Genomic DNA, 70,557 nt, shown 5'->3' with positions numbered 1-70,557 from the left:
GCCATTTCCTACTCCAGGGGATCTTCCCGACCCAGGGATTGAACCTGCACCCACTCCTTCTCATTTAGACATTCCCTCCCTTGAGGCCCGCCTGGGGAACCAGAAGTACTAGAACTGTAACCGGACCCCTGGGAGCCGCAGGGTGAGCCTGTGGCAGTCTTCAGGAGGGTGGGGCCTGAGGAAATTAAAATGCTCCGAGTCCTGCTGCAATACCCAGGGCCTCCAGTGCGTGGCGCCTCGGGGTTCAGAGGCTGGAAGGAGTGAGTGAGTGAAGTCGCTCAGTCGTGTCCGACTGTTTGCGACCCCATGGACTGTAGCCCACCAGGCTCCTCTGTCCACGGGATTTTCCAGGCAAGAGTACTGGAGTGGATTGCCATTTTAGGTGAGGACAAAACACACGTGCGTTCATCCGTCTCCCTCCACGGCCGGAGGAGGATGGGAAGGAAGCCAGTGATGGGGCCTGCTGGCTTCTGAACTCTGGTTAGGCTGGAAGTGACTAGTCTGAGCCTTCCCTGCCCACCTGACTGTAAACCAGCTTTGCTTGGGGATGAGGTGGGGGTGGGGAGTGGGGGGGCAGGGGCTCTGCTCCCTGGAGCTGAAGAGATGTATACAGTGTACGTGGCTCCTTCTGTAGCTGGGGGGTAGCCCCAGGAAGCTGAGCAGAGCTCCTGGAGCGGGCTTGCTGGGATGGGGAAGTGTGCCCTAGCATCATCTCCCCCTTGTGTCAATTCAGGCCTGGGATGAGACCTCTGCTGTCCCCAGTCTCATGGATCACGACGCGTGTCTTTGTAGGGGCGCTTCTCCTGGCCTTGAGGCCGGGGGACAGGGCCGCCTCTCTGCTCCACCCGGGCCTCCTGCCTTGGCTTCCCCAGTCCCCTAGGGTCGGTGGGTGGAGAAAATCCTCTCGCCATCATCGTCAGCCTGCTGGTTACACAGCGACCCCTGGTGGTTATTGGGCGCCATTACATGGAGACCCCAGAGGTCTTTTATGGGGTCCTTGGTTCCAGCATGACTGCAGCCATGAAATAAAAAGACGCTTACTCCTTGGAAGAAAAGTTATGACCAACTTAGACAGCATGTTCAAAAGCAGAGACATTACTTTGCCAACAAAGGTTCATCTAGTCAAGGCTATGGTTTTTCCAGTAGTTATGTATGGATGTGAGAGTTGGACTGTGAAGAAAGCTGAGCGCGGAAGAATTGATGCTTTTGAACTGTGGTGTTGGAGAAGACTCTTGAGAGTCCCTTGGACTGCAAGGAGATCCAACCAGTTCATCCTAAAGGAAATCAGTCCTGAATGTTCATTGGAAGGACTGATGCTGAAGCTGAAACTCCAGTACTGGCTGCCTGATGCGAAGAGCTGACTCATTTGAAAAGATCCAGATGCTGGGAAAGATTCATGGCGAGAGAAGGGGACGACAGAGGATGACATGGTTGGATGGCATCACCGACTCAATGGAGAGGAGTTTGAGTAGGCTCTGGGAGTTGGTGATGGACAGGGAGGCCTGGTGTGCTGCAGTCCATGGGGTCACAAAGAGTGAGACACGACTCAGTGACTGAACTGAACTCGACTGGTTCCAGCACTCCACTGGGCATCTGAGCAAGGGGTTGGGTTGTGTTCGTGTGCATGTGTGTGTGTGTGTTTGGGGTGTCTCAGTCTATTCCCACAAAGCCCACCATTTTCCCCAGCCCAGAGTCCTGGGCACTGGGGGACAAGGAGATAAATCTTGGAAGGATTCAACAGCCCATATCACAAGGACTTTTGAGGGCCTGTCCAGGTTTTAATGAGGTAACTGTTGGCCAATAGGATTGAATGAGGTTTCCAGAAAGGTCTTAGAGGGACTTGACCTGGGGTAAGCCCTCTGCTTCAGCTTGGGAATGTTTGGGGGCAAACTTGCCCTCGGGCGTGAGTTGAAATCTGTGCCACGCCCTGAGCCAGAATTAACAGACCCTGGTGGGGACCCGCTGGGTGATCTGATTCTACACAGTTCCTCTGGCAGCGACCATTCCCCCACCCCACCCCCACCCCCACACACACTAAGGGGCTGCACCTGTGTGCTTTTAGGATCACAGAATGAATGGGAAGGGCTTTGAGCAGCCCGTCGTCCACCTCTTATTTTTCACGCGACTTAGGCAAGATATGGGGCTACTGAATGGAGAACAGCCTCTAGGGCACCTCCCTCCCTGGAGGCCAGGCGGCAGCAGGTCACTTCCTGTGGACTGTGCCAAGCTGGGAACCAAGTTGGTCCTCCCTCAGAGCACTGCCTGGTGTCTGAATGCAAGGCCTTCCCTGCCGATTCTCTCCGGAGGTCATAGGCACTCTTGCTTTTCTCTCCTTCCTCAGTTACTCTGGGTTGAGAAGTGCTGGATTTAGACTGGTGGGCTGGAATCCAGTTTTAGAGTATCACTGTGTGACCTTGATTCCCAAACCACTTCGTGCCTCAGTCTCCTCATCTGTATAATGGTCATGCAGGTACCTGCCACTTTTTGAAAGGTTGCTTTATGCCACTTTGCTTTTGAAAAAGACCATTAGTACCTGTTTTTGCTAACTGAAATCCAAAGAGGATTTTTGCTTTTATGATAAAAAAGGTATAAAGAGAAGACAGCATTTAGCGTTAGTTTTGCTGCAAGCATTATATAGAGGCAGTGCACACCCCAAACAGTGAGGGTGGCCCCACCAGGCTCCTTCCCAGGAAACTGTACTCAACATGTCAGACTCAAGTCACTTCAAGCTTTGAACTGTGTCTGAGCATCTGTTTCTTCCTTTCCTCAGTTCAGTTCAGTTCACTTGCTCAGTCGTGTCTGACTCTTTGTGACCCCATGGATTGCAGCACGCCAGGCCTCCCTGTCCATCACCAACTCTTGGAGTTTACTCAAATTCATGCCCATTGAGTCGGTGATGCCATCCAACCATGTCATCCTCTGTCATCCCCTTCTCCTCCCGCCTTCAACCTTTCCCAGCATCAGGGTCTTTTCAAATGAGTCAGCTCTTCACATCAGGTGGCCAAAGTATCAGAGTTTCAGCTTTAGCATTAGTCCTTCCAATGAATATTAGGATGACTAGTTGGATCTCCTAGCTATCCAAGGGACTCTCAAGAGTCTTCTCCAACACCACAGTTCAAAAGCATCAATTCTTTGGCTCATCAATTTCTCTCCTAGGATAGCTACTTTATTTTATGCCATTTCAGCAAACAAAGTGTTTCATAGAAATACTCTACTTCCAGGTAGTGGGAGAAGCTTGTAATGCTGCCTACTTGGCAGGGCTGTTATAAGGACTCAGTGAGTTAAAGTATGGAAAATGCTTAGAACAGCCTAGAAGAGACTTCCCTGATGGTCCAGTGACTAAGACTCCGTGCTGCTGATGCAGGGGGGTTGGATTTGGTCCCTGGTCAGGGAACTAGCTCCTGGAGAAGGAAATGGCAACCCACTCCAGTATTCTTGCCTGGAAGATTCCATGGACAGAGGAGCCTGGCGGGCTGCAGTCCATGGGGTTGCAAGGGTCCGACATGACTGAGCAACTACACCCCCCCCACCAGGAAACTAGATCTGCTCGCAACTAAGAGTTCGAATGCTGCAACTAAAGATCCTGCAACGAAGAGCTCGGGCAACAACTAAGACCTGCGGTGGCCAAATAAATATTTGAAAAAAACAAAAAAGGAACAGCCTGGCATGTAATTACTGCTGAGAACGCTGGCTAAGAATCATTTCCCCACCCCCACGTGGGGCCTTCTGGTGGAGGTGGAGGTCGGCTTCGGCTGTCATAGCCACATGTCATAGACTGGATGGCTTAAAGAGCAGACACTTATTTTCTCACAGTTCTGAAGGCTGCCACGTCTGAGATGAGGGTTCCAGCGTGGTCAGGTTCTGCTGAGAGCCCTCTTCCTGGTGAGCAGACGGCTGCCTGCTAGCTTTCAGCTCACGTGGGCGTCCCTCGGAGTCTGTGTGGGAGAGAGATTTCTGTCCTCCTCTTCTTAAAAGGATACCAAGTCTATTGGTCAGGACTCTACCCTTATGATCTCATTTAATCTTAATTTTAAAAAATTTTTTCTTTATAAATATTTTTTACACCAAAAACATGTTGTATTGGGGTACAGCCGATTAACAGTGTTGTGATAGTTTCGTGTTGACCTCACTTGATCTTAATTGCTTCTTAAAACCCTTGTCTCCAAACAAAGCCGTATTGGGGGTTAGGGCTTTAGCATATGAATTTTGAGAGGAAACAATTCTGTCCATAGCCGAGTGGAACACTGCTCCGAGAACCCAGGTGCGGTGGGCACACCCGCCAGGGACACAGAGACCCAGACCTTTTTTGGCCCTGGGGCAGGAGCTGGTTTTCCAGGGGGAAGAACAGTATCAATCTGCTAGGAATCAACCAGGCCTGATGGGCTCCTCTGTCCATGAGAATTCTCCAGGCAAGAATACTGGAGTGAGTTGCCTTTTCCTCCTCCAGGGGATCTTCTGACCCAGGGATCGAACTTTGGTCTCTTATGTCTCCTGCGTTAGCTGGCGGATTCTTTACCACTCGGAAGAATGCGTTCTAAGCCCCAGGTCCCTGCAATTGCGGTGCCGGGGGGTAGACTTCCCCGATGGGTGCCAAATATTGAGGGCAGAGCTCATGTTGATGTGCACTATACCCCAAGAACCCCTGCTCTCCACCTCTCCAACCAAGGGAGAATCTACTGCTGTAAGCTGTGCATTACCGATCCCACTTGCCTATTTTCCTGGGTGCTGTGTGGCCTGGGCCAAGGACATCCTTTTTCAAGGTGGGTATCAAATTTGAACTAGAAAAATATGCATGGTGGCCTTGGGTCTGGGTTAGGTTAGACCTCCCCTTCATAGGGCTGAGGTTGAGCCATGTCAAAACACATGGCGGGTGAGATGTGTGGGGCAGTTCTGAGGTTTGTTGCCTCAGGTATAAGCTGGTAGATTCTGCCCCTCCATATGCTCAATATCCCTTCTCACAGCCCTACTGCTAAAGGGCTGTACTAGTTAGCACTGTTTCCATTGTAGGTTATTGAAACCCAAATTAAACTAGCTTAAGCAAAAAAAAGTATCACTTTCAGGCACAGTTTGATCCAGGGATTTAAACAACTTCATCAGCCTTTATCTGCCTCTTGGGTTCTCCACTAGACTGTGTTCTGTATACTGGCTCTGTTCTAAGCTGGTAGCCTTAGACTCATCTTTCCAACCTAACAAGTCCCTAGAAACATCACTTCTGTCTTCCCTAAACCAGGGAAGAGTCTCAAGTGGCTTGCAGAGGAGCATGTCCATCAGTGAACCAATCAACATGGGGAGGGACCTCTGCCTGGGTGGTGGAGCACTTGCCCATCCCTACACTCTTGAAAGGGGGTTGTTGTTGTTCAGCTGCTAAGTTGTGTCTGACTATTTGGGACCCCATGGACTGCAGCACACCAGGCTTCCTCGTCCATCACTATCTCCTGGAGCTGGGGGTAGGGCAGCATGATTGACAGCTGCCCCGCTACCACCTGGAGAAGGAGAGAAGCTTGCAGGCGAGTAGAGGAAGCAGGAGGGGAAGTGAGTCGCATATGCAAAAGCCATGGCTGCCACCGTCTTCCAAGACCTGCCCAGGCTTTTTATCTACAAATCAGAACGTCAGCGCAGGAGTGTTCAAGCTCATCAAGTCCGCCCCAGTTTACTAGACAAAGAAGAGAGCTGAGGCCACGGTAAGTGCCTTGCTCAAAGTCATCTTCTAGTCTCCTGCAAAGGCATGACATCATTCCTGGCTCCAGCTCTAATTATTCCAGTCAAGAGCCAAGGGCAGTGGCCAGAGGGCTGTTTGAGAATCCCCTCTTCTGCCAGAGAGCCAAGAGGTGAGGGGGTTTGGCAGCGGGCTCTTCGCTGATCAGCCCAAGGCATTTGCCTCCCCTGCTTCTTGCCCTTCTCAGGATTTACAGGCCAGGCGCCTCCACCGCCCCCCCCCACCCCCCTTCTCCATCTGCCGCCTGCTGAGAACAAGGAGACTGCACATGGCTATCAGGGCCCAAGAAAGTGTGGCTGGGAGACTGGCTAAGAAGGAAGGGGAGGTTACAAAAGCAGGGAGCTAGATCTCCACGTGTGGGAGTGATTCATCTGAGGGTCAGAAAGCCGTGCAGACTTTTAGAGGGGGGTGCCATAGGTTCGAAAAGCGTAGTAAATTCTGATCAACGTGGGACTGATTCTCAACCCAAATCATTTACAGGTGCTGTCTTCATCAGGGGTCCGCACTCCGGGCAGGACATGAAGTTGGGTGAGGAACCAGGAGGGAAGGCAGCCTCATGATCTCAGGTTTTCTCTCCATCTCTGTGCACATGGCCACCTGGACCCACCTTCACATGTCCTCCGTGTGACCACCCACCTCCCACCCTACCTGCGTCATGCCCACCCTTCCGCTAGAGCATTGCTCTGCTTCCCTTTCGCTCCAGAAATTCTCCTGTCTCTGCAGACCGGCTAGGGTCGTGCCTTCTCTAGAGGCTGCCTTGGTGGCTCTGACCCTGCTTTGCACCCCCGGGGGACATTTCACTATGTCTGGAGACATTTGGGTTGTTGCCTATGGAGGGGTACTCCAGGCCTCTGGTGGGAAGAAGCCAGGGATGCTGCTAAAACATCTAATTCTGCATGGGATGGCCCCCACAGCAGAGAATTATCCAGCCCAGTGTATGAATGGTGCTGAGGTTGAGAAATACTGCAGCTTAGAGGGCCTGGGGCCATGTTCCTCAGCTTTGACTCACTTCCCTCAGGCTGAACCTCCTCCTCCAGGAAAGCTGGTTTGCCTGGGTTCAGATCCCAGCACCCCTCCGTCCACTAGCTGGGTAACCTTGGGCAAATAACTCAGCCTCTCTGGGCCTGTTTCTCATCCAAAATGGGGTGTACGAGAGCATCAACCTCATCCTGTTGTGAAGGGTAGGTGACTTTTAGTTCAGTTCAGTTCAGTCACTCAGTCGTGTCCAATTCTTTGTGACCCCCATGGACTGCAGCACTCCAGGCCTCCCTGTCCATCACCAGCTCCTGGAGTTTACTCAAACTTGTGTCCATTGAGCCAGTGATGCCATCCAACCATCTCATCCTCTGTGGTCCCCTTCTCTTCCCACCCTCAATCTTTCCCAACATCAGGGTCTTTTCAAATGAGTCAGTTCTTCACATCAGGTGGCCAAAGTATTGGAGTTTCAGATTCAACATCAGTCCTTCCAGTGGAAGGTGACCTTAGATCATCTATATATTAGAGGACTCTGATATATATACACACACACACACCCACACACACACACACACACATACATATACAGAGAGAGAGAGAGAGAGAGAGCGAGAGCGAGCTTGGCTGTGAGAAAGCACTCACTATATGCCAGTGGTATTTACTCAGTGGTCCTCTGGGTTGACTCTCCCTTAGGGAACGTTTTGGAAATTTCCTGTACCTTTGAGGGTGGAGGTGAGTGGATATTGTCTTTTACTGTAGTCTTGTCTGAGCATTTACCTGTTGAAATACTTGTTGTTTTATTAGAAACTTTTTTTATTCCTTTCTAGGACATCAGTTAAGGCATCAGGTTGACAAACAAATATTATGTTTCTAGATAGGTTATACTATCAACAAATTTACTTGCAGGTTATTGAAGTATTACACAGTATTTTTAAACGTTTGCAGGTGTGTTGTGTGGCTTATAAGTTCGAGGTGACTGAGCTCACGGGACCACTCTTATGATTTTTGAGTGAGACCCCCACCCCCACTCCACCCAGTTACCAACCAGGGTTCTTTGCCTCCTTAATCAACCAGAAAATGATCAGAGGCCAGACGATCCAGGCAAGGCTTTACTGGGGCCCTGCTATAGTTTTTCCTGTAGGATGTGAGAATTGGACTATAAAGAAAGCTGAGCGCAGAAGAATTGAAGCTTTTGAACTGTGCTGTTGGAGAAGACTCTTGAGAGTCCCTTGGACTGCAAGGAGATCCAACCAGTCCATTCTGAAGGAGATCAGTCCTGGGTGTTCATTGGAAGGACTGATGCTGAAGCTGAAACTCCAATACTTTGGCCACCTGATGTGAAGAGCTGACTCATTTGAAAAGATCCTGATGCTGGGAAAGATTGAGGGCAGGAGGAGAAGGGCACGACAGAGGATGAGATGATTGGATGGCATCACTGACTCAATGGACATGGGTTTGGGTGAACTCTGGGAGTTGCTGATGGACAGGGAGGCCTGGCGTGCTGCGGTTCATGGGGTCGCAAAGAGTTGGACACGACTGAGCGACTGAACTGAACTGCTCAAACGGGGGGAGAGAGAAGAAGCAACAGGTTCCCTTGTTTGCTCTGCTCCCCACTCCCCACTGAGCCTGTCCCTTACGTGGGTGAAGGTAGGGATGTGTCCGGGGGTCAGGCCTGGGGGCTGACCTAGGTGGACTGCTACCTCTTAGGCGGTGGTCTGTCCGGGGATGTTTGCAGTACCCTGCTTTTGCTCTCACGGAGAAGGCAATGGCACCCCACTACAGTACTCTTGCCTGGAAAATTCCATGGACGGGGAGCCTGGTAGGCTGCAGTCCATGGGGCCGCTAAGAGTCAGACACGACTGAGCGACTTCATTTTCCCTTTTTGCTTTCATGCATTGGAGAAGGAAATGGCAACCCACTCCAGTGTTCTTGCCTGGAGAATCCCAGGGACGGGGGAGCCTGGTGGGCTGCTGTCTATGGGGTCGTGCAGAGTCGGACACGACTGAAGTGACTTAGCAGCAGCAGCAGCTTTTGCTCTCAACACCCTGTTTTTGCTCCAGGATCCTCAAAAGTGGCAGTTGGGTGTTTTGATCTCTTGGTATCTTTTGGGTCAGAATTTGCCCCAACCACGGCATGCGTGGGGTTATTTTTAGTCCCATAGGGTTTCTTTGTATTTTGTTGCTCAGGGAGAGGTGTGTCCTGGTGCAAGCATTGTAGCTCTGCTGCAAAGGGTCCCAGGTCCCAGCCTGTCTCACCCCTACCCTCTAAACTGAAGACTTGGCACAGAGGCACGTGTTGAAGCAACTCTCTGCAGCTCTCTCCTTGCCCTCCAGACACACCCAGGATAAACCTGGTCCAACACTGCCCTCTGCCCTCCTCCACCTGCTCTGCAAGCGCAGGCCCACAAGAGTGGACCTCAATCACGTGGGCACGCAGAGCCAGGCTGGGGCACCCCCAGCAGAGGCAGGCACCCAGCCCCACCTGCTGCCTGGTCTAGAAAAAGTCCCAGTGTTCTGAGGAAGGGTTTTGCTTCCCACTGCACTCTCCCGTCCACTCAGCCCCGGGCTCCTGCATTTCAGTGTTGGTCTGGACTCCATACCTTCCCCTCCCCCCAGAGAAACAGTCATATTTATCCTTGTTATGAAATGATTGTTGTAAGAAAAAATGGACAGTCACAGAAATAGAAATCACGCCTTCTCCTGTTATACAGAAACAATTCTGCTAATATTTTGATTTTTTTTCTTGGAAATCACACCCCTGTGTTCCATTTTATTTTTTAACAACCCATTTGCACATGCTGTTTTGTAACCTGCCTCCCCACCACCCCCCACCGCCCACTCAGCTATATATCTTAAACATCTTTCCGGGTCATTAAATATTCTTCTACCAAGAAATGTCAATGGCCACCCAGTGTTCTATAAATAAACCATTATTTATTTAGCCAGTCTATTGATTGCTGGACACTCTGTACCTCATTCTTGACCTTGTCTGAATCCTGGCTCTGCTACTTAATGGCTGTGTGATATCCGGAAAATCACCTCCTCTTTCTGAGACTCGGCTTGTTGGGCTCTCTGTCCCCTGAACTGTCTACTGCCCCGGTGCCCTGGGGTTTTGCTTTGCAGAGCCCAGGTTGACATTGATGTGGCGCTTGGCATGATGCCCGAGACGCGTGCCCCCAAATGTGTCCTGAGTGTGAACCCTCATCCTTTTCTCTGCTGCCCCTTCTGCCTCTTGTTCCAGAGCTTCTGGTTCATCGTGACCAGCCTGAAAGACTGTCCCAGGGCATCCCTGTGACTGTCATTCTCAGTGTCTCTGGCTCCTGGCTGCAGGAACAAGAGTTTGTTATGCCCTCTGCACTGGAAACTAGCTCCCAGTGGGGTCTAGACTCACGAGCAGGCCAGCTTCTTCCAGCTGACCCCGGATTTCAGAGCAGATCTCTGAGGGCAGAGCCTTTGGGAACTCCCATGATGCAAATCTTCCCACCCTTCACCTCTTCCAGATGCGTGTGCTCAGTCAGGTCTGACTCTTTGCAACCCCGTGGACTGTAGCCCCTCAGGCTCCTCTGTCCATGGAATTCTCCAGGCAAGAATTCTGGGGTGGGTTGCCGTTCCCTTCTCCAGGGGATCATCCCAACCCAGGGATCGAACCCCCATCTCCTGCATTGACAGGCATATTCTTTACCCCTGCACCACCTGGGGAGCCCCTGGACTGCAGTACTTCTTCACAAATCAGGGCTTCATGGGCCAGCTCTCAATCTTCCATACCCTTTTAGGGGAAGGAAAAGGGGCATGAGCTGCCCACCTCAAGCATCCCATGTATATGGTCGTCTGCAGCACTGGAAGGGCTCTGACCGGGCTAAGAGGTTCTTACTCCTCTGGACCTACCTGATAAGCACAGGGCGGGGTGGGACTGGGGCAAGGGAGAGGGGGGTGTCAAGGTACTGGGAAGGTAGGAAGGGTCATGGGAGAGCAGGGAGGGTCCGGGCAGGGAGGCAGAATCGCAGATAGGCCTCCAAGTATTGAGAGGATCTTTTCCTTTCCAGAGTCCCAAAACCATATGGAGTCAGTGTCAGTCAGTCAGTTCAGTCGCTCAGTCGTGTCCAACTCTTTGCGACCCCATGAACCGCAGCACGCCAGGCCTCCTTGTCCATCACCAACTCCCGGAGTTCACCCAAACTCATGTTCATTGAGTTGGTGATGCCATCCAGCCATCTCATCCTCAGTTGTCCCCTTCTCCTCCTGCCTTCAAGCATTCTCAGCATCAGGGTCTTTTCAAATGAGTCAGCTCTTGGCATCAGGTGGCCAAAGTATTGGAGTTTCGGCTTCAGTCCTTCCAGTGAACACTCAGGACTGATCTTTAGGATGGACTGGTTGGATCTCCTTGGAGTCCAAGGGACTCTCAAGAGTCTTCTCCAGCACCACAGCTCAAAAGCATCAATGCTTCAGCACTCAGCTTTCTTTACAGTCAGTGTAGAAACCTTTAAAACTGAATGTAACTCATTTCAGTTTAGTGAGGGCCTGCTACGTGCTTGCTAAGCTCTGGCAAAGGATGCTAAAGAGGAGAAAACCCCACGTTCTGCCCTCCACAGCGACTGCTGTCACCCTCTGAGGGTAAATAGCCCTCATTTTCTGAGAACTGGCCTTCTTAAATGGGATGGTCAGCTCCCCTCTGGCACTTTGGGGGGATTTCCATCAGCATGGTAGAGGGGCAGGAGAGCCGGCCAGGACAGCTCTGGGTCAGTGGCAAGCATGGTGTGACTATCTGCCATAAGGGCCTCAGCCTTAAGGGCCTGGAAAGATGCTGGGCTCTGCCCCTTTAACTAACTGGCCTTGTTGTCGTTCTTGTGAATATTTTAAAATGGTTTCTTACTCTCTTCTTGTAGCACAATGGTTCTCTGCCTGGCATGAGTTTGTCCCCCAGAGACATGTGGCAATGTTGGGGACATTTTTGGTTGACACAGATAGAGGGAGTGCTACTGGCATCTCGTGGGCAGAGGATGCTGGTAATCGTCGTGCGATGCACAGGACAGCTCATCATTCGTGATGCGGTGGAGAAGCCCTGCTGTGGCTTATTGGTTCTGGCCACTGTCTCTGTGATTTCTCTAATAGCATCTCTCCCCATTTCCAACTCGGGATTTCCAATCCACTGTGGGCTGGGAATCTGGTTAATCAAGCTTGCTAGTGAGACAGGCTGGGGCCCGGGACCCTTTGCTGCCGTGCTACAGAGTTGTACCTGGACACACCTCTCCTGGAGCAATGAAATACAAAGAAACTGTATGGGACTAAAAATAACTCCATGCACGCTCAGTTGGGGCAAATTCTGGATCCAAAAGATACAAAGAGATCAAAAAACCCAACGGCCACTTTTGAGGAGCCTGGAGCAAAAAACAGGGTGTCAGGAACAAAAGCAGGGTACTGAGCATGTCCCCTGCACTCAGCAGCACCAGAGGGGTGGGCAGAATATCTAAGCCAGCCCTTTGGCCTGATCCCTGGGCCCAGTCCTATACTTAACCCATATAAGGAACAAGCTTGCCTCCCCTCACCATGGGGAACAGGGTGTAAGCAAGCAAGGGAACCTGTCGTTTGTTCTTGTTCTTCCTGCTGCAGTTGGGGCCCCAATAAAGCCTTGCTTGAATTTCTTGTCTGGCCTCTAGTCAATTTCTATTGATTGACCAAGGTCAAGAACCCTAGTTGGTAACACTAAGTGCTTCCTAAATAAAAAGGAAGTGTGGAATCCAGCCCCTTGGACAACTCATGGGGCCAGTGCATGAGCTTCGGGAGCCTGACTCAAGCCTGGCTGGGCCTCGGGCACTCACTGCAGGACTCAGTGACTCTAGCAAAGATGGGAGATGCCAGGGACAGTGGTCCTGGGCCTTCAAGAGGAGTGTCCATTCACAGAGCGCATTCGTCAGGGCTCTCTGGTGCCGGAAGGGTGGCTTCCTCCCACCAGCTTGGACCTTGGCCCACTCCGCTCCTCTTTGACTTCTGCCCATTCTCTTTGATTGCTGGATCCTGGCATCTTTGGTTTCTGCTCCCAACGTTCAATCCATGGCCATTTCCCAAGCTCCACTCTGCTCCATGATTTGTCTCCTCCTGGCCTCACCTCACAGCCAGGAAGACAGAACAACAGGCCCTCTTTCTTCCGTCTGGGTTTTCCATAGTGTTCTGCGTGGGCAAGGGGACACACTCGTGACCTCTGGGTAAGTGAGGCTTTACCGTATTTGGTTTGGGAACGTATCACATGGATGATGTGCCAACGCTCTGTTCCAAATTTTTCAGGACTTCTTTGCTTATGATGGATGGAAATGAACTCTGGCTGAGCTAAGCAAAACAGGAAATCTATTGGAAAGACCCCAGAGGTGTCTCAAAAATTCCAGGGCAGGCCTGCTTCTAGGCCTCAAGGATGTACTGAAACCAGGAATGGGGCACTGTGGAAGCACAGGGAGTCTCTCCTCCCATCTCTGTTTCCTGCCTCTCACTCTCCACCTATAGCCCTGTTTTTCTAGGATGTACAGAACACGGGGGAGAAAAGGTAAAGTGAAAACAACATGGATTCTCTTCAAAGGAGCAACTAATCTGGGCAGGAACCTCTTGGTTCTGATTCAAAACTCCGAGGGAAGGACTTGGATTGTAGGTATGCAAATAAAACCCTAGGTATCCAGGGTGATGCTTATATTGATGGCCAAGACAGGACACTGAACCAGAGCTTGTCACAGATGCAGTGGGAGACCTCCCATTTGGAGTGATGAGCTGTGAATAGCTGGGCTGGGCTGAAATGAAAGCAGAGACACTCAGTAGTGCTAGTCTGGGATGGGGAGGGTCTGGCTTAATTCTACTCAGACTTTTAGGAGAAATTATGATAGCCTCAATCCGCAAGGAGCAGTCCATCTGATGACAGAGTCAGACAGACACGCAGATAGAAAACTGCACACGGAGCTGGAATGTCGAGAAGGGTGATGCAGACAGAGTGCCCTGTGTGTGCCAGAGACAGCAGCATTCCTCGGCTCGTGGTCCCTTCCTCCGTCTTCAAAGCACATTACTCCAACCTCTGCTGCCACCATCCCATGGAATAATGGGATTACCTGCTCTCAGTCTTTGATCTTCTTTCTCTCTTCAGGCTTTGACCTTCTTGTCTCCCTCTTAGAAAAACTCTTGTGATTATTAACACATAGGGGCCCATGCATTATCCAGAATAATCTTCTCATTCCAAGATCTTTTATCACATCAGCAGAGTCCCTTTTGCTACAGAAAGTAACCCATTCACAGGTTCCAAGGATTAGGATGTGGACATTCTTGAAAGTGAAATGTTCGTCACTCAGTCATATCCGACTCTTTGAGACCTCATGGACCATGGCCTGTCAGGGCCCTTGTCCATGGAATTCTCCAAGCAAGGATACTGGAGTGGGTAGGCAGACATCTTTGGGGAAACATAATCTGGCTTCCCGCAGCCTCCTTCACCACACTTCTTGCTTTCCTCCAAAGTGATTGGTTAGTCTGGGGATGGCATGACGCTCCTGGGATGGGCAATGGTCAGCTGCGGTGGGGGAGCAGCTCCAGCTTTGGGCTTTCTGGGTTAAGTCTGCTTAAGCAGGTCCTCTTCCATGGCTGGGTCCAGCCAGGCCCTCGATCCCTGGGTTCCAGATTTTCTGCCTGTGACTGGAGGTTCATCAGGGTTCTGCAGGGTTGAGGAAGGGAGTTGGAGGTCCTGCTAATTCTGCATCCGGCTCTGCTTTAATACAGCTGACTCTGAATGCAGGTCCCTGATTAGCTCCTTCTGGTCTACTGCTGATGGGCCAAGAGCCCAAGGTGGGAAACGTGAATGCAAAGATCCCCCGATCTGCTGTTACCATGTGCTCACAAGACCACCAAGACATGAGTGAGCATGAGTAAGAAGTACGATGCCCAAAGCAAGGAGGGTAAGCATCCCCACTGTGCTCCACATGGAGGCGTAGTAGAGTTTTACGTTCCACACTGGGGTTACACTTCGGAAAAGACATTAAAGCAGATCCTGGGAGCATGTTCAGGAGGAAAGGACTAGAAACATGTCACATGATGAGCAATGACAGGAAGTAGGAGAAGAATTGAGTGTCTCAGTATTAAGATACTTCGCATGGAGATGCTCTAATCACTCCATAAACCCTTGAGAAAACCACATTTATCCTCTTTAAGAAACAAGCAAACAGGAGCTCAGATTGCTTAAGAGTATCTTCTAGAGTCATTTGGGAAAGGAAGGGGTCAGGCAAGACTTGGAGTTGGGGGGTCTATCTGACCCCCACCCCCTCAAGTTAAGGCATCGACCTTATTCCAATGTTGCTTCTCGATAGAAGAATTTTGTCCAGAGAAAGCCTTTGAAGCAACTTCTAGTTGCCTACCGTATGGTCATTCTTGTTTTTTCCTGTACCAACAGCACTGTCATGAGTCCAGATTTCAACAAATAAGACATATCCTATAGTTCTTTGCAGCTAGTATAGTCCATGCAACACAATTTCAGCCTATGTGACGAAAGAAGAAGTCTGCTGGATGCTTCTGGGAAAGCTTTGTTTTCTCATTGCTTTCTGTTTCTTTCTTCCTGCCTGGAGTGTGGATTGACGTCTGGAGATGCAGCAGCCACCTTGCAACTGTGAGGCAACCACAAGGATGGGAACTACTAGTGAAGGGTGGTGGAGCAGAGGGATAGAAGGAGGACATCAAGAACCTCACAGAGTTGTTATATTGGCTCCGGGTGGCCTGGCCCTAGAATAACGTGAAGAAGTAGCTACCTCTGCATTCGCTTAAGCTGCTGCGGTCTCTTTCCGTTTCGCACAGCTGAACCCAATCCCTGTTAGTAAAATGGGACACAGCACTCTCCATACATGCCTTTGGAAGAGGGTTTAGAATTTTCCTGTGTTGCCAGGGACTGTGGAAGTTTCAGGGAAACAGAAACTGGCTTAGCAAGATGGAGAAAGAAACTTCAAGCTATGTTCTTGGTTCTTGGCCTCAGTGGAAAAGTTGACGAGGAGGTGGGGCAGATCTTACCATGGGAGAGTTTGAGCAGGAACTGAATGATACTAAGTGGGGCCAACTGAAGGGACAATGTTTGGATTTGATCAGGGCTGAACCAGATGAGGTCTGCATAGCTGAGCATGCGCGAAACTCAGTTACACCATCACCTGACCCTCCTAATTATGAGTCTTTGCAGGGTTGTGCAGTGGGCTCTTTCCCACATGCATGGGGAAGGGAGTAAGCCTCCCTTGATAAAACAACTCCCAGGACTGGGATAGCCTCAGAAGGAGAATCGCAGAGGTTGGCTGTGATGAGATGGCTGAATTAGATAATCTGGTTATGCTGACTTTGTGTTTTACTTTTCCCTCCAGATCTCCCACTTCTATCATGTTGTCTCCCAAGAGGTGTACCCTTCAAAAGTTTCTCAATTATAAGTGCCATACAACCCCCAAAAGGGAATTTCTTGACTCAGTTAACTACAAGTCTTAGAGGTTGCTATTTTCAGGTCTGTCTGGATCAGGTGTACAGACGATGTCATCAAGAGCCTGTTCCTTCCCTCACTTTCTGCTGCTTATCCTTGAGCAAGCTTCATTCTCAGCCAATTTTTGCCTGGTGGTGGCCAGACAGCTATCAGCAACCTTAGACTTACATCATAGCAACCCATGCCTGTGAGACAGCAGTTTTTTCTCCAAGGAAACTTGCTGAGGAGGGCTGTGATTGGCCCAGCTTGGGTTACATGCCTGCTTCTGACCTATCATGGTGGTCAAGGATACCCGGTGTTCTCCTTGGTTAGACCTGGGTCGTGTGCTCCTCTTTGGAGCCTGGCAGACTGCTGAGTCTTTCCAGGGCTGAGACAAGGGGTGAAGTCCCACCAGGAAAAAGAATTAGATGCTGGATGGGCTAAAGCAACAGACAGTCTCTATGTTAGGGGTGTTTCTCCCCCTTTCACTCTCTGACTGAAGGCTACACTCTGATGTTGGAGGCTCGTCACCTGGTAAAAACCCTCTAAGTCTTTCCAAGACCATTCTACCTCTCCTGGAGAAAAGGGGGAACATTTTTGGGCTCTTTAGGAAGTATAAACTCAGTTTAGCTTACCAAGTAAAAGCTTATGACTTCAGTATTCATTTCAACTGGGATTGGCTACTGCTTTGTAAGATCCCTACCTGGCTTAGCTTCCTTTGCTCTTATTTTTCACCTGCTGCTACCCAGAGGGCACAGATCCGAAGTAAAGGTGTCAGACCATTTGACATCTGGATTTGTTGTGACTCTGCCAAGAAGGCTTCTAACTCTACCATCCTCTTCAGGCCCAGTCACCATTCTTTTCATGGAGAAGGACAGAGGTGTCTATATCTGTTAGAATGAATTAGGCAGCATATGGCATAAGTGATGTGATTAAGTCCCTGCAGCTTCCTTCTCATCCCATCTTGGGTCTCTAGCTCTGATGTTGGCTGCTATTTTATAAGCAGCCCTAAGAAAGGTTCGTGGCTTCCCAGGTGGCTCAGTGGTAAAGAATCTGCCTGCCAGTGCAGGAGACCTGGGTTCAATCCCTGGGCTGGGAAGATTCCCCTGGAGAAGGGAATGTCAGCTCACTCCAGTACTCTTGCCTGGGAAATCCCAAGGACAGAGGACCTGGCAGGCTAACAGTTCATAGGGTCGCAAAGAGCCAGACACGACTGAGTGACTGAGCACACACACACAAGGAGAGGCCCATGCGGGGAGGAAGTGAGGTCTTCTGCCGGCATCGTGTGAGTGAGCCATCTTGGAGCAGATCTTTCAGCCCTACAGACAGCTTGACTGTAACCTCAGGAGAGACCCTGATCCAAGAACCACCACTTGGTCTGCTCCCAGATTCCTGGCCCTCTTATCATGTCACAGATGATAAGTGTTCGTTTTTTTTAGGCCACTAAGTTTTAGAGTAATATATTATGTGGCGGCTGGAGAAGGAAATGGCAACCCACTCTAGTATTCTTGCCTGGGAAATCCTATGAACAGAGGAGCCTGGCGGGCTCCAGTCCTTGGGATCGAAAGAGTCAGACCCGACTGAGCGACTAAACCACCATCACCGTCATATGGCAGTAGGTAATGTATACGCCGCATCCCAAATTACTGTCCAAACCAATGTTGAAGACATCCTTTGAAAATGAAAATCTACTCAAGTAATTTTCCTTTTATAATCCTGTAGCTATCTACAACTTTCAAGGTAAAGCCCTAATTTAAAGCTTAGCACACACGCCCCCCCCCCCACCCCCGGTGTCTCTCTGCCCAGCGCCCAGGCTTCATTTCCAGGCGTCCTCTTCACCCACCTTCGTACAGAACTGTTGGCACTTCCTTAACCAGGCCAGGCTCTCTTTAGGCCTAGTCAATGTTGTCTTTCTGCCTGGGTTGCCCCATTTTTTCTCTTTCTTTAGCTAACTAACCCACCAACCAATTAATGAACAAGTGCCTAAGCCAGCCCTTGAGGTCTGTGGCAGATGGACTCTAGTTGGCCCTGTTGACCTTCACATCCTGGTATTTTAGCCAAGAGACTATGGCCAAGACGGGGGTGGGGAGTACCTAGAAATGAATTCCTGCTTGGAAACCCTTTACAAGTTGTCCCTGAGATAACCAAGAGCTGCTGGCAGGTTTTGGCAATGCTGACATGTCCTCTGTAATTACTCTCAAGTTGGCTCATGCCTGTGTGTCTTATTTCCATAATACAAGCTCCATGGTGATACCTGTTTACTTTATTCCTTCCTCCTCTGTCACTCCTATTACACCCCTCCCCACTCCCCCGGGGGTGCCCGGTGCCCACGGTGTACTCACCCAGTGAATGCCAGGGAGGGCTGAATGAGGGGGACGGCTGGGTGGTTTGCTGGCTCAGGAAGGCAGTAGAGCTTCTGGTCTGTTCCCCTCCCTGTTACAGGCAGCCTCGCTCCCCCATTCTTTTAGGGCAGGTTGCCTAGAAGCAGAGCCTGAGGCGGTCAGGCGAAAATGTAAGCAGGGAAAGGAAGTAAGGGGCTAGGGAGGATGCTTGGCAAACAGGTGGGCTCAGCAGAGGTCTCGCATCAGCTGGTCCCACGAGGAGCTCGGGAGTATGAATGGCACCAGGAGTTTGTCCCTTCCTGAAGCACAGAGACTGGCCTGATGTATTCCGGTATCATCCGATCATTGCTCCTGTCTGGAAACAATCAGCATTTCTGGCCAGACAGCTCCAGTAGGCTGGGGCAATTCTCAGGAGTCAGTTGAGAACCGCTCACACTCACAGCAGCTGGGGTTGGGGTGGGGTGGTGGGGTGGAGGAGGTGGGTGCCAGCCTGGCACAGGGAAGCAACTTGGATATGCAGCTCCTGGCCTGAAGCTGCCCCTCTGCATCCACTGACCCCCAGGTTTAAGGCTGCCTGGAGCCTCTGAGGCTGGGGGCCCAAAGCAGCCCTTTAGTCTGCCTGTGGAGCTGTTTATGAAGGAAGGCTTAGTAGAGGGTGGGATAACCACCCACCCCATTCATGTCCACCCGGAACCTGAGAAGGTGACCATATTTGGACATAGAGGCTTTGCAGATGCATTAAGTTAAGGATCTCAAGGTATAACTATCCTAGATTTGACTTCCCACGTGGCGCTAGTGGTAAAGAACATGCCTGCTAAGCATGAGATGTAAGAGACACAGGTTAAGTCCGTGGGTCGGGAAGATCCCCTGGAGGAGGGCATGCCAACCCACGCCAGTATTCTTGCCTGGAGAATCCCATGGACAGAGGAGCCTGGTGGGCTACAGCCCATAGAGTTGCAAAGAGTCAGACATGACTGAAGTGACTTAGCTTGCAGATTTGGGAAGGTGGGGCTAAATCCACTCTCGTGTCCTCATGGGGCTTCCCCGGTGGCTCAGAAGATTAAGAATCCTCCAGTAATGCCGGAGACCTGGGTTTGATCCCTGGGTCAGAAAGATTACTCCAGTATTCTTGCCCGGAGAATCCCCATGGACAGAGGAGCCTGGCGGGCAACAGTCCATGTGGTCGCAGAGAGTCGGACATGACTGACCAAGCACAGCACACACTGTCCTTCTAAGAAGAGGAGAGGACACACAGAAACACGGGGCAGAGACAGTGTGATGACGGAGGCACAGGCTGGAGGGATGTGTCTTCAAAGCAAGGAACACGGGGAACCTCCGGAGGCTGGAAGAGGCAAGGAAAGATCCTCCCCTAGAGCCTTCAGAGGGGCAGGGCCCTCTGGGCACCTTGATTACAGACTTCCAGCTTCCTACATTGAAAGTGAAAGTGAAGTCGCTCAGTTGTGTCCGACTCTGCGACCCCATGGACTGTAGCCCACCAGGCTCCTCCATCCATGGGATTCTCCAGGCAAGAATACTGGACTTGGGTTGCCATTTTCTTCTCCAGGGCATCTTCCCAACCCAGGGATCGAACCCAGGTCTCCTGCATTGCAGGCAGATGCTTTAACCTCTGAGCCACCATAAAATTCAATTCCATAAAATTCTCCTGCACTTGGAGAGAAGAAATTTCTGTTATCCTAGGCCACCCAGTTTGTGGTAATTAGGGTAGCCCTTGGAAACTAATACAAGCCCTAAGGCCTGTTGCCGTGGGAAACATAGCCCCACCCCCCTACCCACCCTATCCCTGCCACTCACTTCAATTAGTTCCCCTCCCTGAGCCTCAGTTTCCTCCCTTGTAACTAGAGAGGAGTCAACAAACTGCTGGAGCATTAGGCTCACCAGAGAGTCCCAAGCTTAGTTTATTCAGTTTAATTAGAGACAGGCCAGTTCCCAGGTGTCCTTCCATAAACCCTGCCAGGGCCTGGCCCCAGATCCATGTCAGATGAGTCTGACCCAGCAGGTCGGCACCTGTACCTGAGGCTCCATACGGACATCCCTGGAATTATAGGAGAGAAGGACACAAAAGAGCCTGCAGATACACGCACATCTTTGATGGGAGGGGAGGAGTGGTTGACTCTGAAGAGGGGGTCCCAAGGCTGGTGGTTGTCTGCTGTCTGAGGTTTCCCATTTTTTACTCTATGGCTTAAAAAAAAAAAAATCAGCATGTTTTAAAACAAAAAGAAAACAGCCCTGGTGCTTGGAAATAAATATTGAACAAAGAGAAGGGAGTTCCTTTGCTCCTCCCTTGCCCCACCCGCTGCCAAGTCTCCTCCAGCAAATCTGGCCACTGGGTCTACTGGTGTATTTGTCTATTTGTCTGTCTGCTGCCGTCTGCGGTGCCCAGCAAGGGTGGAGGGCCCTAGCAGGGTGGATGGTAGGCTTGGTGCCCAGGAGCCTCACAGCTGGGAGTGTAGGAGTCTACACACAGCAATCAAGTGTCTGCAACAGAGGCTGCAAAGTAGCCTCGAGAGGCAAGACACAAAGGACGTGTGTGTTTAATGTGACAGTACAAAGCCTTGCACTCAATTATTATTATTATATTTTATTAGCTAAATTGTCAAGTGAGTGGTGGAGACAGAAAGTCCTGTGGGTTCCGGTGAAGGAGAGAGGGCTAAGAATTTGATGGCTGCTGCTGCTGCTAAGTCACTTCAGTCGTGTCCGACTCTGTGCGACCCCATAGACGGCAGCCCACCAGGCTCCCCCGTCCCTGGGATTCTCCAGGCAAGAACACTGGAGTGGGTTGCCATTTCCTTCTCCAATGCATGAAAGTGAAAAGTGAAAGTGAAGTCGCTCGGTTGTGTCTGACCCTCAGTGACCCCATGGACTGCAGCCTTCCAGGCTCCTCTGTCTGTGGGATTTTCCAGGCAGGAGTACTGGAGTGGGGTGCCATTGCCTTCTCCGAATTTGATGGCAAGGAGGGCTTGATGGAGGAGGGACGCTTCCAGCTGGACAAAGGTAGGAGAGCTGACCTGAGAAAGGGTGTTTGGCATCTCCTATGCACAGTCTTTCTAAGCAGCACATTTTAATGTAATTTGTTGATGCGAGGGTTGCTAAAACCAAGATGAAGAGACGTCTGGAGCGGTGCTTCTCCAGCTCTCTGGGCCAATTGTTTTCTTTGTCATTTCTAATCAATGGCGGGCCCTAGTCAGAATGACCACCGTTAAGAAGTCTACAAGTGCTCGGAGAAGGTGTGGAAAAAAGAGAACCCTCCTACACCATTGGTAGGAATGTAACTTGTGTCAGCCTTTATGGAAAACAGTATGGAGGTTCCTCAAAACACTAAAAATAGAGTTTCCTTATGATCCAACAATTCTCCTCCTATGCATACACCCAGATAAAATCCATATACGTCCCCCTATGTTCATAACAGCACTATTCACAGCAGTCAAGACATGGAAGCAATCTAAATGTTTATAGACAGATGAATGATTAAAAAAGATGTGGTGCATATTTACAATGGACTATTACTCAGCCATAAAAAAAGAGTGGAATAATGCCATGTGCAGCAACATGGATGGACCTAGAGATTATCATACTAAGAGAAGTAAGTCAGAAAGAGACAAATATATGCTATCACTGATATGTGGAATCTGAGATATGAGACAAAAACAGGCTTACAGACATCGAGCACACACTTGTGGTTGCCAAGGGGGAGGAGAGATGAGGGAGAGAAAGACCGCGAGTTTGGGGTTTGCAGAGACTGTTATGCATCAGGTGGATAAAAACAAGTTCCTACCGTATAGCACAGAGAACTGTATTCAGTGTTGTTTAGTGGCTAAGTCGTGTCCAACTCTTTCACAGCCCCATGGATGGTAGCCTGCCAGGCTCCTCTGTCCATGGAATTTCCCAGGCAAGGATACTGGAGTGGGTTGCCATTTCCTTCTCCAGGGGATCTTCCCAACCCAAGGATCGAACCCACGTCTCATGCATTTCAGGCAAATTCTTTACCAGTGAACCACTGGGGATTCTGTGATAAACCATAATGGAATAGACTATGAAAAAAAACATATACATATATGTTATAACTGAGTCATGTTGCTGTACAGCAGAACTTAAATTGTAAATCAACTAGACTTCAATAAATTTTTTAAAATGGCCGACTTCTATTGTAAAACATAACACAAAAGAATTACTTGGAAAAAAAAATGAAATGGACAAGGGACATACAAAATACAAGTACAATTTTTGTATTATTATTAGATTCAGCTGTCGTAAGTTAACTTTGCCAAACTGATGGGAAAGCATCTAAATGTTTGCAGACACTTTCTGTGCTTGTCCCACCCTGGACCTGAGCAAGCGGTTTGCAGAAGGGCCCTTGACGGCACTTGGAGTAGCCCCTGTTCCAGAGAGAGCCTCAGAAGGCAAGAGGCAGAACCGGAGAGAAGACAGCCACAGGGGATGCCTCGGAGACATGGCTTCCCAGCCCCACCCCGCCCCTACCACTTCTGGGCTTCTCCCCCAACTTTTTCTCTGACTATGGTTCTGCCCAGAGTAGCCCCTGGGGAGGCAGGAGGCCCAGGCAGGGATGTGTGGCGTCCTGGCCCATTAATAATTCAGAATGCCTTCACACTGTGTTATTTAAGTTATTTGTTTGACATCAGTTTGAAGGCGAGACTGATCGGGCGTTGAGGCGGGAGGCGGGGCAGGGTAGAGGAATGAGCCTGTTTCTCCTTTACTCTTCCGGGGAATTTGGCCTGACCTGAGCTGCTGACCCCTCTCTAACAATGAACACCTGCAGGACCAGCCCGTCCTCTTTGGAAGGTGCTTCAGTAAACAGCTCTTGTACTGAGCTTATTCGTTGGTGAAGGTCTCTCTCTCCAGCCCCTAAAACAGCTTGGCAAAATGGGTCCTCTTCCTGGGAAGTGCCGGAAAGCACAGCCACCCAGGCCGACATTGGACCCAACGTTTGCACCTTCTCCTGGGTTAGTGCCTGCCCAGTGGGCTCTGTTAGGGGCGGTGCATCAACTCATTTCCCTGCTATGATGGGCACGATGATAAATAAAACCGAAATAAAAATTACTGCCCTCTCTTGACTCTTGACCTCAGACGCTGAACTCAGCACTTGACACTCATCCTCTCATCTCATTCTCACATTCCGAGGAAGGAAGTGTGACTATTATTCCCATTTTACAGACAAGCAAGCTGAAGCCGAAAGTTGTATGTGGCCCAACAAAGTCACACTGGTGGCGGGTGCTAGAGGCAGGTACAGCCTAGTCTATCCGACTGGAAGCTTGTATTCTGGACCAGGGTGTGCAGGCAGGAGTGAGTGGGGAGCAGGAAGAGCCAGAGCAGGCTGAAGCCGAGTTTCTCTGAAAGGAGCTGGACCAGGGACAATGCAGAAAGCCAGCCTGCAGGGGAGCCCTTTCTGGTCTATGGCGGGGTGGGGAGGGGGGCGGCGAGATCGACCATCATCTCCCTTGCCCATCATTAAACATTGCCCATCATTAAACACACACGTTTCCTTGGAAGAGGAAGGAGGTGGCTCTCGGGCCCTCCTGTCTGTGGTTCTGGGCCCCAGCTCCCAGCAGAGGACACTGTAGGTTATGACCTCAGCAGTGGTTCTCGTGGGAGGGCTTTACATTCCTTCCTCTCCCTGAAGCAGTGAGACAACAGGCAAGTCCTAGCTGACCAGCAAGCCTAAGACCCCCCTCAGGCTTGAAACTATGAGATGATGAATCTGGACGCAGACTTGAAGCTTCTACATTGCTTAACGGTTACAGATGGGACATAAATCAGGCGAGACTAATTGCTACCTTCCTTTGTTCCCCTTCCCCATCACCCAGGGAGGAAGACGGCTGGGCATTGGGTGGGGAACTCAGTGTGCCTCTTCTCACCTCCGCCCTGGCTGGGTGAATCCTCGGGGCCAGACTCTAGAAACTCTGGTTATATTTGAGTAACTAAGAGTAAAGGGACCAGTGGCTGATTTCTGGCTGTAGCTCTGGGAAGACAGTCAGTCCATGGAACAACTGACTGGTTCAAAATTGGGAAAGGAGTGCGACAAGGCTGCATATTATCTCCCTGCTTATTTAACTTCTATGCAGAGTACATCACACGAAATGCTGGGATGAATGAATCACAAGCAGGAACCAAGATGGCTGGGAGGAGAAATACCTGCAAGGAGATCAAACCAGTCCATCCTAAAGGAAATCAACCCTGAATATTCCTTGGAAGGAATGATGCTAAAGCTGAAGCTCCAATAGTTTGGCCACCTGATGCGAAGAGCCAACTTATTGGAAAAGACCCTGATGCAGAGAAAGATTGAAGGCAGGAGGAGAAGGAGGCAGCAGAGGATGAGATCGTTAGCTAGCATCACCAACTCAGTGGACATGAATTTGAACAAACTCCGGTAGATAGTGGAGGACAAAGGAGCCAGGAGTGCTGCAGTCCACGGGGTTGCAAAGAGTAGGACACAATTTAGTGACTGAACAACATGGAGTCCTGGGCAACCCCACCGGGAGTCCCCAGACCCCTCCATGGGAATGCACCCCTAGGTCTTTCTGCAGGGGCAAGGATGATGCAGAGGCCGGGCTAGGGGCTGGAGGGACCTGGTGTGGGTGTCAGGCCCAAGGACAGCGTATGAGCTACACAGGGTAGATCAAGACTGAGCCACAGACTCCAACGCACCAATCCTGGGAAACTACCTGGAACCCCAAAGTTAGAATCAGCCCCAGAGAGGAGGAGGTTAATGAGGGAAATCCTGATTGTAATGGAGTTTAATCACGAAACAATTTAGAAACCACTGCAGTGACTAAGTTTATCTGGAAGTTATCAAATTAAATTCTGTGTTCTTTGAGATGATAGAAGGATGATCGTGGTTTATGATAAAAATCAAGCTTAGTAATGGGAAAAATAAAATTTACATGTTTGCATGTCAGAGGGTAAGGAATGTGGAATTGAGTCCAGAAACTGAGTCCAGCCTTGCCCGGGAATTCCTGCCCTGGGGATCCCAGGAGGCTCAGCCTTCCAGTCCACCCCAGGGTGACCACCCTGGGATCTCCATGGATCTCCTGGAGCAAAGGGACTGTGTGGGGGTGACAAGCGAAGATTCATCCTCATGGTGCTTGCCTGCAAAGTGCAGGGCAGCTCGTTCTGGGCAAAGGAGAGAGAGAAGTCCACGGGGGAATGTGTGTTTTCATGGTGCCCAGCTCAGGGAAACCGAGCACATATTGAACATCTATGTTTCCGAACTTGTCAGACAAGAACATGTCAACTCAATTCTGCACGAAGAACAGATGTCACGTGCACGCAAAACTGATGAAGCGTAATTGACAACTGACCACACACGAACCCACCATGGCTCAAAGACTACACACAGCGCTCTTCACCTCCACCTGCGAGGCGGGATTGATCCCGGTTTATAGAGGAAGAAACGAATAGCAGTGAGGTCAAGGTCGTGGAGCTGCTGAGTTAAGTGCTCTCGTCCTTTGTAGGGCCGTAGACTCACCCGGCTCCCAGGTGCTGGCTGTCCTTGAATCACAGAGCCTCGTGAGACCTCAGGACCTCGGAGGCTGAGCCGGTTTCCCTCCCGCCCAGCCCCTGGGGAGGCCCTGCAGAGTTGGGGAGCGAGGAGCCAGCACCCCATCCCTCTGTACTTTCCAGCAGCCAAATGTGAATGCTGTAACCTCCGAGGGGATGACAACGCCCATTCTACTGGCTGTTTCCAAGCTTCACACGCAAAGCCAGCGGCGCTGTCTGATGTCAGGGAGACTGAGGGGGACAAATGGGAGGGGTCAGAGGTGTAGAGGCCTAGAGGTCATGGCTGAAAGTCGGAGGCCAAGAGTCAGGCCTCAGGCAGGAACAGAGAAGTCAAGGCAGGAGGGGAATACGGTTGGGGGGAAGCTCTGCTCAGGGGTTTCTGAGAAGCAGGCAGTGGAGGGCGGAGGGGCTTCTGGTTATGCAGGAACATTTGGCAGGGACCCCTTCCAGGGTCGGCCATGAGGGCCGTGCTTGACTTTCAGAACTTAAAGGCCCTGCGGGTGTAGCGGGGGGCCCTCTTACTCTCCAATGAGATGAGGAGTGAAGACGTGTGTCCTGCAGCTTTGTAGATTTGGGAAACCTGGACGTGAGCCAGGGTATTTCTGGATTCTTTCAACGTTGTTATTGTTCAGTCGCTCAGTCGTGTCTGACTCTTTGCGACCCCATGGACTGTGTAGCCAGCCCACCAGGCTCCTCTGTCGGTGGGATTCTCGAGGCAAAAAGTATTGGAGTGGGCTGCCATTCCCCTCTCCAGGGGATCTTCCTGGGCCAGGGATCGAACCTGGGTCTCCTGCATTGCAGGCAGACGCTTTACCGTGGGGTCCTTCGGGAAGGTTCACCCGACCACTGGGAACTGGTGCTAGCCGTGGTACCGGGAAAGGTGAGGAGCGGAGACAGGCTCCACCACGCTGGGGGCCAAGTGTTCCCGGGGGGGCCTCAGGAGCCCTTTCCCAGGACGGCCGTGTCCACTTCCAGCTTGCTGACACCCCGAGTCTGAGAACCAGGCCCAGAAGTGCTGCTGGGCCATGGGAATGTGGGGGACACAGCTCGGGCCAGGGCCAGGCAGAGTTACCACCATGGAAAAGGGCGATGCCGGCCGTGGGGGCACCCTCTGAGCCAGGCATGGTGCCCAGCCCCCCAGGATCCCTAGTGACACCCACAGCGCCCCTGGGAAGGGTGCAACCATTTCCCCCCTTACAGGTAAGGAAGCAGCAGACGAGAGCTGCCGCCTTCCGCCCAGGCTCCTGTGGCCGGTCAGTGGCAAAGCTGGGCTCTTACTTCGGAGCTCTGACCTGCTCTGCGCCCTCGGCATCCAGCCCAGGAGGAGCCTTTGTGATGCTGGTGGCCCTGGTAGCAAAACCTGCCCTGGATGTGGTTTTGAAACTGGTGAACTCATTGACCCTTTTGTCCCCTTCCTTAAAGGCTTCCCTCGTAGCTCAGCTGGTAAAGAATCCGCCTGCAAGGTAGGAGACCTGGGTTCAATCCCTGGGCCAGGAAGATCCCCTGGAGGAGGGAATGGCTACCCACTCCAGTGTTCTGACCTGGAGAATTCCATGGATTGTATAGTCCACGGGGTCACAGAGAGAGTTGGACATGACTGAGCGACTTTCCCTTCACTTCCTCCCCTGCAGAAGTCTCACTGCCAGTTTGACCGAATTCCCTCCCTCACCCTTTCCTCTGGGTCTTTCTTGAGGTTGGCTGGCCACAGCTTCCCGCAGACACAAAAAAGGGAAATGCTGCCAGGGGTTCCAGCCTCTCCCAGCCTCCCTGAGAAAATCTGCTTCTTGATGGGGAGGGGGTGAGCGATCCTGGGATCCTGGGAGATGCTGGGGAAGGAGCCTGGGGTGGGGGTGGGGTAGCCCAGTTCTCACCCTCTGGGCACAGAAGGTTGGGGTGCTGGGTTAGGGCCCGCCCAGGGTTCCTGGCTCCTGCCTGGAGCCCTCTGCCAGGAAGGGCAAGACTCCACCAGGCTGGCTTCTGAGAACTGGGCCAGGCTCCAGGCTGAGCCTCGGGCAGATCCCCAAGGCTCAGTCTCGCCTCTTTCCCCACCCCGCAGACCAGGCTGGGCCTCCTCTCTGCCCTCTTTTGTGGAGCCGGGGAACCCAGGGCCAGTTCCCTGCCTGCCAGCTGGTTTCCCGGACCCTGGACCAGCTGTGAGCGAGGGGGCGGGAGCAGCCGCTGGCCTCTGGGAAGTGGAAACCAGGAGTCAGGCAGCCGAGGCGGGCGGGTTTAGGCTGGGGCGATGAGGCCAGCAGGCCCGGGCAGCATTCTGGAGGAATTTCTGAATTACCTCCTGGCTGGAGACTGGAGGCCAGAGCGGGGGCCCTGGGCTGGTCCTGCTGGCTGCAGCCTTCCCGCCTCGGGCCTGTGTCTCTGCCCGCCTGCCTAGGCATCGCAGCATCCTCTGATGGACGGGTGAGAACTCAGCTCAAAGGGGTGGTCAGGGCTCCTCCTCCCCTATTGTGGGGAGGGGGGGAGGGAGCAAAGGGGGAGGGGTGAGTTCTCCCCTGACCTTGGCCTCGCCTGCCCCTGCTGAGCTTAGGGCTGCTCTGCATCTCCCCTGCCCTCCAGAATCATAGGGTCCACCTGGCCAAAGTCGAGAGGAGGCCTCTGGTGTCTTCATCATCACTGGAGTGTTTAGGGGGTGGGAGGTGGTGGTTGGTTGCTCCAACACCCCCCAATTCTGTCCCCCAGATGAGACGGCTCTTGGTGTGCCAATGTCAGGCAGGACCAGCCACAGAGTCTGTGGGGCTATATCTGTTAGAAAATTATTAAGAGTCTGACGACCGTGACAGCAGAGCAGGAAACCAAGCCCCAGGGCTTCCTAATTATGGAGCCCCCCACCCCTTGTGACCGCACAGGCCGCACCCATGAAACCAGCCCTGCTCCCAGAAAGTCCTGGGCCCTCGAGGCGCCACCCTGTCTGTCTCCTGGACCTTGGCTGGAAGGCAGATCTGACCAGGAAACCCCAGACCCCCCACCAACCCCCTCCTCTGCTCCTTCACATCTCATGCTGAAATCAGTGTCATCAGTGATGCCCCACCCTGACCTCCCCCCCGGGGAAACTGAGGCAGCAGGAAGGGCCTGGGAACTCCCCCACCCCTGATGGTGGGAGGAGGGATGGTGGGGGTGGCTGAGCCCAGGCTCCCCTCAGCGGCCCAGGGCTCTGGGCAGGACTCGGTGGTGGGGTGGTTGCCGCCCTAGCCTTCAGATCTCCATCAGGACCGTCCCCTCTGCATGGGAGGTGGAGCCGGGGGCGAGGGAGGTGTTCAGGGTGGCTTCGCCAGCTGCAGACCCGGCATCCGCCCGGCCAAGCCCGGTCACTTTGTTCTTGGTCTCCCCGGCACAGCGGCTGGCTCAGCCGCCCCCTGGCAGGATGACTGCCGCTGGGGGACGGTGGGGCCCGATCCAGGAGTGTACTGACCTGGAAATTGTGCTGGGCTCTGGCAGCGGCGGCTGGCCAAGGTCAGGGAGCAGGCGGGAAGCCGGCCCTCCAGTTGCAGGGGAAGGCTGACTCCGGAGGGAAGGTGGGCCTGACCCCGCTCCTCTGCCCTGGCCGCCACAGCCTGGGCGAGCTCCTTCTGACTGCAGCCGCGCCCCCAGGCTCCCACCAGCCTAGGGATGGGAAAGCGCGGCACCCTCTGCTTAGGGTGCACGGAGGGCCTGGCCGGGGTCCCCGGCGGCCTCTGTGCAGGAAGGGGTTGCGTCAGGAGTGCCACACGGGTCGGCAGGACGCCCAGCCTGCACCCCTACCCCCTGGCCTGCCCCTCACCCCTGTTGGACCAGAGTAGGGCCAGGTGGGGCTCTGCATTGGCCAGGGGCTGGGAGGGGGGCAGAACTGAGTGTGGGGTCACCCTCTCCACCACTCTGTCAGGGTGCCCACCACTGAGGCTCCTTCACGGGAGACACCCCCCCACCCCGAGCTGGCTGGTTCCTGGCTGATTTATCGCCTCCCCAGCTCTGTGAGGCCGGGGTCGCGGCAGTTGGGAAGTCCGTCCCTGTGAGGTTCGGGGGCCAGGGAGTGTGTCACCAGGGGGGCCTCTTCTGGAAGAAACACCCGTGTGGATTCTTCCCTGCGGATCCGCCCTGGGGATCTCCAAACGGGTGTCCAGTCCCCTGCTTTCCCGGTGCCCTTGGAGCGTCTGCTTCCACCGATTGGCTGGAGCCACAGCTCGGGGCCAGTCATCCTGCTGTTGGGAGCCTCTGTGGGCGTTCACCCCAAACACGTCTGCAGCGGGCACTGCCAGGGTGCCCGGGAGCGTGTCTGCGGGAACAGTTCTCAGGAAACCCCGCAGCGGGGCTGCTGAGAGCAGGGACCGCTTTGCTCGTTCTCCCATCTTTGACTGTATCCACTGAGTATCTCTGCGTTTCCCCCCTGCTCTGCCCCAGGAATGGTGCTCAGCGTGGGGGTCTACGTGTGGACAGTTCAGCCCAGACTCCAGGGGCTCACGGTCCAGTCTGGGATGAGTGTACTATGCCTGACATCATATTTGTAAATTTGTATTTTTTTTTTTAAAGAGGGCCCCTAAAAAAAAAAAAGAGGGCCCCTGTTTTGTAAGCTCAGGCTTCAAGAACCTGCATGGACGGTGAGGGGGCAGACTGAGGGTTCTGACCCAGGCCACTCCTGTGTTGCTGAAGCCAGCTGCATTGCTGCCTTTTTGCAGGCACCCAGTAAGAATTCCCAGGTGGCTCAGTGGTAAAGAATCCACCTGCAATGCAGGAGACATGGGTTTAATCCCTGGATCAAAAAGATGCCCTGGAGAAGGAAATGGCAACCCACTCCAGTATTCTTGCCTGCGAAAATCCAAGGACAGGGGAGCCTGGCAGGCTACAGTCGAATGGATCTCAAAAGAGCTGGGCCCGACTTAGAGACTAAACAACAGTAAGGATTTGATTTCCCTGAGCCAGTCTGGAATCCTGTTTTCTTTTTGTGTTTTTCCCCAACCCTGCCTTAGAGCTGAGACCGCGGTCCTGAGTCAGAGGACTTGTGGGATTGGAGCGCCCTCTGCTGGCAAGATCGAGGTACAGCCGGGAGAGTGGTACACCCCCAGGAGCGGCTGCATTGAAACCCTGCTGTTAGGATGCTGGCAGGCGGGTCTAGGGGTTAGTACACAGGCAAGCCTTTCCTGCTGGGCGTGGACACATTCAAGGACACATACCATGCCCTGTAATTCAGATGCGAGCGTGTCTTTGCGTACACATCTTCCATTTCTGCTGCACCTGGGATGACATCACCTGGGGTCTGCCGCAATGCAGTTAATGGACTTAGCGTCAACTCCACAGGTTAAGCACTGGGTCCCCCACACACTACCCCACTGTGCTTCCAGCCACAAGCGGGGTTCCCCAGGACCAGCACGTCTGACCAGCCAGAAACAAAGTAGTGAGTTCCCATGACCCTTCAGGTTTGGTAATTCACTACCCTAAACCCTCAGAACTCACTGCTTAACTGCTGTTCTGTTGATGGCAGTTTCATTTATTTTATAAAGGTTACAACTCAGGAGCAGCCAGATGAAGAGGCCTGCAGGGCAAGACCTGGGGGAGAGGGTGTGGAGTTGGGGCACGTCACCTCCCAGGATGCTCCCCAGAATCCCCCACCCCCGTGTCAAGCGTTTTCATTGGGGTTTCTTTACTTCCAACGGTGTAGGCGGGCCTGATTGAACGCTGCCTAATGAGTGACTCAGTCTCCAGCTCCCTGTCCTTCTATTGGCTGAACAACCGGGTCAGCTCACACCTGTGGTCTATCTAGGAAGCTATCTAGGTGGGGCCCACCCTGAGACCCCTCATTAGCATAACAAAGGCACTCCCCTCACTCAGGAAATTCCAAGGGCTTTTGGAAGCACGTCCTAGAAACTGGGGAAAAGACCTGTTCTTTTCACGTTATACCATAGCACATGGGTGCAGGCACCAGGGCTAGTTTCATTCATCCCAGGCACATCCAGCCAGTCAGCTTCAGTTCAGCCGCTCAGTCCTGTCTGACTCTTTGCAACCCAATGAACTGCAGCACGCCAGGCTTCCTTGTCCATCACCAACTCCCAGAGTTTACTCAAAATCATGTCCATTGAGTCAGTGATGCCATCCGACCATCTCATACTCTGTCGTCCCCTTCTCCTCCTGCCTTCCCAGCATCAGAATCTTTTTTGCATCAGGTGGCCAAAGTCCTGGAGCTTCAGCTTCAGCATCAATCCTTCCAATGAATATTCAGGACTGATTTCCTTTAGGATTGATTGGTTTGATCTCCTTGCTGTCTAAGGGACTCTCTAAGACAGACTCCCTAAGAGGTGGCAAAACAGCAGAGAGGTCTCCCAGGATCACAACACTGTCCCTCCTTAAAAGGCCCCACTGAGCCCCAGAAGCCACTCCCCTACCCCACCCCAGCGCCCTCAGTTTCTCTTCTTCTCCAAAATGTCTGCTTCCTGAAGGAGCGCTGTCCCTTTCCTCTAGTTCAAGGTCACCGTTTCCCTTTAGTTCAAGGTCAGTGTTTAGGACACAGGCTTGCCTTGTCAATCATTGCTTTCTTTTGTTTAAAAACTAAACCAAACAAAACCAATCCCAAGCCAGGTCCCTGCTTGGCAGGGCAGCCTGGTCCCCTGAGGACACCACAGCTTGCCACCATGGGCACCGCTGACCCATGGGTGGCACTCAGAACCATCCCCTCCTCCCCACCACAGCTCAGGGGCTCCATCCAACCACACAGACACAGATGCCAGAGGGAGGTCTCTGTGGCCTTAGCTTCTTCGGCTGCCAGCTCTTGAATCGAGCCCAGAGTGTGTGTGTCTGGTGTAGGTCCAAGCTACAAGTCCCAGCTGCCCCTCCCAGAGCCTGTAGGGTGGGACCCTCCCAGCCCAGGAAGGGGCTTCAGATCTTAGGAACCAAGAAAAAGGCCAGATGTCCACCTCATCCCGTGTTGCCCACAGCACGCTCCTGGTCCCTGGCCCTCCTGCCTCCCCCTAGTTCTTAAGATTCTGGACATATTCCTTTGATTTCACTCAAGAGTTAAACCAAAGCCTGAGACTGGAATGCTTCCCGCCGTGTTTCAAATACCCAGTACTTGGGTGTTTCAAAGATGGCTGCTCAGTTTGGCTCCTAAGGTGCCTGCAGGACCTTCAGCTCCCTGCAGACCTCCCTCAGAGGAGAGGAACTCCGCTGTGATGAGGGCATGCTTATATTAAGGACTTTCTGTGCCAGGCCTGGGGTTCAGCGTTTCACACGCAACTCTGTGGGGGAGTGGGTACCATTATCATGCTATTAACAGATAAGGAGATGGAGACTCAGGGAGGATGAGTGACCAGCTCAAGCTTACAGAGCTGATGTAGGTCTGAATCTCAGCCTTGCTTCTTACTAGCAGAAGACTGGGTGAGATGCTTAACTTCTCCATGTCTGTATTCCCTCAGCTATAAAATGCGGATGATCACAGACCTCACCGCACAGGGTTCCTGAGAGGATGTAGTTAGTGCACATATGTCTGGAGAAAACCATAATTCAAAAGGATGCATGCACCCCAATGTTCATTGCAGGACTATTTACAATAACGAAGACGTGGAAGCAACCTAAATGTCCATCGACAGAGGAGTGGATAAAGAAGATATGGTATATATACACTGAAGTATTACTCAGCCATAAAAGTGGACAAAACAGTGACATTGGCAGCAACATGGATGGACCTAGAGATTGTCGTACTGAGCGAAGCAAGTCAGACAAGACAAATACCATGTGATGTTGCTTATATGTGGAATCTTAAAAAAATTGAACAAATGAACTCATTTAAAATCAGAAGTAGAGTCACAGATGTAGAAAACAAACTTATGGTTACCATGGGGGAAAAAAGGAGGAAGAAAAGTTGGGAGTTTGGGATTGATATAACTCCCAACTTTTCTTCCTCCAACAGATAACTAATAAGGACCTGCAGTTTAGCACAGGGAACTCTACTCAGTACCCTGTAATGATCCATACGGGAAAAGAATCTAAAAAAGAGTAGATATATGTATATGTATAACTCATTCACTTTGCTGTACACTCGAAACTATCTCAGCAGTACAAATCAACTAAACTCCAGTACAAATTAAAACAAAACAGAGTTAATGCACAAAGCCAAACTGAGTTGGAGAAACTGAAAAACGTAAACTTAATGAATGGGTCACTGAATATGAAATAGAAAAAGTGAAACAAACTGGATAAAAGTAAAAGATCCTCCATCTCTTTTTTGGTTGTTGTTCTTTCTCAAGCCTTTATCAAGCATGGTAGAAAAGCTTTTGTGTGTATGTATATATATAGGGTATATAATATAAACATATATTTTAGAAAATATATTAATTTTTGCCTAGCTAAAAAATTTATGACATTTTGATTCTACTTGTTGGACTTAGTATGAATAGAATACTCAATTGCTAATTTATATTCACTCAAAACTTTGATATAGTTCCCTGTATTTTGTCATTTAGTGTTACTGCTGAAAGTCTGGAAAGCTTATTATCTTAGTGATTAAAAAAAAATTGTATGAGGCTTGAAACTTCGAATCCAATTTTGAGAATATAAAGAAATACTATGTTGTACAAAAAAAAGCCAAAACAAACAAAAAACCCAGGATATTAGCATGTGATGGGCTTCCCTGGTGGCTCAGATGGTAAAGAATCTGTCAGCAATGAGGGAGACCAGGGTTCAATCCCTGGGTCAGTAAGGTCCCTTGGAGAAGGAAATGGCAGCCCACTCCAGTATTCTTGCTTGGAGAATCCCATGGACAGAGGAGCCTGGTAGGGTACAATCCATTGGGTTGCAAAGAGTTGGACATGACTGAGTGACTAACACACACACACACATACACACAATTATTACTGAAGCACAAATTTTGTTCAAACTTCATAAAATTTTATGCTGGCGTCCACTATTTGCTTTATGAATCTTATTCAAAATTCCACATTGTATTCAGTTGCATTGAGCTTCTTCAGCTGCATGCAGCAAATTCTGGTAAATTCTCTTTTCATTTTTACAAATATGTTCTAATTTTCCTTGTTACAGTTTCTAAGATACACCCATCATTTAAAAGTTGACATGTAATTTTCAAATACATGGTTTTTAAAATAGTATGTTTGATATTAATTTCTCTTTTAGGTGTTTTTCTTCTCTGCAATCACCCTTGTTGGTTTTTTGGTCTTCTGCAATCACTTTTGGTGGTTTTTCGGTCTTCTGACTTTCTCGAGGCTTTCAATGGCTAAATCAAAGACTTCTCTTGGTAAATGTCACATCGTACTTGAAAATATGTGTTATTTTCAAATATCTTTTGATACTGATTTTGAACATAATTCCACAGTGATAACAGGCTGTATGATTGCAATACCTTTAGACCATGAAATTTTTGCACCTCGTTTCATGTCCCTGGATGTGTTCCAGCGTCTCCAAGTTTATAGTCTATGGAAACTTGAATGGAATTTGTATCCTACTGTTGTGTGAAAATTGTATAAATCTTAATTATGTTGAATTGGTTCATGGTGTTTTTCAGGTCTACTATATCCTACTTTTATATATTTTCATTCTATTAATTTTTGAGAGTTTGATATTGAAATTCCAACTAAAAATCTTAATTTATCTACTTAAAAAATAATTATAATATATAGTGGAACTGTATGTAACTTTGTCCTGTATTTTCCAAGTCTCCAGTAAATGTATTATCATACTTTCATAATAAAAAAAATAGCAAAGCTACGTTATGCAGAATACATCATGAGAAATGCTGGGCTGGAGGAAGCACAAGCTGGAATCAAGATTGCCAGGAGAAATATCAATAACCTCAGATATGCAGATGACACCACCCTTATGGCAGAAAGTGAAGAAGAACTTAAGGGCCTTTTGATGAAAGTGAAAGAGGAGAGTGGAAAAGTTGGCTTAAAGTTCAACATTCAGAAAACTAAGATCATGGCATCCGGTCCCATCACTTCATAGCAAATAGATGGGGAAACAGTGGAAACAGTGGCTGACTTTATTTTCTTGGGCTCTCAAATCACTGCAGATGGTGATTGCGCCCATGAAATTAAAAGATGCTTACTCCTTGGAAGGAAAGTTATGACCAACCTAGATAGCATATTAAAAAGCAGAGACATTACTTTGTCAACAAAGGTCCATCTAGTCAAGGCTATGGTTTTTCCTGTGGTCATGTATGGATGTGAGAGTTGGACTATAAAGAAATCTAAGCACCAAAGAATTGATGCTTTTGAACTGTGGTGTTGGAGAAGACTCTTGAGAGTCCCTTGGACTGCAAGGAGATGCAACCAGTCCATTCTAAAGGAGATCAGTCCTGGGTGTTCTTTGGAAGGACTGATGCTAAAGCTGAAACTCCAATACTTTGACCACCTCATGCGAAGAGTTTACTCATTGGAAAAGACCCTGATGCTGGGAGGGATTGGGGGCAGGAGGAGAAGGGGAGGACAGAGGATAAGATGGTTGGATGGCATCACCGACTCAATGGACATGGGTTCGGGTGAACTCCGGGAGTTCGTGATGGACAGGGAAGCCTGGCATGCTGCGGTTCATGGGGTTGCAAAGAGTTGGACATGACTGAGCGACTGAACTGAACTGAACTGAAGTTGGTCATGGAAGGAGGGCATGCCCTGGGTACCTGCACTTCAGCTAACCCCCTTTGCTACCTGGCCATCTTTGACCAGCCAGCCTCTCTTACTCCTGCCTGGCCCCTCTCCTTCTACCTTGGTCCTCAGCTTCTGCTGGGGTCCTCCTGCTGGCAGCCTCCTGACATGGCAAGTTGCTAAAGCGCGAGTCAGTCCCTCGTCAGTGGGTGGGTTCCTTGTGTAGTGTTCCCTAAAGGGATCAGGGCTCTTCTCAGGTCTTGTTGAGCTCCAAGGTGGGCTGGCTGGGGGTGGGGGCCTGAATGTTTCTGGAGCTTGTACTGAGCACCTGATTTTCTTCCTCACTACAAGGGTGAAAGACTTCCTGTAGCTCAAATGGTAAAGAATCTGCCTGCGATGCAGGGTTCAATCCTTGGGTTGGGAAGTTCCTCTGGAGAAGGGAATGGCAATCTGCTCCAGTATTTTTGCCTGGAGAATCCCATGGACAGAGAAGCCTGGGAGGCTATAGTCCGTGGGGTTGCAGAGTCGGACATGACTGAGCGACTAACACACACACACACACAGGGTGCATGGTCGATGTGAGTGACTTTGCTTCATAATGAGGACAGGTATGTCCAAGCATCAGGCTGCTGGACGCTTTGGGGCTCTGACATCATGCCAGGCTCCTGGGGGCAGAAGTTTGGGAAGTCAGAGAAAGGGCAGAGCAAGGACCACAAAGCAAGTGGATTCACCAGTCCTCAGGTGGACTTTTGAAGCTGACCTGACACCTAGTGGCCATAAGTAGGAACTACACCACACCTGGGCAGGTTCCAGAGTTGCTGCAGGCAGGGTTTCAGCTGGGCCTCTGTGATGGGGGTGTGTGTCAAGGGGTGGGCCGGAGGGTCCCGGATGGTGGCTTCTCCATATGTCCATCATTCCTCCAAAACTACACACGCAGAAATAACTTTGATAAGAAAATGTGCTGCCTTTTCTCTTTTAGGCAAAAGGTGAATAAAAACATTTTGAGAAAACTTTGCTGTTTTCATTGATCCCTTGAGAGTCCCTTAGACAGCAAGGAGATCCAACCAGTCCAACCTAAAGGAAATCAGCCCAGAATGTTCACTGGAAGGACTGATGCTGAAGATGAAGCTCCAGTACTTAGGCCACCTGATGCGAAGGACTGACTCATTGGAAAAGACTCTGATGCTGGGAAAGATTGAAGGCGAGAGGAGAAGGGGACGACAGAGGATGAGATGGTTGGATGGCATCACCGACTCAATGGACATGAGTCTGAGCAAACTCCGGGAGATAGTGAAGGGCAGGGAAGCCTGGCGTGCTGCTGTCCATTGGGTTGCAAAGAGCTGGACACGACTGAGTGACCAAACAATGAATGAACAACTGTCTACAGTCCGTAACAAATTTTGATGTAATAGCCTCATAATCCTCGGGGTTCCACTCAGACACCAGTAATTATTGGATGCTCAGTTATGAGCATGGACTTGATGGAGAATTTCAAGGGTTATAATAGTCTTAAAAGGCAAGCTCCCCGACTTCAAGGGGATCCGATTTATTTGGGGAGTCCAATATATCTACATACCCTGATGGGTGGGGTAGATGTGAGTTTCAGCTCACAAACTCCTTCTATTGCCTTCTTTTCTTTTCATCATCCTAATTTTGACTCTGAGACCATACAACAGTCTAATTAACAGAAATTGAACTTTAGGCTAAGACTCTGAATGAGGGAAGGGAGGGGAAAATAAGCTGTGGGGAGGGGTACAGAGATTTTCAGATCATGATTCCACCACATGTGCAGAAAGGGCTTAACATCACCTCCACCCTTGATGAAGAAGTAAAGTGAACCCCGAGGGCTGGTGCCTTGATTCCCAGGTGCCATTCCAGCACTTCCCTGGTGCTCCAAAGTGTGGCCCCTGGGCACCCCCACTCTTTCCCAGCTTTCCCTCGCTTGCCCAAAACAATTGCCAAGTGCACGAGTTTTTTCATCTCACCCTCTTGTTTTTATTGAGCACCTACTATAAGCAGGCACTGTACAGGTACAAAGGACAGTTCCTGCCCTTGTTCATCCCAGAGGCGGCTGGCGGGCTTAATCAAAACCCCTGAAGGCACCCATTCCCCCCGCCGGCTCAACATATGCTGTTCTTGGCTACACCTGCTCTTCTTTTGCTAAGCTCCTCATGCCTCCTCCGTTTCCCAAGGAATTTTACAAAGAAATGCAGGATGGCAGATCCCTAGAACTGACGGGGGATCTTTGGTTTCAGCTGTCCCACTTTTCAGGTGGAACCACGAGGCTCCAAGGTCAGGTGGCCAGGCCGTGTCAGGCTACACTGGATGCCAGCTCGCTCTGTCTCCCGCCCGGACTCTCTCCAGGTGACACCCTGGCCTGTGCGTCCAGAGGCCCCGTCCTCACTTCCTGAGCACCTGCTCCCTCTGCCACTTCCTCCCGAGTCTCAGCCATGCCCCCTAGACACAGTTTACAAACACGGTGGCAACTGCTTGCGTGTGCTGACCTTTCCCCCACTGCTCTCATTCTGTCGCCCAACAACCCCACGCGCTCCCAATCTGTCTCATGGCTCTTGATGAGGCTGCCAAGGACGGGCTCCCTAAAACCGGAGGGTGCTCCCAGGGGAAGGGCAGGCCATCAGCAGCCCGGAGACCCAAGCCAGACTTTATTGGCTGGCTCACAGCCCTGGCCTTGGGGTTTGTCCACCGAGGTTTCAGCCAGCTCTCCGCCTCCTCCCCTGCCACCAGCCGACGTGCCAGGAGTTCTCTGTCGCCAAGACGTCTTTCCAGACTGGACGTGTTGCTATGACCTCGTCATTTTCAAGAAACTGGATTGAAAGGTAAGGGGATAACGCTGAGCGCCAATGCAGCCTAGTAGTGGCTGATTGCCGAGAGTGTTTAGACAGGCTCGAACCCCAGTGAGACCATGTGTAAACCCATCTCTCGTCTTGGCAAAGCAATGCCCGAGGTGAGGTTCAGCATCTGGACAGGGATGAGGGTGGGTTTACATTGTCAGCTTTGGCAGCAGATTTAATTTTAGAATGTGGACATGCTCATCCTGGGTCCGAGCCACCCAACCCACATTAGACAAACAGGTGTGCAGACACGACATACGAAAGAAAGTTGGTGACTGTTACTCGTGGCAGCAAAACTTTGGAAATAACCTAACAGTTGGAAAGAGAGTCTCTTTCTGCACGATGATATACCACGCGGTGGTTGAAAAGGCTGAGATAGATCTAAAGATACTAACGTGGACAGTTCACCAAACCATACTGTAAGGCAGAGCAAGGTCAGAGGACTGTGATCGTACGGTTCTGTGCATGTGTGTTAGTCGGTCAGTCGTGTCTGACTGTGACCCCATGGACTGTAGCCCACCAGGCTCCCCTGTCCGTGGGATTCTCCCGGGAAGAATACTGGAGTGGGTTGCCATTTCCTTCTCCAGGGGATCTTCCCAACCTAGGGATCGAACCCGGGTATCCTGCATTGCAGGTGGATTCTTTACCATCTGAGCCACCAAGGAAGCCCTGGTATGCTTCTACTTATGATAAGAGACTCTGTGTGTGTGTGTGTGTGTGTATGTGTGTGTGTGTGAGGGTCAAATAATGTATAGTAAAATACTGTGAGTCTACCACATGCCAGCTAGTGTTCTACGTGCTTCATAGGCTTTAACTCATTTAATCCTTGAAAGCTCCCAGCCCTATATACAGATGGGGAGACTGAGGCACCTGGAGGTTGGGTAAACTGCCCAGTTCCACAGGAGTGGAGCTGGGGTTGGAACCAAGGTGGCCCAGTCCCAGAGTCCATGTTTTTAATACTTGGAGAGCACACGCACACACACACACACACACACACACACACACGTTTGCAAGTATGTGGGAAAAGTTCCCGAAGCATGCACCTGGGCTTGCTCACAAGTGCACTCTGGGGGCAGCGGGAGCTGTGGGGGCAGGTGAAAGAGTGCCTTCATTTTCTCCCTACGGCACTTCTGTGGACTTAGACCTTTTACAAGTAGATATGATTTGTAACAAAAAATGATAATTTCAAGCAACAATAAAAAAGAAAGATAACTCTGCTCTTCAATCGGAAGTAACAGAACTACAGTGTGTGTGTGACCACAGGGGAATTCGATGCCCGCTAGAGCTCCCCACTTGGGTCCTGAGGCCCCAGCTCCGCCTCTTGATGGCCACACGGCCTCAGATGAAAACTGGAGGGTTGCTGGACCCCGACCTGATTTTCAGCCCTCTGCCTTGGGCTCCTCCCACCAGTCCCAAGGAACAGGAGGTGGTGCTTTAGAGAGGGCAGGTCGGGGTGGGGGGCCCTCGAGGTGGGGTGCACGCCTGAACCACCCTGCTGGGGCAGTGCTTGCTGGATGATGGTGTTGCTCCTGACCAAGAGCATCACATGCCAGCCCGTCATGCGCATTGTCTCCACTCGATTGTTACGAAACGCTCTCGGGTGCTGTGGTTATCACCCCATTCTAAAGACTCTGAGACTGAGAGCCCTGTGCACAGCCTCACCCTTGCTATTAGAGCCCAATTACAGCGGTGGCAGCAGCTCCTCCACGCATGAGGGACGCTGACAGAGGCAGGGACAGAGGTCCCGGGGGAAGGCCGTGGGGCAGGATCAGACAGAGCCCTCCTCCGGCAGTCTCCTTAGGGCTTCCTCAAGACACGCAGCTGCAGGGCCATGTGCAGACCAGCGGGTCCTGCAGCCTCAGCCCGGAGGTCTGGCACAGGGAAGCAGGTGCCCGGACCATGCAGACCTGGGTCCTAAGGCTGCAGCTGCCCCTTTCTGGCTGCAAGCGCTTGGCTCCGTGCCTTCCTTCGCTGAAGCTCTGTTTCATCCTTCACAGTAGGGTGGGGAGCACGCTAGTGCCCGTTGGGTACTGTGAGAATCCGGGCGCCTGTCTGCTGACTGGTGGAGTACTTGGCATGTGGTAAGGGCTCATGGATGTTGGCCACTGTTATGATCATTGTCAAGGTCCTTGTTGGTCTCTTCAAGGAGTTCCTCACCTGCCTGGCTGCCTATGCTCCAGGAGAGTTGAATGACCCGCGGTTCCCCAGGGCGCCTCTATCCTCTCGTCTGTCTGTCTGACACCCCATCCCCACCCCAGGGCCTTGCCCTCTGCTCCATGCATCCCCATTGCTCCAGCATGGCCCCTGGAGCCAGGGTGCCTTAGACGGAACTGGGGGCCTTCTGAGGGGCAGAGGGGCAGCCCAGAGAGGTCTGGGCAGTGGGGCCGGGCTGACCTGAAGTCCACCATGCCTGTCTTCTCGCCCAGCTTCTTTATCAGCTCCCTGACTTGGTACCGGTTTATGGGGACCTTGTTCTGCTGAGGAGGTGGACAGAACATGCAAAGTCAGTGGAGCTCTCTGCTCCCCGCCCCCGACCTCCCCATCACATACACACACACGCACACATGCGCACACACGCCACAGTGCTTCACTCACTCGCCTTGGGCCCACAGCTGGCAACTGAGAGATCTGAGGGAGCTGAACCCACACACCCTGCAGGGCAGGAAGAAGTGCCCCCAACACCTGGGGGTCACTGCCCAGACCCCCGAGCCTCTCCTTTCAATCTGGGGGGCCCTGTGGGGGAAAGAGGTGGGAGTCCAGGTGGAGTGGGCAGCAGTGACTTTGCAGCGTGGGAAGTTCATCCTTCCCTCCCTGGTACAGAGTCTAGCCAGCCCTCTTCACCACAGGCCCAGCTCCGAGGGTCCTATCCCCGATCTGGACCCCCACAGAGTCCTATTCTTGCAGGGCCCATCCTTCCTAGGGGAGCTCTGAAGCCAGACCTGTTTACATTTGCATTTCAAGGGTTCCTCAGCACCTCCATCATATCCTGCACTTGAAGGTGTGGGATTTCAGCCAAGACGATACAGCCTGAGGTAAAATACTGGGGCACTGGGATGTGGTCTCTTACCCTACTCCCTTGTAGAATCTGCCCAGTAGCCAAATGCAATGGGGAGAAAGACCTTGAAGATGAAGAGCGTGTGTCTTTGGGCAGCATCTTGGGTCACCAGTGGCACCCAGCCATGCAGTAGAGAATGACGTCAGGGGGTGATGGAGGGAGGTTTAGCTGTCCCTCTGGGTCTTGATAGAGGAAGTGGACCAGCTGGCTCCTCACAGCCAACGGGGAAGCTCTGTGAAATGCTCGTGCGTGTCTCTGTCTGTCACACACCGTGCACACACACACACACCCAGTGCCTGCGGCCACGAGGCATCCACCTACCTGTATCATGGCTTTCCGGAACTCGCCCACAGGCATCATCATCTCTCCACTAGGGTTCAGGCTCCTGAAGAAGTCCAGGACGGAGATTTTGTTTTGGTCTGCGTAGCTCTGGGAGAAGCAGGAGACACCACGAGCTTTGTAACATCTGTACGAACCCCCCCACCCTCGTCTCCTGCCCCACCTCCGACCCTCCACCTGCCCAGACCGAGGTCCGGCAGAACCGCATGTGATGCTTCCCATGTGTCTGTCCCACCCGGACGGAGCAGGCTGTCCTGCAGGTCCACATCCCAAGGGCGGAAGGATTGTTGCTGAGGCTGTTAAGCTCCCACAGCATGGAGGGAATAGGGCGGTGATCATATGTATGTGCACTATTTAGCTTTGAGGTCGCCCCTGCTAAGACTAGCGGAGACGGTGCTCTGTGGATGTGAGAGGGCTGTTGTCAGCTCAGAGACCCAAAGACCAAACCAGAACCATGTAGTGGGACGGGCAGAGTAGGCTCCTGGAATTCATAGGATTCTCATTATTTCATCCGAACATCCTCATATGGAGACGTACTGTGTTAGAGTATTTTAAAAATGATATGTCATTGTTTTCCATTCAAAGATAGTAGCTACTCACATTTTAAGGTAATTTTAGATTAATAGAAAGAAGAAAATGAAAAGTTACCCATAGTCCAATCCCACTGCCCAGAGGTAACATCTTGATGTACATTTTTTTTCATCTGCCTGCCTATCTATCTAACATCTTTCTACCGTACATAGTTTAATAAAATGCACTGTATTATATATTGTGAGCTCCTTTCCAGTACCATTAAGTGTTCTTTTGGTTCCTTTTTAGTATCTTCTGGTTTATCTTTCCCTCTGACTCTCAAAAGCCAAAGGCAAGGCGCAGCTGTGCTGACAGGTATTTCTGCAGACACCCTTGCTCACAGAGGAATTCCTCGGGGATCACTCTCCTCTCCCTGTACCTCCCTCTCAGCTGTACTCCGCTGACCCCACCCCGGGGTAAATCCCGGACCCCCATCTCTAATTCCACATCCCCAGCAGCTGCTCGCCAGTCCATACTGAACCCCACTGACACCTTGATCCAACAGGTCTGAAGAGAGCCTGAGTCAGCTGGATTCTGTGATCCCTGTTACTGAGGGCTGCAGCAGCTACACCCACTCCAGTTCCTTCTCACCCACCTCTATAATGTGTTACAGAGGCTGGAAAACCACAGACCGCCTTCCCCAAGCCCCCTTGAGGCTATGGGTAGGAACGAGATGGTTTCACCAAGCCGTTTGGTGAGATGCATGTGTGACCCGAGTGCTTTGGCAGCTTGGGGGGGTGGCTTCCCGATTCCGCAGGTGATTCCTGGTTGGGTGTCTTCCTGCCCGAGGCAGAAGGGACAGCCCTCCTGGTAACCCAGTTGGGGTGTCTGGCAACCTTTTCTGGAATCTAAACGTGGAGGCTTTTCTTCAGCCCTCTCATGTCTCTGGGGTCTCTTTCTGGTAATTCATTCCTCTTTGCTTAACCTAGTGGAGTGGATTCTGTGGTTTGCAACTAAGAGCCTTGACTGGCGGATGGGCCTGTCACTTTGGGAGGTGCTTTTGGCAAGACCCAACATAGTTCCTGCCCTGGAAGAGTTCAGTTTTGTGGTAAAAGGTGAAGCAGAGGGCTGTGGTAGTGTGTGCCAAGGGCATTGACTCTTGACTGGGGAACCTGAGAAGGGTTGCCCGAGGAAGGGACACTCAAGTGCAGACCAAGGGAGTGCGGAGGAGGGGGTGAGACACAGAGGGCAGGAGGAGCAGTGTTCCAGGCAGAGGGACCCAGAGCTGACTTTAAGGGATGCAAAAAGCAAAGGGGAGAGATCCAGTGGGGCTGAAATGGGAGGGTGGGGAGATGGGAGGGATGAAGTCAGAGTGGGTAGAGGGGGCAGGGGCAGCTTCTTTTCCCCACTGGACTTCCCTATTGCTGGCAACATTACCATCATTCTTTTAGTCCATTGGGCTTGAAATTTGTAGTTATCTTCACCTCTCTCCTCTTCCCACAGGTCTCTCTTCTCCCAACACACACACACACACACACATGCAGACGCAACCACTCACCAAGTCCTGGAGATGCTCCATAAGGATATCTCCACTCCCATCGTCCTTTTCAGCCAAGTTGCCATTCTATATCTAGAATACTACAAGCGTGTCCTCATTGATTTTCCCATTCTTATATTTACCCCCTTCAGGTCTTTTCTCTCCCTGTTGCCAAAAATACTCTCCCTCAGTCCTGCTGGATTCACATCACACCCTCTGCTCAACAACTCTCCCTGGCTCCCTGCTCCCTGACTTCAAACCCAACTCTGAGCCTACAGTCTGAGGACTGCCGCGTCCAGCCCCAGCCTCCCTTTGCAGCCTTGGTTCCCAGGCTTCCCTGTGAGACTGGAGCCAAGTGGTTCTGTTCCCACCCCTCCAGACACACTGCAAGTGACTCCCTGTCCGCTCCTTTGCTGGTGGGAGTCCCCCTCCGTCCGTCCCTCCCTCTGGGGCTCACCTGTACCCTTTCTGTGTGTCAAGGCCCTTGCTTCAACCCACCTCTGCCAGGAGGCATCCTTTCCTGCTTGCCCAGTCCTGCAGTGACCTCTAGTTTGGATTGTACTGATACTTGCTACCTTGGTCACTTGTTTATTATTTATCATCTGACATTTTCTATTGGAAATGACTGTGTCTATCCCGTCTTCCCAGCCAGATTTTTGGGCCCCTGAGGGGAAGGCCTATGGTTTACATTGTATGTGTGGTTGGGTCTCTCCTCTGGGATTCCTTTTCTATATTGTTTTAAAACAAGGAGCAAGGGCACTTTGCACTAGATAACTCCATTCCCACTCTACTTACAAAACAAATTTCTCCTCTGTTCACCTGACATTGACTGACTCATAAAGATATAAAGATACTTGATACTGCTTTGCTTTCTAGAACTTTTCCTACAGTGAGAATTTTCATGCAAGAGCTCTCCTATTTGGTTCTGAAACTAAGGCACAGAGGTCCTGTGGCACATGCCATGCGGAACTGCCTTTGCAGGGCGCCCTCCCAGCTCCTGCTGCCCCAGGTGGTAACAGTCCTGCCCCCAGCAGCAGGCCCCTTGCCTGCGCGTCCAGGGCAGAGCCGGGAGTGAAAACCCCAGGCCTGGGCAGTCACTGCTTTGTGAGGTCATTGGACCAGAGGAGCTATAACATCCCTTCCAGCTCTAACACTCTCTGAGTTTTATTTCCACTGTTACATCTTTTTCCTCCAACTGCCAGACACAATTTAAGACTGGAGCCAGGAGCAGGTGACCTCTAGATATAAAAGACTTACAGATTTCTCATTAGTTGAAGCCACCAAATACCCATGCTGACCACAGGGTCAGGATGTCTTTGCATCCTTACCAGCTATTGGAAAGAGCCTCTGTGAATTGTGTGCTGGTCACATGCCAGGCATTGTTCTAAGTCCATCATGTGGAGTATAGAATTTAACCTTCACACAGCCCTGCTGGGGTGGGTACTATTATTATGCCCATTTTACAGGTGAAGAGACTGAGGCACAGAGCAATTCAGTGACTCTGGTTGCAATGGAGGAGCCTAGCTGGTAGAAACCATCCTGTTCCACGGCCCTCCCTCTTTAGCTAGTTCCAAGCACTTCCTTTCCTCTGGGAATCAGGAAGCATTGCTGATGGATCTGAGAGTCAGAGGGGATATCCTGCAGCTGAGAAGTCCCTTGTCAGACAGGACCATGAAGACGCTCTGGGGGAGGAGAAATTCTGGGAGCTGAGCCAAAGGTTAGCTCTCTCCGGGGCCTCTGGGGGCTCTTAGAGGGAAGCAGGGCTCACCTGGATCAGTTTCACAGGGTTTGTCCACGTGAAGAGGGTTTTCTTGGCCGAGAGGGCTTGCACTGACTTGTATATCACATCCAGCTGGGGGTGGATGGCACACACCCCATCCAGGATTTTCACGAACTGCTCGGACACCAGGACATTCTGCAGCAGGGAGAGAGGGGACCCATCGGGCAGCGGGCACTGCCGTCACGCCATCTCCCAGACCAGCGGGCTCCCCCCAAGCAAAGCACGTGTTGTCTTTTCTAGTTTGTTCTGCAGTGCTGCTCCTAGACCGGGACGGCTGTCCTTTGCTAGCACTGGCGGTTTGGCTTGTGAGTTTCCCACGTGATCTGGATCAGGTGTCCTAGCTGGGCGCTGGTGGCCTGTCACCTCCTGTCAACTCACTCTGCTCTCAGAAGGTGAGCCTAGTGTCTGTGTGTGACAGACGGGCACGGCTGTGGGGTTACATGACTGGCCCCCAAAGGCCCTGAAAAGCCCATTTCTACCCCAGTGTTGGTCTTCAGAGCTGAAGCCCTAGCAGAGAGCCCCTCATTCCAGCCATGCGGTCGCACATGGGGAGCCCCCGCCTTGTGGAAGGGCCTCCATGCCCACTTAGAGGCTGCAGGAGAGCATGTGCTCTGTGTGATGCTGTTTGATCAAACCTGGCCTCCGTGGGTGTGCTCCACCTGCTTCATCCCTCAGCTGCAGCTCTCAGTATCTTTTGCCTTTTCAAAGAACTCAATTTGTGCTAAGGGCTGAAGACATACTCCCTCTCCTTTGTAGGTATTCTAGAGAAAGTTCTAGAAGCGTCTACAATGAAGGGATTCCAACACCACTTAGAGTTATGGTGGCATCATGTGGAGTGGCAAGAGAGACTCCAGCTCAAGGGTTTATATGCCGCCTTAGGGTCTAAACAGCACCAGTCTGACGTTCCCTCAGACACCCCAAGGCAGTGCTGGGGTTCACATCTTCCAACCTGCACTGCAGGGGGGTGGGAGGAGCCGAACTCTAATGAACTCTGGACCCAGGGGCTGAGGTCAGAGGCAGCAACACAGGGTGCAGGTCAGAGCTGTGGGACAAGCAGGGAGCAGACCTCTGAGGAGGAAAACCGGAGAACAAGGAGGAGTCAGGGCTGGGGAGGAGGAGACGAGGGAACAAAGTGCATAGGACAGCAGGTATGTTTTTATGACACTTTATAATCTGTGGCAAATATAAACCCGATTTTTACTCATTATTCAGTTCTAAGAAGCTTGGGTTTCAAACGCAAACATCATTCCTGATAGACTTGCAAGGTATTAAGGTCTTAACAAAACCCCGTATTAGTGTGGCGTTAAGCAAATGTAAAAGGACTTTTCACACTGCACCTTTACAGAACTCTAGAGTGGGAGGCAGAAGCCCTGCTTTACTCCTCACTGCGTTTCACACCTGCTGCGTGGTCCTGGGTGAGTGGCCTAACTTCTCTGTTTCAGGTTCTTTATGTGTAAAGCGGGACAATGAGGACAAGTACTAGTCATGGGTTGAATCGTATCCCCACAAAAAAGATGCTGAAATCCTGACCCCAGTACCTGTGAATACGACCTTATTGAGGAATAAGATAAGATCTTTGCAGATGATCAAGTTAAAATGAAGTCGCTAGGGTGGGCCCTAACCCGACACGACTGGTGTCCCTGTAACAAGGGAACACTGGGATACAGAGACAGGGAGAGTGACATCTGAGGCTGAAGGCAGAGATCCAGGGTAAGGTTTCTACAAGCCAAGGAACAGCAAAGATTGCCTGCAATCTACCAGGAGCTAGAAGAGAAGCAGGGAGCAGATTCTTCCTCACAGTCCTCTGGAGGAATCGACCTGACCAACACCTTGACCTTGAACTTCTACCCTCCAGGACTGTGAGACAAGACACTTCTATCACTTGAGTCACTTGCTTTGTGTACTTTGCCTTGGCAGCCCTAGGTCACGAATACATTCTACCTACTTCCCAGAGTAGAACTAAACGAGTTGGCGCCTATAAAATGGCTTTGGGGCTTAAAAAAAAAAGAGTATAAACTGGTAGACAAGTATAGGATATTGTTGGCAACAGCTCCCACCTCTGGGATGATTCAGGCCAGAGTACCCACAGAATGGAGTCACCTCCCCAAGCTTCCCGCCTCCATCAAGGTTTTTTTTTTTTTACACTCAAATACTACTCTGATTAGAGTAGGCTGAGTCATGAAATGAAAACACAGATTTGGACGTGTTTTCATACTCAGATTCTAAAAATCCTGTGATTGTGGAAGCATTCTAAGGCCCAGAGGCATCCATTGACAAAGCTGACTGCAGACAGGTCCGTTCTGGGGTCCCCCACCTTTGATTCTGGTGTTCCTCCTCTCTGCCCTCAGGCCTGCTCTTAGGGGTGCAGGTCCTGGATTCCCAGGATCGGGCAAATAATTTTATACCATGATGTTACTGACTGATTGGCAACTCCGATGGAAAGGACCTCTGGAGAAGGGCAGAGTTGTACCCCAAAAGGAGCGTTTTGTTTTTTCTTCTCCTGGAGCACGTGGGCCCTGAGGCCCAGAGCTGTCGGCACCTGGCACGGTGGCCATGGCAACTGGCATGCTCCCTGAGTGTGAGCGAACCATCAGATGACTTACAGAAATGTCAATATCCTCCATCCTGGATTTGGGGTTCCTCTTGATGGACAGGATAAGTAACACAGCCCCATCCATACTTATGGGGTTCAGGAAAAGCTGTGGGAGGAAGGGCAAGGCAGAAGGAGGCAGAGATGGGGGCAGAAAAGGCTGGTTCAGAGCACGGTTTCCATATATCCCCGTCAAACCACAGTCTATGTCTTCCTTCCATGTTTCTCTGTAAGCACCCATCTCCCTGTCTGTCTGTCTGTCATCCATCCACTTGTCCATCTCACTGCTCATCCATCTATCCATCCAACAAACATCGACTGGGGCCCTGCAACATGCCAGTCACTGGGATAAGCACAGGCAAGCATGACAAGGATCTAAAATGAAAATATTTGGTCACGGTAGAAAAAATTTAAAAGCGGTAGAAAAAAATGTTAAAATCACCTATATTTCACTAACCAGAAAAAAATCTTCGTGTCCATTTTGCTGAGCTAGTTTTTTAGTCTTTTAGAAGTCAGAGTCTCTGAACTTTCCTTGGCTTCGTTGGCCCCCAAGGCTGAGTCTTTGGCAGGCTGAGTCTTCTTCCTGTCTGAATCACACTTGGTGCCCATCCAGGCAGGCCAGCCTCTCAGCTTCCCCAGTCACTAGGCAGCCACCTGGAGTGGTCTGCCATCACCAAGCTACTTCCACTGGTCAGAAGCTGACTCCCTCTTGTCACCGCAACAGCTCTAGGGTGACTGCCCTCTTGAATGGCAGCTCATCTTCACTGATTCCTAACTCCTGTTCTTCTTCCACCAGCACTCCCACATCTGTGGTCCCCCCGAGTCACCCATATATCTTGCAGGAGTTGGAACTGCAGTAGAAAGCCAGGTAGAGCTGACTTCCCTCTGCCTCTTGCTAGCTGACAAGTCACACAGCCTCAGTCTTCTCATCTGACAAGTGGGGTTACTGGAGCCCACTTGATGGGGCTGGGCCAGGAATAAGGAGACAAATCACTTGAAACAGATCCTGGCTCAAAGTAGGAGCCCCAGAAAGGGGACCTGTTAATACAAGGCCTCATTTTTCATCAATTGCCAACTTCCCAGGAGCTTCTCTGTTATAAATTAGCACCTATAAGCAAATTAATTTAAAATGAAATACATAGTCATTCATTTACTTAATAAATATTCATTGGGCATCCCATGGACAGAGGAGCCTGGTGGGCTACAATCCATGAGATCACAAGAGTTGGACATGACTTAGTGAGTCCTGTAGACTCAGGACTACTATCCTGTAGACTCCTGTAGTCCTGAGTCCTAGCGGAGTATTATATCCCCTGTACCCAGGACTCTGCTAGGTACAGGGGATATAATAATGGGCAAACCCGAATACGTCTTTGTCCTCAGGAAGCTCTCAGGCTAGTGCGTGACAGACAAGTCACTCAGAACGAGAATATAAAGAGGAACTCTGGGGAGTTCTAGGAGAAGGGGTGAACAGGATCTGAGGGTTCCCTGGGGGTGCCTAGGGTACTGGGGCTCCCACTGTGTTCTGAGGCAGAACAGCAACTGAGGCCAGTCAGGGGAGCACTGTGGGCTAAGGAAGCGGTGTGGGCAAGGTCCTGCAGGGAGGGAGATGGAAAAGCCCCTGCGGTCTCCCCTGGTGGTCCAGTGGTTAAGAAGTGAAAGTGAAAGTCGCTCAGGACTCTCAGCAACCCCATGGCCCGTACAGTCCATGGAATTCTCCAGGCCAGACTACTGGAGTGGGTAGCCTTTCCCTTCTCCAGGGGATCTTCCCGACCCAGGGATTGAATCCAGGTCTCCCACACTGCAGGCGGTTTTTTTTACCAGCTGGGCCACCAGGGAAGCCCAAGAATACTGGAGTGGGTAGTCTATCCCTTCTCCAGGGATAGATTTCCCAACCCAGGGATCGAACCGGGGTCTCCTGCATTGAGGGTGGATTCCTTACCAGCTGAGCTACCAGGGAAGCCCATGGTTAAGAAGCTGCCCGCTAAGGTAGAGGGTGTGGGTTTGATCCCTGGTCCGGGATGATCCCACATGTCATGGAGCTCCTAGACCCTTGTACCACAACTACTGAAGCCCGCGTGCCTGGAGCCTGTGCTCTGCACCGAGAAGCCACCACAGTGAGAAGCCTGTGCACCATAATGAAGACCCAGGACAGCCAAAAAATTAAAAAAAAAAAAAAAAAAAAGACCCTGAGCCATTGGCTGGAGCATAGGAGTTGGGGGGAGGGTAAACTTGAAACACACGGGGGGAGAGGACTGGGTTTGAGCCATGGAGGCCCTGGGGGATGGGGGGCTTAAGCTGGAGTAGAGTAGGTAGGGGTGGGGTTAGAAGCCAGATTTACACTCAAAAGGCACACTCTGGCTGCAGTGCGGAGAGAAACTGGAGGAGGGGATTCCCTGGCAGTCTAGCGGTTAGGACTTGGCGCTTTCACTGCCCGGGCCCGGGTTCAATCCCTGGTTGGGGAACGGAGATCCCGAAAGCCACTTTGTGAAGAAAAAAAACCTGGAGGAGACCCAGATGGGAGAAAGGAAAACCAGTTAAGAGACAAACTGCTACCCTGTGCCAGGTGAGAGTGGAGGGTGTGACACTGAGTTTACAGAATAAAGCCAGCCAAGAATGTAGATTTTTCTCTCCAGCAACATCCCAACCCACTCCCGCTCCCCCCTGCCCCCCCCCACACAGATACACACGTGCATGCACACACAGGGACGCAGGGACACATACACAGATGCACACCCACTGACGCACACATGCATGGGTGCAGAGACACACAGATATGCAGTTATACACACACGGAGGCACACACACACACACACACACACACACACATACATACAAGCTGTCCTGTCCCCAGCCCGGGTGAAGACTACCTTCAGAACTTTGAGGCTTTCATTCAACTCCAGGGCTCTGCTGATTTTGGAGAGCCCATCGTTGGTGATGTTATTGCTGCTGAGGTCTAGGTAGGTCAGGTAGCTGTTGAGTCTGAGGACCTCCCCTAGGGCTGCAGCCCCCTCGTTCCCAAAGCTGTTCATGGAGAGATCGAGTTTCTTCAGCGACACGTTAGACTGCAGGGAGAAGGGAAAATAACACCAGCATCAAGGCTGCAGGCAACTCATCCAGCCAACGGGCCCCCATTTTTGTCCCTGGCCGGCTTCCGGACAGAGTGCTCAGTGGTCCCCGGGAGAGAGGCGGCCAGATCTTTCCAGATCCCTCCCAGCTGGGCTCAGAGTCTCAGAGCTCATTCTCTTTGGGTGAAGGTCATTCCCTTCGCCCTGAGTTAAACTGCCCCTTGGAAGTTACCCCCAGAGGTGCATATGAGGCCCCAGTAGGGCAAGTTTCCCTGGGAGGGATTTGTACTAAAGGAGGACACGCGTTCAGGAGTTGTGGGAGGCAGACTGACTGTGAAGAGCGCCTGAGGAGGTCTCAGATCACTGTCCTCAATGGTGACCATGGAGAAGGGGTTCAAGATGGTGGACAGAGGGCCTGGTCATCCTCACCCGGGCTCAACCCTGGCTCTACTCCCGCAGGCTTACCCGGAGACCACTGCACAAGGCCACCACTCCCCGGATGTAGAGGTGGTTCCAGCTCAGATCCAGCGACTGGAGCCCTACATTGATGGCTGAGGGAGGGGAGGGCGTCATCTCAGCCTCCCCCACCTCCTGGAGAACCCAGGCTCTGGGTTGGCCTGAGATCCATGAAACTGGGGGTAAGAATGGCTCAGTCCTCATGCAAAGCAGAACACTGAGGCAATAACTTGTCAGTTATCCATTTAAACACAAAATTACAGGGGGATCCCAACGCCGCAGAATCGTGGTAAGATACTCGTACATTGCAGGTGGCATGCATGGGATACACTCTGAACTGTCTGGTCAGAGATGTTTTCCTACTAAAATCTGTTTTCCTACTAAAATCTCCATCTCACAGCAATATCCCTTCTGAGACTCTTCCTAGGGAGACAGTATAGTATGTAAGGTGAGTGACGCTTGCAGATGTTTACCATGGCTTCGCTTACAAAAGTGAGGTTTGTGACTCACAGGGGAGGGGTAAAGCATAACACAAATATCCACCTGGTGGAAAATCACACAGTCGTTAACATAGATGGAGACAGCATGGGAAACGGGTTGTTTACGTAGCGAGACTGCGGTGGGCATGGTGAGGTCTATCACGTGGTATTTTCATGGAGACCTATGGGAGCAGTGGGGCCACAGAATGTCCATCCAGGAGAACTTTAGGGATACAGCCAGGTGGAAGCGGGGCGACATCAGGCTTGTCTAGAAGTTGGGTTTGCACTGAAATTGCAATTTTTTAAAAAAACTTAAAGGTGCTTTTGATCACAGGCATTCTATTTAAACACATCAGCTTTGTCATTTTTATCTGGGGAGGGCGGATGTGCTGAGGACACTATTGGGAAGAGAGACTAAAGTGCTCTTGAAGGACACTGAGTGGGAGGAACCGCCTTCAGGCCCAGGAAAATGTGTTTTTCTGTTTTACTTTTTTATGGACAGAGCACTCTGTACTGATCATGTCTTTCTCTTGTGTCAACCACCAGGACAGACTTTTAGGAAAATGCACACCACCTTCCATTGTATTGAGAACAAACTTTTCTCCTGCTTTCATTCTCTCCCTGGCTGTCTCCCTCAGTCTCTTCCTACCCTTCTTTGCTCTTTTGTGCCATGTCCCCCACTTAAGTTGTACCTTGCACTCCTGTTCCTCTTAAATGACCACAAAGTTAAAAGTTTAATTCTGTTCTCACCGCTTCCTACCTATGTGACCTTAGACAGAAGGCAGAGATTTGCTCAGTCATGTCTGACGCCTTGCGACCCCACAGACTGTAGCCTGCCAGGCTCCTCTGTCCATGGGATTCTCCAGGCAAGAATACTGGAGTGGGTTGCCATGCCCTTCTCCAGGGGATCTTCCTGACCTAGGGCTCAAAGCTGGTTCTCCCACATTGAGGCGGATTCTTTGGCTTACTTATCCTTCCCTTACTTCTGTTTTCTTTTCTATAACATGGGAATGTTAACCTTTACAAAGTTTTTTTTTGTAAAGATTGATGTAAAGAGCCTAGCATGATGTCTGTCACATAGCAATCATCTAATATTTGGTGGCTTTAATACACAAAAAATTTTGAAAGCGGCAATATAGTATGGTGACAACCATATTAAAATAGAAGTTAGTCTGTCTCATTTTAAATTTATGTTTTAAAATTTAATTTTAAAATGTTTGACAATTAGTTTTCAAAGGGAGACTCAAAATACCCAATAGTTCATTTACACTTTGCTCTTCCGTCCCTTCCGCTCCAGCTGAAGATCTTGCCTCATTGCTTCGCTAAGGAAGCGGCAGCAATGGGGTGAGAGAGCTTCACCCTCCTAAAGTGCTATCTCCCAGCCCCACTGTCCCCCACACCCACTCTTGGGCTCCCCGCCTCTTTTCAGTGAATGATGGGTCCCTACTGCTCTCAGGCTACCCCTCCATTTTTGTTATAGCTATTATCGCCTCCTGTCTTTTCAAGGACTTCGCTCCTATAATTATCTCCTCCTCCTTCTCCAGCATGTTTCTGTTTCTCTTCTTCCTATCAGCACTTCCCATCCTTGCAAACCTTCCTGGACTCTATGCCACCCATCTTTCTGTTCCAGCCACGTCTCAGTGGAGCGCCTGGAGTTGCTTACATGGCCATTTTCACTTCTTTGTATCTCATTTTCAACTCAATGCACTCCAGTTGGGTTTGCATACCCCCTCACTAGTTATTTCCATGCTGGCAAGTCCTGTGGTCACTTTTCTGTCTTCTTATTTGATCTCTAAACAGTACTTCACCCAGCTGACCACCTCCCCCTTCTTGAAAATACTCCCCACCACGTGGCTCCTTGGTACCTCACTTTCCCTGCTATTTGACTCATCACTCCCACTCCAGCTCCTCCTCCTCTGTGACCCCTTAAAATGTTGGAGTGACCCCGGGGGCAGTAGGATGGCCCCCTACTCAACTCTGTCTGCACTCTTCGCCTGGACGACCTCATCTGGACATGTAGCCGTGGCTTTAAATACCTCGCAAATATGTTTCCAGTTCTGACCTGTTCTCCACACTCTAAACTGACCCAGCAAACCACCTTCCTGACATCTCCGTGTCGGCGTCAAATGGGCATTGAAAGCCCTTCCTGGACGAAAGCAGACACCTTGACTCCTAACTCCTGCCCCTCTGTACTGTGACTCCCTGAGTTCCCCCCACTGAGTAAACACCACCTCCATCTCACCAGGAACTGAAACAAAAGAATCATGAATCTATCTTTATCTCTCCCTTACCCTCCCTCTTCACATCAGCAAGGCCTTTTGGCTTTACTTCCGGAGCATATTCTGAATCCATCCCCTCCGTGAGCCCCCTGGCTGAGCTCACGCTGTGGTCCTGTCCCGGGCACCACGCCTCCCTCCTCCCCTCCTGTCCTCCTCAGATGCAGGAGTCACAGAGAGGGTCTGAGTCTCCCAGCCGTCCCTCATCATTCCCACGCTCACATCCTTTGTGACATGCCATGCGTTGAATGAAACCCAGGCTCTGTGGGTGTCGTGGCTCCAACAGCCCGACATGAGGGGCTGCCTGCCACCTCAACGACCTCTCCGCCTTCCATTCTCCTCACCTGTCCCCTGTGCTTCAGCCACACTGTTGCCCCAAGTTCCTCAAACAGGCTTTCTTCCTGGAAAGCTATATAGCATGGCTGTTTCTTCTTTTACATTCAGGTTTCAACAAAGAGCCACTTTCCCTGGGCAGTTTCCTCTCCCCTCCCCATCTAGATGAGTACTTGGTCCCCACTGCTAGGAGTCCTCTCTGCTTCTATTCATTTCCCCAGGAGTGAACATTTAGTTTGTTTTTCCCCCCCTTTTATAACACTTTTGTTATAATGAACCTCCTCGGACAGCTCTCTCTGTATGCATGAGACCTTCTCTGAGACACCTATAGAGGTGAACTGCGTCATAGAATATATACATTTCCAATATATTACTGCTGCTGCTGCTAAGTCGCTTCAGTAGTGTCTGACTCTTTGCGACCCTATAGATGGCAGCCCACCAGGCTCCCCCGTCCCTGGGATTCTCCAGCTAAGAACACTGGAGTGGGTTGCCATTTCCTTCTCTAATGCATGAAAGTTAAAAGTGAAAGTGAAGTTGCTCCGTCGTGTCTGACTCTTTGCGACCCCATGGACTGTAGCCCACCAGGCTCCTCTGTCCACGGGATTTTCCAGGCAAGAGTACTGGAGTGGGTTGCCATTGCCTTCTCTGTAATATATATTACTAAATGTAGTCAAATTGTTCTCCAAAGTGCCTTTATCTAGCAGACTTGTGAATGTCCCTATTTTTTGTTCGGTTTCACTGCCATTGATATTCTCTGATGGGAAATCGTTACAGCTCTGCTAGATGACAAAGGAGATCTGTTTGCGGTTTTCTTTTGGATGTTTTTAATTACTGAAGAGTGCGGACACTTGGTTTTCTTTGGTCACTGTCCATATGCTTTGGCCAGTTTTTTTTTTTTTTTTTACTGGGAGTATTTATCATATTTATCACTGCCTAATTGAGCTAGAGAACCTTTCGTCAGTATTCTGAACAGTAATCTTGTATATTTTACAAATGTTCTACATTTCTACTCCCTAACGAGCGCGTGTCTTCTGTCATTGCCCCACGATTCCTTTTATCATCTGAAAGTTTTCAACTTCACTGTTGCCAAATGTATGAATCGTTTTTGCTGCAGTTTCTGCCCACTGTTTTGTTACAGTGTGTGCCCATTTCTGTTTACTAATCTTTAGCCTCCCTGAGGTCATCTCTCTGTATTACTTCTCATAGAAACAAGTTACTTCTATGTTATTCTAATCTAATCATTTTGAAGTTTTTTTACTTCCCACATTCAGATGTTTGCTCCCTTCAAAATGAATTTGGGGTATCGTTTCCATTGCTTCTTATAATCAGAACTGTCAATAACAATAAAGAAACAGGAGACGAGCTCTGACAAGCCATCCTACCCTACGTCCCTCCCTTTTCTGGGCCCCTCCCTTTGCAGCAGGACTCACCTAGCATCTGCCCCAGGTACGCGCCTGCCTTGTCACAGAATTTGTTGTGACTGAGATCCAGTGATTTAATTCTGTAATTGTTCTAGAGAAAGAAACAGGGCAGAGAGAGGTGATTTTTGTCTTCTCTGTCTTCTCTGCAAATGCCTCACTTCGAGCACTGCGATGGGGCCCGCGTATGCCGAAAATTAAGTAGGCTAGTGTTCTTAGACGGAGGACAGTTCATTTCCTGTACAACTGTTGATGACTGCTAGGAGAATTTAGCACCATCCAAACAGTCCTACCAATTGCTGAGGCTTTTGATAGGACTGGAGTCTGAACACTCAGCAGCTCCCTATACCAGGCAAGTGGCCTCACTCCTTCCTGACGCTCAGAGCCACCCATGTCCCAGCAGCATCGCTCACGGGGCTGGCCGCAACCACACCCCTGCCTTCTTACCGACAAGGCTTGACAGAACAGCTCTGCAGATTCTTCCTTGAAGTTATTCCCTGCAGTGAAGGAGGGGGTGCATTAGCAACATTCTTCAGACTAAGGCTCCCTAACCCTCCATATCTTAGTCCTGCTAGTGTCTTGCCTTTGGAACAATCGGACATAGAAAAGGTGGCAAGTCCAGCAAGGACATACTGTATAGCATGTGGAACTCTTCTCAGTGTTACGTGGCAGCCTGGATGGGCAGTGGGTTTGGGCAAATGCTTAAAGCAGTGTTTGGGCACAGAGGCACACACGGGGAGAAAGGCAGCTCATTACCATCTCTTTAGTGCTCCTTCCCTTCTCTCTCTGCCATGACTGTGCAAGGAGTTTCAGGAGTTGGTACACCATGCTCTGAGCCTCCACTGATAACATCAACCCCTGGCCTTGTGCCTAAACTCTGTGATGTTCTAAAAATGCTAATTCAAGTCTAAGCAGCAGAGGTGGGCCTGGAGAGATGAATGAGTCACTTACCATGTGTGCAAAATCGAAGAGGTGCCAAAAATCTCAGCAATTGCGATGAATAAAATCTTAATAGTTTAAAATCCAAATCAATGTAAAAACATCTATGATGAACCAGAGTTTAAATAAAAGCAGGATCTGACTCTGTACTTCATTCCAATCTGTCCCTGTGGGATCCTGTGGTTTATTTAAAGTGTTGATATTTTTCTTCACCCACGGATTTATCTTTGTATTAATTTTGGCTTTTAAAAATGTTGCTTTAAGATGTTATTTACTTGGTTACTGAGTTTTCTGTTGCCCCTTAAGTTCTGCGGCTGAGGCGAGTGCCTTCCTTGTCTTATCCTAGCCCTGGCCCTGCTAAGGAATCCATTGATAAAACACTGGTGATTTGCGGGGAATAGATGACACAAATTCTTATCCCCAAATTTCTCCTTGAAAGTTTAATAAACCGTATGTCTCTAGCACTGAGAAAGCGCTTGGCACGTAGCAGGTGCTCAGTTAATCCTGAATGAATGAATGAATGAATCCATTGAAACACAAATACGTCCTTGGTTGTTTCTGGCACCAGTACAATGAAATGAGATGACAATCTAGTCCATGTAGAAACTTATGTGATCTGTTACTCAAATTGTTGTATTTATACTATTTGTTACCTGTCCTACATCGGCTGTAAGAAATTATTTGGAAGATAGATGAAAAATACAGATTCTTAGCCTTTCCCCCTAAAGATTCTGACTTAGCAGCCTGGGATAGGGCTGGGAAGTTCGTGTTTTTGCAAATAACTTTCTGGATTAATGTTATATTAGAGGTCTTAGCCAATACAACCAAAAAACTCTCCAGGAGCCATAAATACTGGAAAGAAGAGACAAAAACTTCCATTGTTTGCAGACATTATCACCTACATAAATAATCTAAGAATATTAACAAAATGTCAGAACTAGTAAGATAATTCAATAAAATGATTGACAATAGGCTCAATGTACAAAAATTAATAGCTCTCATGCTGTTGCTGCTGCTGCTGCTGCTAAGTCACTTCAGTTGTATCCAACTCTGTGCGACCCCAAAGACGGCAGCCCACCAGGCTCCCTCCGTCCCTAGGATTCTCCAGGCAAGAACACTGGAGTGGGTTGCCATTTCCTTCACCAATGCATGAAAGTGAAAAGTGAAAGTGAAGTCCCTCAGTCGTGTCCGACTCTTAGTGACCCCATGGACTGTAGCCCACCAGGCTCCTCCGTCCATGGGATTTTCCAGGCAAGAGTACTGGAGTGGGGTGCCATTGCCTTCTCCGATACCAGGAATAAAGTAATTAGAAAAAGTGGTAGAAAAAACATTCTATTCTCATAAGAATGAAATGATAAAGACCTCAACATAAAGCTAATATGAAATATGCATGACTAATAATGAAATAAAACTATAACAATTTATTGAAGAACATAAAAAACCTGATGAAACCAAGTTCTTAAATGAAGCTACTCAATATTTTGAATATGTCAGTTCTTTCCTGAATTAACCTAGAATATTAAATATAACTCCAACCAAAATCCCAATAAGTTTTTTTAATAGAACTTGACAAAATGATTTAAAAATTCACCTGGAGGAGAAACTGTCCAGGAATAGCCAAGATTACTTTGAAAAAAGGTCAAACTTTGTCCACTCAAATATTAAACACATTATTGTTGTTGTTTAGTCACTAAGTCATGTATGACTCTTTTGCAGTCCCATGGACTGCAGCCTACCAGGTTCTGTCAGTGGGATTTCCCAGGTTGGAATACTGGAGTGGGTTGCTGTTTCCTTCTCCAGGGTATTTTCTCAACCCAGGGATCAGAACCTGTGTCTCCTGCATTGCAGGTGGATTCTTGCACTGCAGAGCCACTGGGGAAGCTCAAACATATTAAAATATCTAATATAAGCATATAAGTATAAAACTAATATATTGAATGTTACATACTTGATATATTTTATAAATTTCAACTAATTATAACATATTATAATTTAAATATTTTAAACAAATACTAAAACAGTACAATGTTGACATAGAAATAGCTAAATGAAATGGGATAGAGACTCTAGAAAGGAATCTATATTTATATGGCAGGAGACCCAGGATCGATCCCTGGGTCGGGAAGCTCCCCTGGAAAAGGGAATGGCAACCCACTCTAGTATTCTTGCCTGGAGAATTCCATGGTCACAGGAGCATGGTGGGTTACAGTCCATGGGGTTGCAAAGAGTCACACATGACTGACTAACACACAGTTTAATATATGTTAAAATGGCATTCAAGTTAGTCAGTAAAGGGTAAGTTATTCAATTAACGAAGCTGGGCACTTGGCTATGAATTTTAGCCAGGTGAAAATAACACGTAGGACTTCTACCTAACGCCATGAACAAAAATAAATTCCAGATATATTAAAGATCTTTGTGGGAAAAATTACAAAAATATTTGAAGAAAATAAAAGAAAATACTTTAAAATCTGAAGTAGGAAACAGTTTTTAAGCAAGACTACAAAAATCAAAACTGTAAAAGAAAAGACTGATGAACTTGACAACAGTAAATATACAAACTTTTATATTAGAAAGCGCCAGGCGTGAGTGCTAAGTCGCTTCCGTGGAGTTTGAGTCTTTGCTGCCCCAGGGACTGCAGCCCACCAGGCTCCTCGGTCCATGGAATTCTCCAGGCAAGAATACTGGAGGGGGTTGCCATTTCCTTCTCCAGGGGGTCTTCCCCACTCTGGGACTGAACCTGTGTCTCTTGAGTCTCCTGTATTGGCAGGCAGTTTCTTAACCACTAGTACCACGTGGGAAGCCCTTCATAGGCTCACCTGAAAGCTGAAGACTGAAAAGCGAGGAGGTGTTATTCTGGAGGAACTCGGAGAGGATTCTGGCCCCCTCCAAGCCGAGATCATTGTCGGAAACATTCTAAAAGGCAAGAGAACACTTCTGTATGTAAAAATCCCACCAAAGGGCCCTGGTTAACAAATGATGGGGGATGGGGGCTTACTTGAGGCCTGTCCTAAGGGCATAAGGTTGGGGTAGAGAGAGCAGGTGTTAGGTCAAAGGACTGGAAGGGTTAGGGAGATTAAAAGGAGGAGGAGGAGGAGAAAGAGGAGGAGGAGGAGGAGGAGAAAGAGGTAGAAGAGGAGGAGAGGACCCCTGGTTTTTCTGATGTTTCATGGCGAGGCCCTAGGCTGGTCTCAATTCTCTGAAGCTGACCTCAAAGACTCCCCCCACCCTCCCCAGTTTTGCCCTGGTATTTTAGATAAGCACATTGCATTTTTTTTTTTTGGAAACCCAAGATAACTATTTGGAGGGTTTAGTATGAAACAATTGATAAACAAATTAAGAGTAAGCAATTATTGTAATTCCCTTCACTGGTTCCTGAAGCATGAATTACTGTGCTCGGAAGAAATTGGGGTATAAATGGACACAGTCCATTCAGGCTAATGGGAGGGATTTTACATAACTTTGCCATTATTATCTTGGTCGTTTTTCCCCCTTCTTTTTTTAAGTTTTAAAACTGTAGTAAAATAGACGTACACAACGTTTGCCATCCTAACCATTTTGAAGGGTACAGCTCAGTGGGCTGAAGTACACTCACGCTGGTGTCCAACCATCGCCAATCATCTATCTCTGGACGCATTGTATTTTATGAAATTATCTCGTGACTTTATTTTCTTTAAGAAAGTTCACGTTAAGGCAACTCTAAAGAAGTTTGTCCATTTAGGGACTTGTGAGGTCAGATGGAAATAGGTTCTCAGGGTTTCCTATGCCCATGGGGAACGCAGAGTCCCTGGTCAGCCTCTTAGGTGTGGAACTTCCTCTGAGAAGTCACTTCTAGTGGGGAGGAGCCCCCAGATTGAGAGCAGAAAGCCTGGAGGCTGGGCTCGGGTAGGGGTCTCTGGCTTGTCTCGAGTGGCTTCTGAGGCCCTGAGTGTGGAGGTAGGAACAGGCAGGACCGGGCACAGCACCATCTCCTGCAGGTAGTAGTTTTCCTGCAGCATCTCCACCAGGCTCAGGATACCCTCCTCCATGATGCAGTTGTCCGCCAGCTCCAGCGTGAGGACAGTCGTGTTGGACTTCAGCCACCACAAGGGGAGGGGGAGAGAGAGAAAGATGGACGGTGACAGAGTCAGTTCCCTGCCTTTGCCCAGAACCCATCAGCCCTCTTGAACATCCTGGCTGTGTCAGAGGGTATGGAGGTGCGGGCTAGCAGTTCTGGAGGAGTGGCTAGCAACAGGGGAATAAGGCAGGGCTACTGCCATTCCCATGAGTTTTGTTCGTGGCTGTTGCTTCGTCACTAAGTCATGTCCGACTCTTTGAGACCCCTGGTGGACTGCAGCCCGCCAGGCTCCTCTGTCCACGGGATTTCCCAGGCAAGAGTACTGGAGTGGGTTGCCATTTCCCTACTCCAGGGGATCTTCTTAACGCAGGGATTGAGCCCGTGTCTCCTGCATTGGCAGGTGGTTCTTCACCACTGGCCCACCAGGGAAGTTTTGCTAGGACATGCTTCTTCTGGGCACCTCCTTTCCCAACAAGGGATTCCCAGGGGGGATTTAGAAGGGGGACATGACAACAGAGTCCTGCAAAGGGGAAGGCACAAGGGTGAGGGGAACAGATTTTAACCATTTAGCCTCGAGGAGAGAGGCCTGTGACCTACTCCAGGATTAAGGAGAAAGTGATACATTTCAGTTCAGTTCAGTCGCTCAGTCGTGTCCGACTCTTTGTGACCCCATGGACGGTAGCTCGCCAGGCCTCCCTGGTACATTTAAGAACGGTATTTAAGCCTAACGCATCTCCTGTGCCATCTTGCTCAGAGGCCTCTCTTCTAGTTTAGGCTTAAGGTTTATCTGGACTCTCTGACAGTCAGGATGTTGCCTCAAGGCTGTTTGGAGGGAACTGGAGCTTAAATACTTTCCTAATTAATTTTTATGGGAGTATAATTGCTTTACAATGTTGTGTTAGTTTGTGCTGTACAACAAAGTGAGTCAGCAATAGCCCCTCTTTTTTGGAGTTCCTTCCCATGTAGGTCACTACAGAGCATTCAGTAGAGCTCCCTGTGCAATAGCGTATGGTCTCATTAGTTATCTGTTTTATACATGGTATCAATAGTGTATGTATTGCAATGCCAATCTCCCAATTCTTGCCCACGCCCTTCTCCTTTGGTACTGATACGTATTAGAACCTAAATCTTAAATCAATATCTACATGCAAGCTAGTCTGCATTCCCACAGGGAACAAGGCAAGTGGAAATGACTAGCATTGCAGCAAGAGGGACTGGGGTTAGCTCTAACCACAACTTCTGTCCTTCCCTTCCCCACCTCGTTCCCTGTGCAGAAAGGCAGAGAGAACAGATTCATCTTTGGATCTGAGCACTTTTGAAGCGCCCAAAGCCACGAGAGAAGTAGAATGTGGTAGGAGCTCTTGTCTCAAGCAAAGGGAGAGTGTCACAGAGCGAATTACAGCCACGCAGGGAGGTCCTCCGGGGCCTTCAGGAAGTGTCTTCTGGCCTCAGCTCTCTGCGGGGTGGGGGTGGTGGAGGCAAAGCTCAGGGGCCCTCCCAGTCTAGGCGTCATTTAGCAGAAACTGGGACTGAAGGGCCACTTTCAGTGTCGTTCTGGGGGCCAGCACAGCGTGTGGTGCCGCGGGTGGGCCCGATCGCCAAGTCCATCCACATTCATTTCACAAGGACGAGTATCTATTTGTCACCCTCTGTGCCAGCTGCCCAGGAAACAGGGATAAACAGAAACCATCCCTCCTCTGCAGGGGGTCCACAGCTCACTAAGTCCAGGGGCATGGAGATTGGCGGAGGAGGGATAGATCCCAGGAAGTATGAAAATGACCCCTCCTATCGGGGCGCTCTTCATCTAAGCCAGGGGAGAGCATGACATGTGAGAAGTTCAACTGTACCAGAGATATCAGTAATAATTAAACGTTCAGTCCATGGGAATGTCACAATGATTAATTGTCAAAGGGGTGATACAGAGAATCAGAGAAGAAAAACTCCCCCTAAACAGAAACTGCTGTTCCTGAGAGCCAAGCCGCCCAAGTCCTGAGTGGATTTCATTATATTCTATTTTTTTTTCCCCACGAAGCTCATGAGGTAATGGTGCATTCCTAACACTTCATTAATCAGTCTTTCAATGCTCCATAAATTTCAAGATGGCTTTGTTCTTTCTCTGCTCTTCCCTCCCTTCCCTCCTCCTCCTGAGGGTCACGTTCAGTGACTTCTTAATGAGCACGCACTAAGGGCAAATGCTGTTATAGATTCAAAAATGAGTGTTTTTTTTTTTAAATCAAACTTTTTCTTTGCTGTCCTAAGTGAACAAACAGCGTTATACTGACATACACCTGTTACATTGTCTGTTTTCCTGAGATGGAGTCAGTTGTGCATACGGAACGCTATACAGTAAGTTCAAGGTCAAGTCCTTGTTCACTCATGCCAAGCTGAGCGAGAACATTATTCCTGTGGGAAAACAGGATTCACTCTGCAGTGTGATCTTGAAGAATTACACCTAATATTGCAAAAGGCAGACATGGAATGGCTCAGTAGTGAACTCATTTATCGCAAAGGTGAGCTTCGGAATGGAGACCTGGCTGATATTTTGTCTCGTGTTTCTGCACTAGCATTTGGGCCCTTGCCCAGATCAGTTGCTTTTCCAGTGTCCACAGCCTTGTGCCTTTGCTTCCTGGATATGAAAGAACACAGACTTTCAAGGTCTGGGTCTCTAGTAACCTCTTTCTTAGGAGCTAATGGGCATCCATGCCTATTGGGGAAATAGCTGATAGTGATGCAGAGTCTGGGATTCCAGGTGGTTCAGTGGTAAACAATTGGCCTGCCATGCAGGAAATGAAGGTTTGATCCCTGGATTGGGAAGATCCCCTGGAGAAGGAAATGGAACCCACTCCTGTATTCTTGCTGGAAAATCCCATGGACAGAGGAGCCTGGCAGGCTGCAGTCCATGGGGTCATAAATGAGTTGGAGATGACTAAGCAGCTAAACAATACCATGCAGAGCCTAGGGCAAGGTGGGCAAAGAGGTGGCAACTCAGGTCCCACAGTAGGGCTCTCTGACTCTTGGGCCCACCACCCTGTCAAGCCCCCAACTCTGCCAGGCTTCATGTGCCCACACTGGCATGCTCACCACCAGGGCTATAGCAATAGCCTTGGTTCCGTTGGGGCCCAGCCCATGGTGGTTGAGGTTTATGTAGGACTCCTCCATGTTCCGGATGAAGTAGGAGACGGGCACTACGCCCACCAGTTTGCAGGCCTCCAGGTACAGCTCCTTTTGTCCAGTGGTGAAAAATTTCTCGGTATCTGCAAAAAAATAAAAAGATGCCAGAGGAAGAAGTGGAGTTTCTCTTCTTCCTTTGCATTATCTTCCTGCTAACCCAGACCACATTTGATTCTGACTGGTGTCCTCTCTGCCTGAGGGTCTGATCCTATGCGTGTATGTTCCTCCAACTGGAAGGTCAGCCCGTGGTGGGAGACTCTGACTCCAGAAAACCCCATGGGGACGTTTCCCTTTGGTAAGAGAGAAGGTCCCTGGTTTTAGACTCCAAACTACCTGGAAGAAACGATGTGCTTCACCTCCACCTTCCCAGGTTGACTGCGAAAGGGTGTGTAAGGGTGACCTTGAGGATGTGTGAGCCCGTCTGTGCCCACCTGGGGACACCTTTGAAAGGCCAGCCAGGGAAAAACCTGGTGGTTTGTTGACAGTTGAGGGAGCTTCCACCGCAGTTTTAGTTTCACTGTGCCCAGTCGTGTCTGACTCTTCTGTGACCCCATGGACGGTAGCCCACCAAGGTCCTCTGTCCATGGAATTTTCCAGGCAAGAACACTGGAGTGGGTTGCCATTTCCTCCTCCAGGGGATCGTCCCGACCCAGGGATCAAACCCGCATCTCTGTATCTCCTGTATCGGCAGGTGGATTCTTTACTACTAGTGCCATCTGGGAAGCCTTTAGTTTCATTACCACTGTTAAAATGTGAGCCACAAAGATTTATGAAAGATTTAGAGAACTCCCAACTAGGAAAAGCCCAAGTAGGATGCAGTGGGCTTCTGTATGTGCAAGAATGAAAAGATCCCCAAATCCATTGGAAACAAATACACTTGGGGGCTGGGGACTCAGTTCCTTGGACTTTAGACTAGCCTGGCTAGTGGGCAGCGGGCGGTGGGCCTCCCTGGATTCTGGATGCCCCACGACCCTGTCCTCATTGAACAAGCTCCACTGATGCAGGGCTTCCCAGGGTCAGCTGGGGTCTAAGCCAGCATCTGTTTTCCCTTCACATCCCTGGGCCTTTGGCCAACCCACCCTAAACATTTCTAAGACGGACAACGAAAGCTTTGTTGGTGGAAGGACAACGTCTTTGCAAGCAAGTTGATTTTATAGGCATAGCTACAAATTGGCCTTCTTTTCCAGGTGATTGTAGACCAGGGGGTTTTTCGAGCTTCAGCACTATGGACATTTTGAATTGGATCATTCTCTTCTGTGAGGGACTGTTATGCGCAATGTAAAATATTTAGCAGGATGCTTTTCTTCATACATTTCTTTTTGGCTATGCCATGCAACTTGCGGGACCTTTCCCAACCAGGAATCGAACCCTGGTCAGGGAGTGTGGAGTCTTAACCACTGGACAACCAGGGAAGTCCCTGAGCAAGATTCTTGGTCTCTACCCATGAGATTCAAGTAGCATCTGCCCCCTCACCCCACCTCCAGTTTGCCAAGTGGTCCTTGGGGTGCAAAATAGCCTGTTGTACAGGAAGAGCAGAAGTAACGTCCCTCTTCTCTCGCTTCTGTTACCTCTCCACCAGCTTGCTATTCCTGCCCGGGCTCCTGTCTCGGGCCATCATGGGAGACTTCCTGCCCCATCCTCAGTATCTCAGCGCCAGCTGCTGGGGCGCTAGAAACTGGAGGAGCTGAGCCCTGAGTTTCTGTCCAACACAGAACTGTGGGGCCCAGATTCAGTCCTTAGAAGTTCCTGTTTGCCCAAGCAGGATAGGTAACCCGCAGCTTTGTCCTTGGAACTCACTCTTCTCTGTTGCAGTCCGCTGACCACTTCTAGCTGTATTCACTACAGTTATATTATCGAGGCCGTTTGCAACAGTGTTATCACTTGCTGGCCATGGGTGTGGGGAGGGGGAAAGAGATAGAAGCCGGAAACTGGGATGCAACCTCCATTGTTTCTATCTGACACCCCTCTGACCTTGTAAAATTGGGTGTTGCAATCAGCGTCAGCAGCAACCTTGAAGTGGGAAAGAAGTTAGAAAAGGGACAGCAGGATTCCCGGGGGGTGGCAGGAGGAGGTCTGTGTCGAGGGTGAGGTTGCAGGTTGACTATGAGGGGGAGGTGACTGTGCAGGGGAGCCACACAGCTGAATTCGGCAGAACAGCCTCGCCTGTGTGCCTGCAGCCACTGATCACAGTGCACCCCCCCAGCTCCGGAACACAGGTGAGGAAGGGGTTCAGTCTGGGGAGTCTGAGGCCAGCCCATCAGGCGGGGCCAGCATTGTTCTGGCTCTGCTTCCTGTGTCCTTTTTCCGCACCTCCTTCCTTGAGGGGACCGGGAGGGAGGAGAGGGTAGAGGTGATGTTTGCAATAACCCTCAGCCAGAGCCCCCTCCCCTTGCCCAGACACGCTTGGATTTGTTGAAGGAAAATGTGGGGCCCTCGACTGGGGGTAATAAGAACTCTCCTGTGAGAGAGGAAAGGCGCCAGCATGCCAGACGGGCCCCAAATCCTCCAGGGCCCCTGGGATATGGCATTCGGAGGGCGGATGGACCAGGTCGGGTGAACATGGGGTCAGCAGACGCTGGCAGACTTCTCGGCCACTTGCACAGTCTTTCTAAACCTCAGTTTCCTCCCCTGTAAAAGGCAGGTAAATAATGCCTACCTCCTGAAACTGGTACAAAGGTGATATAGAGGCCACTTGTGGAAACATTCAGAAAACCGGAAGCCCCTGCCCTTTTATTGGTCCAGCTTTCGACAAGCTGATGCAATGGGCATGGGGTAGCGGGGTCTCGAGGAGGATGAGGCATAACGCCGAGCACAGCCACATTCCCTCCACAGCATGTCCCTCCACGCAGAGCCTGGGTCGACGGCAGGGACCGATTTCTGCAGCTTCTGAGCAGGCAGGTGAACCACCCCTCGCCCCTCAAAGGCCTACACTCACCTTCGATCTCAAGATCTGTCTCTGAGCTCTCCCGGGCTGGTTTCTCTTTCTCAACAGCCACAGGGGCTTCAGCCTCACAGTAGAGTGTTTCGTTACTGCTCTGCAGTGCAGACACACTGTCGCTCTCATCTGGAAGAAAAACTCAGCTCCTTAATTCTGGAAACAAAAGCCATCAACCGGCCTTTCCCATGGAGGCCGGAACTGGCGTTCCTGCCCCTCTGTTTCACTCGTCGACGACCTGGGTCTTGGCTGCAGCCACTGACCCCAGCCTTATATGGCTCAAGCGTGCCCTCAGCCCTGTTGGGGGGCCCTCACCCTATGAGCCCTCCCTTCGCTGACACTGGGCAGCCTCCTGTGCTAACTGCCCTCCGTGTTTCCAGGAGGCTTGCCCCCGTCCCAGCCCCTGGGTTGGGCCAGCCTTGGATGTCGACTACTTGCTTCCTCTTTTCCTTCTTTGTGGCTTGGGTGGGGTTCAGGGTCTGCTTTACTCGTTCAGAGAAAGGACATGTACGGATGCGGAGGCTTCCTTATTGGCAGGCACAGAGGGCAAGGGGCAGGGCAGGGCATTTGACTTGGGTCAAATGTAAAATAAAATGGAACAGAAGCAGTCTCAGGGAACCAGAGGGCTAACTTGATTCCTAAGGATTTGACCTAGCTTCTCTTCCTTCCAATCCAAATTTATGACCATGAAGAAGGAAGAGCTTGCAAGTCTCCCTGGGTTGAGGGGGTGAGACTAATTGCTATGATTAAATACATGAGTCCTGGAATTTCCTCACACCATTCCCCTGCACTTGGTAGATGGGACTTTTCTGTCACTGGGCCTCTGATCTGGAACCAGTCCTGGGCTCCTTCCTACAAGCCACACACAAAGGTAGGGCTAGTCATGCCATGTCAGCAGGATGCAAAGGTCTGGGGAAGCCAGGTTGCACTACCAGGTGCCCTGTCAGAACTCAACCAATCTACTCTTTTAGGTGGGCTGAGCATTCATGGCAGGGGTCGCAAGTTTTGACCACCCAGGTTCTAAGAGAGTGGGGTTCCAAATAAGCTCAACGGAGATCTGTGTCTTTCTCAGCCCTTGTCCACAGACCCAAGCTCCAACATTTATTTCCCAGTCTGTAAGTCAAGGTCTGTGTGACAAGAGGTAGAAATATTAATAGCAGTGGTCTGACACTTAGAAGACATACAGCAGCTTAGCCATCAAACATAGGCATCGGAAAGTGATGGTGTCCTAATTTCTTCATTACACAATGTTGGAATTCCATCCAACCAGTGGAATGTTGCTAACTGTTGAACTGGCTCTCCAGAAAAAAGGAAAATCCTGATTTGTTAGCCAATGTAGTGATGTAAATATTCCCAACATGGCGGATTCCCAACTACCAACATGATATTAACCAGCTCACAGAATGAAAATTAAAGTCATCCAGAGCTGGTATGAGCTAGATCTAGCCCAGCATTGCATGAAACTCTCTCGCTCCCTGTTTGGCCAGCCCTGCAGTCATCACACATTATCCCAAATCTATGGGGTCCCAGGAGAAGAGGGAAGAGGGCTTCTGGGTCTGCACGGTCATTAGGCATTACACTTGAGGCAGCCATAAGGGCCCGAGTGGTGAGACATGGGACGCATTTTCACCTTTTGTCTCAGGCTCAAGAGGTTCGTCATTGTCCATGGTGCCAGGGCCCTCTCGGGGGCTGCTGCCAGCTTCTTGCCACCCTTCTTCTGCTTCCCTAAGAAGCTACCAGTCCATTCACCTCTGTCTCAAAATTTACGTACTCTGCCCTCACCCAGACAGATCTTAGGCAGGGAGCCTGTAGTTATCTTTCCATCCCAACAAGCCCTGGGGAGAGTGGGGTTTGGTGGGACGTGCCTGGATTTGACCCCAACTCTGTCTGGGAGAGGGAGCCACTTCCTAGGATCATCAGGGAGAGAGGTATAGCTCTATTCCTGGGAGCCCTGTTGAAAGGATGCCCACCCACCTGCAACTTTATGACTTAGGACCCACTTTCATTTCATCTTCAGCATTCCATGACCTCATGCAGTCATTGTGATCCATGTGGGTAGACCTGGTAACAGCGAGCCTCCCACCCTCTTGGTGACCCTGGCAGTCATCTTTTATGTCCACTGGGGCCAAGCCCAGGCTTGGTTGTAAGTGTGCAGGTGTTGTGGGGAGGAGCCTCTCAGTGGAG

The 70,557-nt window shown here is 50.4% G+C and overlaps 1 protein-coding gene and 1 long non-coding RNA gene across 3 annotated transcripts; both read right to left on the bottom strand.

Annotated features, from left to right (window-relative positions):
* Positions 1-11,186: 11,186 nt before the first annotated feature.
* LOC129620676 (uncharacterized) lies at positions 11,187-20,622 on the bottom strand. Of its 2 annotated transcripts, none has more exons than XR_008698657.1 (3): positions 20,287-20,622; positions 18,475-18,623; positions 11,187-13,460 (listed from the first exon to the last, which is right to left on the bottom strand). It is a non-coding gene; the product is annotated as an uncharacterized LOC129620676 (long non-coding RNA). The 2 variants fall into 2 exon arrangements; XR_008698656.1 differs by lacking the exon at positions 11,187-13,460 and adding an exon at positions 14,845-15,308.
* Positions 20,623-41,238: 20,616 nt separating this feature from the next.
* Positions 41,239-70,040, bottom strand: LRRC74A (leucine rich repeat containing 74A). The gene is made up of 14 exons (XM_055539025.1): positions 70,004-70,040; positions 68,374-68,502; positions 65,349-65,521; positions 62,176-62,283; positions 61,030-61,126; positions 57,719-57,768; positions 57,284-57,365; positions 52,775-52,860; positions 52,112-52,306; positions 49,255-49,350; positions 46,640-46,786; positions 42,807-42,914; positions 41,825-41,907; positions 41,239-41,251 (listed from the first exon to the last, which is right to left on the bottom strand). Exons 1-14 carry the CDS (start codon positions 70,038-70,040, stop codon positions 41,239-41,241), a joined length of 1,404 nt encoding a protein of 467 aa, XP_055395000.1.
* Positions 70,041-70,557: the final 517 nt, after the last annotated feature.

This window comes from Bubalus kerabau, chromosome 10 (genome assembly GCF_029407905.1).
Source record: "Bubalus kerabau isolate K-KA32 ecotype Philippines breed swamp buffalo chromosome 10, PCC_UOA_SB_1v2, whole genome shotgun sequence".
Classification (NCBI taxonomy): Eukaryota; Metazoa; Chordata; class Mammalia; order Artiodactyla; family Bovidae; genus Bubalus; species Bubalus kerabau.
Note: the sequence above shows the minus strand (reverse complement) of the source record. Positions and strands in the feature narration are given on the sequence as shown.

Bases quoted from the DNA above. Each gene is read 5' to 3' on its own strand.
- LRRC74A (XM_055539025.1), bottom strand. From the start codon at position 70,040: ATGGACAATGACGAACCTCTTGAGCCTGAGACAAAAG. The intron at 52,307-52,774 runs GTAAGCCTGCGG...TTCTCCCTGCAG, and splicing joins CCTTGTGCAGTGGTCTCCGG to TCTAACGTGTCGCTGAAGAA. The intron at 41,908-42,806 runs GTAGGTGGATGC...CCACCTCCTCAG, and splicing joins TCCGGAAAGCCATGATACAG to CAGAACAAGGTCCCCATAAA.